General features: G+C 39.7%; 7 protein-coding genes across 7 annotated transcripts; 4 read left to right on the top strand and 3 right to left on the bottom strand.

The window, feature by feature from the left end:
* Window positions 1-3,822: 3,822 nt before the first annotated feature.
* Window positions 3,823-4,788, bottom strand: LOC308678634 (olfactory receptor 11H6-like; the record flags this gene model as incomplete). The annotated part of the gene is made up of 1 exon (XM_081345862.1): window positions 3,823-4,788. One exon carries the CDS (start codon window positions 4,786-4,788, stop codon window positions 3,823-3,825), a length of 966 nt encoding a protein of 321 aa, XP_081201988.1.
* A 10,264-nt stretch (window positions 4,789-15,052) lies between these two features.
* Window positions 15,053-16,009, top strand: LOC308678633 (olfactory receptor 11G2-like; the record flags this gene model as incomplete). The annotated part of the gene is made up of 1 exon (XM_081345861.1): window positions 15,053-16,009. One exon carries the CDS (start codon window positions 15,053-15,055, stop codon window positions 16,007-16,009), a length of 957 nt encoding a protein of 318 aa, XP_081201987.1.
* A 7,691-nt stretch (window positions 16,010-23,700) lies between these two features.
* LOC308678632 (olfactory receptor 11G2-like) lies at window positions 23,701-24,654 on the top strand (the record flags this gene model as incomplete). Its single annotated transcript, XM_081345860.1, has 1 exon — window positions 23,701-24,654. The coding sequence occupies one exon, from the start codon at window positions 23,701-23,703 to the stop codon at window positions 24,652-24,654; it is 954 nt and encodes a 317-aa protein (XP_081201986.1).
* Window positions 24,655-31,584: 6,930 nt separating this feature from the next.
* Window positions 31,585-32,532, top strand: LOC308678631 (olfactory receptor 11G2-like; the record flags this gene model as incomplete). Its single annotated transcript, XM_081345859.1, has 1 exon — window positions 31,585-32,532. The coding sequence occupies one exon, from the start codon at window positions 31,585-31,587 to the stop codon at window positions 32,530-32,532; it is 948 nt and encodes a 315-aa protein (XP_081201985.1).
* A 7,712-nt stretch (window positions 32,533-40,244) lies between these two features.
* Window positions 40,245-59,819, bottom strand: LOC308678630 (olfactory receptor 11G2-like; the record flags this gene model as incomplete). Its single annotated transcript, XM_081345858.1, has 2 exons — window positions 40,245-40,923; window positions 59,552-59,819. 2 exons carry the CDS (start codon window positions 59,817-59,819, stop codon window positions 40,259-40,261), a joined length of 933 nt encoding a protein of 310 aa, XP_081201984.1. The 3' UTR covers window positions 40,245-40,258.
* On the bottom strand, window positions 49,268-50,221 carry LOC308677784 (olfactory receptor 11G2-like; the record flags this gene model as incomplete). Its single annotated transcript, XM_081344480.1, has 1 exon — window positions 49,268-50,221. One exon carries the CDS (start codon window positions 50,219-50,221, stop codon window positions 49,268-49,270), a length of 954 nt encoding a protein of 317 aa, XP_081200606.1.
* A 7,116-nt stretch (window positions 59,820-66,935) lies between the features above and the next one.
* Window positions 66,936-67,874, top strand: LOC308677667 (olfactory receptor 11H6-like; the record flags this gene model as incomplete). Its single annotated transcript, XM_081344282.1, has 1 exon — window positions 66,936-67,874. One exon carries the CDS (start codon window positions 66,936-66,938, stop codon window positions 67,872-67,874), a length of 939 nt encoding a protein of 312 aa, XP_081200408.1.
* Window positions 67,875-72,089: the final 4,215 nt, after the last annotated feature.

The raw sequence follows: 72,089 nt of genomic DNA, 5'->3' as shown, positions 1-72,089 counted from the left end.
TTTAATTAAAAGTATCTTTATACTTGCATTTTAGTATATTTTGCTTTTGACCTCAAATACACTGTCATTTTCATAGCTACACAACAAATTAATTAGAACACACATATACAATCCTCAGGTTTTTCCATTCCTTGTAGGAAGAGAAAGTGACAGTTGAATGAGAGAAGAGGCAAGTATCATAGATTAATTATCAGCAGTTTCCCTTCTTTTAGACATAACACAACAAGATAACGCAGAAAAAGGGAGGGTGTGTGTGTAAAAAGCATTAATGAAGCTTGGCTGTCAGACTTTCTATAGTTTAGCTGCAACTGTGCTGCATGAAAACAGACCAACATGAAATAGAAATAGTTCTGAAAAAAGGGAAGTTGGCTAAAAGGCTAAAGAAATACACCTGTTTTTAAATCTCCCAGTAAGATTTTGCATTGCATTTAGACCATGCAAAATATTTCACAAGAATATTTATTTATTACATTTTTATGCCGCACACCTCGCTTACAAGGTGACTCTGGGTGGCTTACAAGCTGTAAAACAAGTAAAACATAATTAGAATGTTAAAACATTAAAACTACACAGATTAAAATATTACAAAGGTAAAGATAAAGGTTTCCCCTTTGCATTCATGTATGGACTGTGGTGGGAGAGTGCTCATCTCTGTTTCTTAGTCGAGGGAGCCTGTGTTGTCTGAAGACATTCCTGTGGTCATGTGGTCAGCATGACTACACACTAAGGTGCAAAGAACACTGTTACCTTCCTGCCAAAGTGGTACTTATTTGCAATAGCGGCGAACATCTGTAGTTCAGGTGTAGAATGAGGGTAAAGTTTCGTTCTCTGAGCGTATGGGTTGATTTCTGAATGTTTTTTTTATTGAAAAGTTTTACAATACATTTTATTTATAACAAAACAAAACAAAACCCCTCCCAACCCCCTCCCTCTTCCCAACCCTCCCCAGCACCTCCCTCCCTCCCCCTCCCCCCTCCCCGACTTCCCAGAGCTAAATACAAGGTATAAAAGTAGAAACAATCATAATCTACCATATGCAAACAACAATAAACTACTAAATCTATCGCACTTTAACTCTTATAAAATGACTACAAGCAATGTAAATATCACATCAATACTTATTCAAATGCTAAATGAAACTTTTTAGTCCCATATTTATTCTGGATGTAATCAATCCATTTTTTCCACTCCACAATATATCTCTGTTGCGAATGGTCTTTCAAATACGCTGAGATCTTTGCCATTTCCGCCAGGTTGGAAACTTTTAAAGTCCATTCTTCTATAGTCGGCAGTTCTTCCTTCTTCCAGTATTGCCCTACTAAAAGTCTTGCTGCCGTAATTAAATTCAACATCAACTTAGTGTCCACAACAGTAGTGTCAGTAATAATGCCCAGTAGAAACAATTGCGGACAAAACTTTATCCTTTTCTTAAATATCTTCTGCATATTCCACCAAATTTTAATCCAAAATGCTTTAACCTTTTTACAGGTCCACCATATATGAAAATACGTTGCATCTTCACCACCACACCTCCAACATTTAGGCTGGCAGTTCGGATACATACTTGCTAATTTTTTAGGATTTAAATGCCACCTATAAAACATTTTATAAAAGTTCTCTCTTAAGTTTTGAGCTTGCGTAAATTTTACATTTCTAACCCAAATCTTTTCCCAAGTATCCATTGTAATGACTTCCTGAAAATTCTGAGCCCACTTTATCATACAATCTTTAACAAGTTCTGTCTCTGAATAAATTTCTATCAGTGCAAGATATATCCGTTTGATATGTGCTTGACCTTGATTTCTAATTTGCTTTACCAAATTTTCATCAGTCATTGAAAAACCAATTTTCTGATCTTCTTTCCACCTGGCCTGTAATTGCCCATACTGAAACCAAGTTTGAACAATCTTTTCTTCTTGTAAAAAATTATACGGCTTCAAATGCCATACATTCCTTTCCAAACTTAAAATTTCCTTATATGTAGTCACATCATGTTTAAACCCAACACTTATATTTTCTATTGCATGTTTCGGTATTGCCCATAAAGGTATCTTATAATTTAGCTTATGTCTATACTTTTTCCAAACTCGCAACAGAGCATGTCTTAAAATATGCACCTTGAACACATTATCCACCTTCTTATGATACAGTTGGTATGCATGCCAACCGTATAGCAGATCATGACCTTCAAGGTTTAATAATCTCGCTTGTGTTAGATTAATCCAATCACTTATCGCTGACAAAGCAGCAGCTTCATAATATAGTTTAAAATTAGGCATTTTAAGACCACCTCTCTCAGGCGTGTCCTGCATAATCTTAAATTTAACTTGTGGCTTTTTCCCTGCCCAAACAAATTTATTAATACCCTTTTGCCATTCCTCCAAGTTTGAATCCTTTTTAAGAATAGGTATCATTTGAAATAAAAATAGAAATTTCGGCAAAACATTCATTTTCACTGCTGCAATTCTTCCCAATAAAGACAATTGTAGTTTTTTCCAACTATCCAATTCTTTTTGAACTTTTCCCCATAGCTTTTCATAATTATTTTTATATAGCTTTGCATTTGAGGGTGACAAATATACCCCGAAATATTTAACCCTTTTGACTATTTCTAATCCCGTTATCCCTTCTAAAGCAGCCTTTTGTGCTACTGTCAGATTCTTAGACAGCATTTTGGTTTTTTGTATGTTAACCTTGAATCCCGAAACTTTCCCATATTGCATTATTATCTCCATCAATTCTACAACGGAATTTTCTGGCTGGGTCACCGTAACAACCAGATCATCTGCAAACGCCCTCAGTCTGTAATCCTGATCTCTTATTTGAATTCCCTTAATTTTTTCCGAGTCCCGTATTTTAATCAGTAATATCTCCAATGTTAAAACAAATAGTAAAGGTGACAACGGGCACCCCTGCCTTGTGCCCTTTTCAATGTTACATACTTCAGTCAAACTATTATTTACTATTATACGGGCTGTTTGCTTTTGGATTTCTGAATGTTTTGTTACCAGGCTAGGTAACATCTTCAATGGAGTTTAGGGGATGTCAGTGTTCTTCTGTTTATAAGGGCTTCAGGTGTGGGTGTTATGTGGGGGACTTGTGATGGGTCTTGTGATGGGGAGGTTACCTCAGGTCAGGGTCATTGGGAGGTGAACTACTGGTAGCAGGGGGGATAGGAAGGGGCTTGCGTGGGTTGCTGCTGTCTCTGGTTGGCTGTGTGGTTGATTTGAATCCTGATGGGTTCTTAGGCTGGTTGTAGGTCAATGTGTCTGTTGATGGAATTGCTTGTGGAGTGCCAGGCTTCGATGAACTCACGAGTGTGGTGGGTGGTAGCATGGCCAATGATTTTGGTGTTACTCAAATTGAACTGGTGCTGTTTGGTGTTGGCGTGAGTAGACATTAAGGATTTGCCAGCCAGTGTTCAAGGATCCTGCTTTTTAATTAACGTGACATTTGTCTCATGTGGAATTGGTTGCAATTGGTACCTATTTATCTACTTGCATTTGCATGCTTCGAATTGCTAGGTGGGCAAGAGCTGAGGCAAGAACGGGAGCTCTCTCTGTGGCATAGTGCTCGGGTCTCAAACCCGGGCTGTCAGCTTTCCAACTGTCAAGTTCAGCATCTTTAACTGCTGAGCCATGATGCCCCTCAAAATATTATTAAAATCTATACTAAAACTGAATCTAGAAAGCAAAGAGATGGATGAAACGGGGATGAGGTATTCGTGAGAAAACAATATTCCTGTTTACCAAACTGCGACAACACTTGTTTATCTCACTGATTGGATGATTAGTTATGTTTGTGCTATTTTCTTCTAGTTTCCTAACATTTATTTGCATTAAATCTTAATAAAGCTACCTTATTTCTTTGTACCCTGCCAAGGGCCTCCTTCATCTGATCATTCCTCAAACAGTAGATCATGGGATTGAGAAAGGGTGTAATGGCAGTGTAGAAGACAGTGATTATTTTTGTGATACCCGACTGGTTTTCCACACTTGGGGATACATACATCCCTGCTACGGAACCGTAGAAAAGGGTGACCACCATGAGATGGAAGGAGATGGTGGAGAAGGCCTTCTTACTGCCGCTTTGGTGAGTGGCTTTCACCAAGGTGAGAACCACAGCACTGTAGGATAACACAACAAAGAACAGGTTGAGTATGATGACTAGAGAGCTCATTGCAAATTGATAGTGAAGGAGCATATTTCCAAGCGGAGAGCAAGCCAAGGAAAGGATGGGTCCAGGATCGCATATCAAATTATCAATGATCTTAGGACCACAGAAATCCAACTTGGAGATCATAACAACTGGGATTAGATTCCACAGAAAGCCAAGAATCCAACAGATAGCCACAAGGGCATAGCAGGAATGAGGAGACATGATAGAGGGGTAGCGTAGTGGGTGGCAGATAGCCAAATAGCGATCCAAGGCCATGGTTGAGAGGAAAAAGCACTCTGTGGCACCAAGGCTAAAGAAGATGTAAAACTGAAGGAAGCAGGCATGGAAGGAGATGGTCCCATTTGGTGAGATCAGGTCCAAGATCATACGGGGCACGGTTGTGCTCACATAACACATCTCTAGCCAGGAGAAGTTGCTCAGCAAGATGTACATGGGAAGACGGACCAAGATGGTGTCCAGGACCACCACAGTGATAATGATGATGTTCTCAGCCAAAGTAAGAATGTAGAGAGTAGTGAAAAAAATGAGGAGCAGTAAGCGTTTCTTCTCCCCATCTCCAAAGCCCACCAAAATGAATTCCTGGACATTGGTGCTATTTGCTGTCGCCATCTTTTAACATATAATACAGGTAACAGAATATATACCTGAGTAATCAAGGTCCATAAACTTTGGAATATCTGTATTCTAGATAAGATTTTTTTTTGCAGAGAAATGTCACATGGACTAAAGTTTGTGGGATCCTTGGTGCTCTCTGAGCTTGGTGGTTTTTCTGGTAGACATTTCATTATCCAAATAGGTAACATCTGCAAGGAGTACTGATGATGTTACCTAGTTTGGTAATGAAACGTTTGCAGGAAAATAACCAAGCACAGAGAGTACCAAGGACCCCATAGTTCTACTCTGATCCCACAAATATTCCTTCTTATCAGTATTAAAGTTTGCTGATCTGCTAGTTCATAGCTGAGTTAGGATTGGAGTTGTAGCTATATCACAAAGTACTCATTTTAGCTTTAAAGATTTAGCAGAGTTTTAAGATGAAAAATGAAAGATCTTTAAGAACTCATCAATCTTCTCCTCTCCCACCCCAAAAATTTATAGATAGATATTCTCTATCATCTAACTAGGTATCTCAATTAAATCACACAATTAAACCACACAATTATTTTATCAGAGTAGACGACCTAATGCAAAGTGCAGAGGTTATAAGAAATACTAATTCAAAAAAAAAAATAAACATGAAAAAGGAAAGGAAAAGGAAGTACAGCAAATCTTAATTCAATGAACTGTTTAATTATCTTCATTACCTGCTTTTTTCTATTTTTAGATATTTTGAGTATTTTAACTTCTGTTAAATTTGTTCCATCTATGTTTTATTTCCTGTTACCAATCTAAGGTCACAGACACAAACACACAAAACAAAGTAATAATACAATGGATTAAAAAATTAAATAAATTAAATAAATAGTTCGAGATTGAATTGCAGTGGTTCTTTCTTTTTTTTAACTAATATCATTTTTGGATGAAAAGTTAAATAATGTTATATGTGTAACTGTGACATTTCAAATGGCAACTGATACTGGTAGAGTTTTTATTTTTCTCTTTTTATTTTTAATGCTTTAAATTTTTAAATAAAGATTAAAAACTTTGAGTCATATTATATAAATATTGCTGCATTCAAATCTGTGTTGAAATAATACAATATATTGTGATTTATAATATTATAACAAAGGGAAAAAAACAATCTTGAGAACTGTTTAGGTCAGGATGGTAATTTTCTATAAATAAATAAAGTATTCCCTTTTTCTAATTGTGTTTTGGTGTGGGGAGAAATCTGTTTCTGTGTTTGTGTGTGTGTGTGTGTGAGTGAGAGAGAGAGAGAGAGTCTGTCTCTGTGGTTGTCTACATCTATTTCTCTCTCTCTCTCTCTCTCTCCCTACCTACCTACCTACCTACCTACCTACCTACCTACCTACCTATCTATCTATCTATCTATCTATCTATCTATCTATCTATCTATCTATCTATCTATCTATCTATCTATCTATCTATCTATCTATCTATCTATATCTATCCATCTATCTATCTATCTATCTATCTATCTATCTATCTATCTATCTATCTATCTATCTATCTATCTATCTATCTAGCTATCTAGCTATCTAGCTATCTAGCTATCTAGCTATCTAGCTATCTATCTCTCTCTCATCTATATCTCTATCAAGACATCAACTTATTTGCTTAGGATTTCAGCAAGTGTTGCATGCAGTACTAAAACTGCAATTTCAAGACAAATGTATGTGTGTAAATCTCACATGAATGTCTCCACCCTAGTTCCTTTCCTTGTGTCATAGGCTGACACTGCACATACATAGAAAAGAATGGGGCTTAGACTGCACTGTAGTGCTTGTCCTTGTTTTGACTTGTATGGATGCTGCTGAATCTGTAACTCTCAATGGTCCATTTTCCCCCCCTCTGCAGTCTTATGAAACCTTCAGAAAGAGACTCCAAATTCTTCTAGGGTAGAAGTAACTTGGTCAGCAGTCATGACTCAGCCCCTGGAAGCATTGCCTTCCCTTCCTCCAGTCACACCTGATTCAAACATGAAATGCCCACCATTTCTGGAGCATGAGAATACATCTATCTCACTCGATATACATCAAACAAGCATCTAACGCCAGCACCCCTTGTGTTTTCTAACTCTGTTTGAAAAATGGTTTTCTGTCTTGCACCAACCCAACTGATGCTATCTGGCTTGCATTCTGTGCTTCAGTTCCTTGTCAGCAGCTGGCAAATAGTTACCGTATGTTAGTGGAAATGTCCTAGCCCCTCTGATCCCTGGTTCCTGTCCCCTACATTATTTTTAACAAATTTGTTTTTACACTGGTCATTGGAACAGTAAATGAACAACCTTTTTTAAAAAAAATCCCTTGTGAAGTTGTCAAGAATTCTCCCCCTTTTCTAGCCCAAGATATGGGAAAAAATAGTAAAATAACAATAACACTTAGACCTATATATCATTTCACAGTGCTTTACAGCCCTCTCTAAAAGGTTTACAGAGTCAGCCTGTTGCCCCCAACAATCTGGGTCCTCATTTTACCCACCTTGGAAGGATGGAAGGCTGAGTCAACCTTGAGTCAGGATCAAACTGCTGGCAGTCCGCAGAATTAAGCCTGCAATACTGCATTCTAATCAATGTACTGCCACAGCTCTTCCAAAATAGTAATCTTTTTAGAAAAGCTGGGAATCTGCCACTCAAATTCTCTGATAAATGTGGACTGGATAAAACATCAAGCCAATTCTCTGGCCAAATTCAACAAAAGTGTTGAGATTTGGAAAAGAATTTCTTAAACCGACTTTATTTCCACAAAGTTGACAACATGGGAAAAATTCAAAGAGCGCTCACAGCAGTTATAAACTGGTGAATAACTAAGGAATCCCATATCTAGTTATACTTGTGATTTATGTCCCTTACTATATGTCTCAGCCTTCTATAAATTCCACCACAACTATTTCCTAAAGAGCCTAGTCTGTTTCAAGAGTAAGCGTGTTTGTGTGTGTGAAACATTTGAAGATTGTTTAGATTTGGATTGTTATGTGTCATTTAGAGCCTTGGTGGAGCAGTGGGCTAATGCCTCCTTAAGTAACACCAGCTGCCTGCAATTAGTGCAGGTTCGAGTCCCACCAGGCTCAAGGTTGACTCAGTCTTCCATCCTTCCGAGGTAGGTAAAATGAGGACCCAAATTGTTGGGGGCAATTAAGCTGACTTTGTAATAATGCCGCTTGGGGTGTGTGTGTGAAAGCCCTAATAAGCAGGCATATACATAGAATGAAGGCTACTGCTAAGCACATTGATTTGTGCTTTAAATTGTAAGCCGCCCTGAGTCTTCGGAGAAGGGCGGGATATAAATGGGATTAAAATAAAATAAAAAATAAAATAAAATAAAATTTAGTTTCCTGATCTTCCTTATTAGAAAAAAAAGGAAGAAAAGGGAATAGATATGACCTTTTTTTTTAGGCAAGCAGAAAGCTACACAATTGTTCACTATGTTCACCTTTTAGTTTTAAGCTAAGGAAGAATTTAAATAATACCTATTTGGTCAAGTTCTTCCCTTTAGTTAATTTCCTGTTAATTCTCACCCCCATCTTCTGTTGAGTCATCCTGTATCTCACTGGCTGCAGTGCACCATTCCATGAGGAGAAAGGGGAAGAGTCTAGATCATAGCATGAGGATCTCTCTTATATATAGATCCGGTTTCTCTTGGGAAGGTGTCCCAAAGGATCTGCCTCATTAGTCTCCAAAAGATCTTTTCTTTAGAGACTGGCTCCTCGGCCTTCAAGACCACTTTCTAGAAAGGGAGGGTGTTTTTTTTTAAAAGTCTATGAGGTTCTGAGACCCCCCCAGTCTTGAAAGCACTTCATTTAAAAAAGCAACATATTCTTTCCATCCAGTTCTTTCCATCTTGCTTTTGTCTGCACAGAAACCCAGAAAAGGAAGCTGCCAGCAGCTTAGCTAGATCAGAACAAGATCTGCAAACTTGATAAGGAATGTTGAAAGCAGATCCTACAGAGAAAGTATAATTAGATGCACAAGGATGTGGTTAGAACAGTATCTAGAAGCTTGTTGCAGTTTGGGTTGAAGGGCAAACAGGAATCCAGGTGGTAAAGGTTCCCCCGCACATGCGTGCTAGTCGTTTCCGACTCTAGGGGCCGGTGCTCATCTCCGTTTCAAAGCCGAAGAGCCAGCGCTTGTCCGAGGACGTCTCCGTGGTCATGTGGCCGGCATGACTAGACGCCAAAGGCGCACAGAACGCTGTTACCTTCCCACCGTAGTGGTCCCTATTTTTCTACTTGCATTTTTACGTGCTTTCGAACTGCTAGGTTGGCAGAAGCTGGGATGAGTAACAGGCGCTCACTCTGTTATGCGGCACTCGGGATTCGATCTGCCAAACTGCCGACCTTCTGATCGACAAGCTCAGCGTCCTGACCCACTGAGCCATCGTGCCCCAGGTGGTATATGTCATGCTAAAAGCACCTGAACAGCATGACTTGAATATGTGTTATTCATACTGAAGAACATTACTTATCATGTGCTATATTGATAAGTAATTTGTACCCAATCATTGTATTTCTGTTCAGAATTTCTGACCAGAAATAAGGCCATTCAGAGCTACAACGGCACTGAAAAAAGTGACTTGTGACCTTTTTTCGCACTTACAACTGTTGCTGCATCCCCATGATCATATGATCAAACTTCAGATGATTGGCAACTGGTTCATATTTATGATGGTTGCACGGCCCGGGGGGTCACGTGGTCAACTTTTGCAACGGTCTGACTAGCAAATTCAGTGAAGAAGCCAGATTCACTTAATAACTAACTTAATAATGGCATTGATTCACTTAACAACTCTAGCAACAAAAGTCGTAAAATGGGATAAAACTCACTTAACAAATGTTTCACTTAGCAACATGAATTTTGGGCTTAGTTGTGGTCATAACTGAAGGACTACCTGTATTTTCTGCACAACTTCAACTCTTAGTCCATATGGCTTGGACTAAGAGAGAGTGATTGATACAAAGTTACCCAGCCATGGTTTCCTGATTCTAGGCCAGCACCTTAACCATCAGTTCAGATGCCCTTGTCTAAAGGCATCTGCACACTGCAGCCTTCAGCTGCTTCCTTCTTGTGCACAAGTCTTCAGGAAAGAAGCATAAAAATTAGTAAAATAAGTTTTGAATAATGTTTTAGTAACTAGGTAAAGGTAAAGGTTCCCCCGCACATGTGTGCTAGTCGTTTCCGACTCTAGGGGCTGGTGCTCATCTCCATTTCAAAGCCGAAGAGCCAGCGCTTGTCCAAGGATGTCTCCGTGGTCATGTGGCCGGCATGACTAGATGCCAAAGGCGCACGGAATGCTGTTACCTTCCCACCGTGGTGGTCCCTATTTTTCTACTTGCATTTTTACATGCTTTTGAACTGCTAGGTTGGCAGAAACTGGGACGAATAACAGGCGCTCACTCTGTTACGCGGCACTCGGGATTCGACCCGCCAAACTGCCGACCTTCTGATCGGCAAGCTCAGCGTCCTAACCCACTGAGCCACCGCGTCCCTTTTAGTAACTAAGGTAAAGGTAAAGGTTCCTCCACATATGCGTGCTAGTCGTTTCCAACTCTAGGATGTCTCCATGGTCATGTGGCCGGCATGACTAGATGCCAAAGGCGCACGGAACGCTGTTACCTTCCCACCGTAGTGGTCCCTATTTTTCTACTTGCATTTTTACGTGCTTTCGAACTGCTAGGTTGGCAGAAGCTGGGATGAGTAACAGGCGCTCACTCTGTTATGGGGCACTCGGGATTTGACCCGCCAAACTGCCGACCTTCTGATCGACAAGCTCAGCATCCTAACCCACTGAGCCACCATGTCCCTTGTTTTAGTAACTAGGCATGTCTTTGATTGATCCTCCTAATTTTTTGAAGTAACAAAGCAACAAAGTGGATTCCCATAAAGAATGTGAAATTCTGATAAGAATAAGTTCAAACCAGCCAGAGACAAGAATGCCCAGAAAGTTGAATTTTATTACAGGTAATCCTCAATTTACAATCACGATTGAGTCCAAAAGTTCTGTTGCTAAGCGAGGCAGTTGTTAACTGAGTTTTGCCCCATTTTACGACCTTTCTTGTCACAGTTGCCAAGTGAATCCTTGCAGTTGTTAAGTTATTAATGCAGTTGTGTAGTGAATCTGGCTTCCCCATTTTTAACTTGTCAGAAGGTCGCCAAAAGTGATCACATGAACCCAGGACACTGCAACCGTCACAAATATGAGTCAGTAACCAAGCATCTAAAATTTTGTTCATGTGACAGTGGGGATTCACTTAACAACAAGAAAGGTCATAAAATGGGGTGACACTGAACAAATGTCTCATTTAGCAACAGAAATTTTGGGGCTCAGTTGTGGTCATAAATCAAGGACTACCTTTACATAAATAAAAAGGTATTAATCTATCTTTCTGGCTCAGATCCTATTTTGGCCAAAGGCACACCGGCTAAAAACTTTGCTTTTGTTTATGGCTAGCAAATGTTTGAATAGAGCTTGCTAGAAGCAGATAGACTGATGGCCCACTGCTTGTTAATGGGAATTATCTTCCTTGGGCCACATAGAGATACTGATAAACATGGCAAATCCCATTCTTAGAGCATAAAAGTTGATTTTTTTTACTGTAAGTGAAGAATAAAATCATGATTGGGAGCCTCCCCCTCCCCCCACCTTTCTGTAAATCCAGAAGGCACTAAATCTCCTTTGGGGACCTATTTATTCTAGGTTTGATTTTCCTAATTAATTTCTTTCCTTCTAAAAGGAAGGAAGGACTGGTGGCCAGGGACTTCCTCTTGCTATTTATCCAAGGTTTATTTATCCAGTTCTTACAACTGCACTTGATTGCTTCCAGGAATCCTCCTTTGCATTCTATTTTTTTTAAAAAAAATACTAATAACAATGTATACTCCTCTACTGGATAAGGACTGTTCATCTGGGATTGCCAGTGGATGCTATAATGATACACAATGATTGTTCTCTTCCAACTAAACGATCCTGTTTGCACCAATATTTTGATCCGTGTGGCATAACATGGTCTTGCTTATTGCAAAAATGACTGATTATCCTCCAGTATGGCCCAGTATGGCAGGATCGCATAGAACCAAGACATTTCTTCATTGGGTCGCTTTGTAATGCTGAGTTTGATCTCAGTTCGATTGACTGTCTTATGCAAGGCAGCCTCGGACTCCGCCACACACCCTTGTCTTCTGGGAGAAGAAACAGAGCTAATGGTAAGTGATTATTACCTGCCTGGAGAGAAAGCATCAATAACATTTACCAAAGACTTTAAATGTTTCTGAGAGATGCCTCTATATGGTGTTCAGTTTAGATCCAGTCCCAGAAGTTCCATTCCTACAGCCTCTTTCAATTAAAATGAAGACATCTCTTTGGTTGGTAAATTGCACCATGAATTGTGTTGCGATGTTTCATTTCCCATCTTTGGATTAGAGTAACAGAATAACAGAGTTGGAAGGGACCTTGGAGGTCTTCTAGTCCAACTCTCTGCTCAAGCAGGAAACTTTATACCATTTCAGACAAATGGTTGTCCAGTCTCTTCTTTAAAACCTCTAGTGTTTGACCCACAACTTCTGGAAGCAAGCATTGATTAATTGTTATGTCAGGAAATTTCTCCTTAGTTTTAGGTTCTCTCCTTGATGAGTTTCCATCCATTGCTTCTTGTCCTGCCTTCAGGTGCTTTGGAGAATAGGTTGACTCTCCCTTCTTTGAGAAACCCTTTAGCTATCGGAACACTGCTATCAAGTCACCCCTAGTCCTTATTTTCATTAAACTAGACTGTTGCATGGAGGAAGATGCTGAAATTCTACATCGAAATTCTAGGGCTGGTTCATTTCTCCTTTCCTGTTAGTCTCTACTGGAGTTACAGGCTGGATGTTTATTAGTTTAACCTTGTTACATCTTAATCCAGGCTATAGATCTTTACTCTCCTGAGAGGGAGAGAGTCCTTTACCATCAATATACTGCAGAATTTGATCAGCAATATCATTGCCACCCCCCTTAAATGTGGCAAGTTTCATAAATGGGAAATTTGGGAGAAATAAATATTGTGAATTCCTCACTTAATCTAGCTCTCTCCCTGTTCCCTATTTCCTTGAGCAAAATATAGTAATAACCATCTAGCACTGTGTTGTCTTTCTTCCAGATCTCCTATAAGAAACTAAAATCAAATTTGAAACTAAAGCTTATCAAATATATCTCTGGAGAAATGTCTATGGGCATTCTCAATCATCCAGGTCGTGGTTGTCCCAAAGGTGGTTTTCCAAAAGGCAACTGGACTTTCTTGTGTTTTTTTTAAAAAATGTTTTGTTTCTCATCCAAAAAGCTTCTTCAAAGAAAAAAAAACCAAGAAAGTCCAGTTGCATTCTGGAAAAGCACCTGTGGGATATCTCTGGAGAAATTTCAGAGTAGCAAGGCAAGGAGATGAAATGGGGTCAAAAGTGTTGCTCCCACTGTCTCACAAACTCTCATGGTTAATAGTAGGATTTTGCTGTTGATGCATTAGTGTGACTAAAAAGATGCACTCATTCACCACAGGGAAAATTGCTAAGTTGTTTGAGGAAATATCTGGAGATGCTTTATTCCAGGCAGCTGCTAATTTTTTTTTGACCCACTCTTTGTCTTGTCTCATTCCTCTTTCCAGAACAGTTTCTCATGTGAAGCCTGAGATCACATCTCACAGGAGATAAATACTAGACATCTGGGTTGCACTGAAATTAGACTCTCTGCCAATCTGATCTGTGGGAGCTTAATGTTCATAGTGCATTGAGTGGAAAGATCCTGACTCATTATCCTGGAAGACTGGACTTCTCTCCTAGGTTTAATTGCTGGTGCTGTCATCCATTGCGTGATGACAGCTCCTTCCTAGAGTTTAGCTCTTCTATCAGCCCACAAAGCCCCTCTACATCTCCATCTCTGAGTCCAGCCTAAGTTGTAATCAAAAGGAGGTTTCTTTGGAAACATCTCCAACCCACACCATGTTGTCCTCCAAGTTTTCTTCGATCACCTGCTGTGATGTTAAGGGAGACAGTTCTAAAGCTGCATCTTGTTGTTGTTAGCTGCGAAGTCGTGTCCGACCCATCGCAACCCTATGGACAACGTTCCTCCAGGCCTTCCTGTCCTCTATCATCTTCTGGAGTCCATTTAAGCTCACGCCTGAGTCCATCCAGCCACCTCATTCTCTGTCGTCCCCTTCTTCTCTTGCCCTCAATCTTTCCCAGCATTAGGCTCTTCTCCAGTGAGTCCTCCCTTCTCATTAGGTGGCCAAAGTATTTGAGTTTTAGCTTCAGGATCTGGCCTTCTAAAGAGCAGTCAGGGTTGATCTCCTCTAGGAATGACTGGTTTGAACGCCTTGCAGTCCAAGGGACTCGCAGGAGTCTTCTCCAGCACCATAGTTCAAAGGCCTCAATTCTTTGGCGCTCAGCCTTTTTTATGGTCCAGCTTTCACTGCCATACATTGCAACTGGGAAGACCATAGCCTTGACTATACGCACTTTTGTTGACAGGGTGATGTCTCTGCTTTTTAGTGTGCTGTCTAGATCTGCCATTGCTTTCCTCCCCAGGAGCAAGCGTCTTTTAATTTCTTGGCTACAGTCCCCGTCTGCAGTGATCTTGGAGCCCAGGAAAATAAAATCTATCACTACCTCCATTTCTTCCCCATCTATTTGCCAGGAATTGAGAGGGCTGGATGCCATGATCTTGGTTTACTTAATGTTAAGTTTCAAAGTTGAAACTTAACACATTAAGCTGCATCTAGTGAACTGTATTTTCTCCTATGTGTTTCATCTACTAGGCATATGGAACACTCTACTTTGGCTATTGATATGGTGAAACAGAAGTTGTTACAGAAGTCAAATATTTAGGTCTAGAGTGATAACTGTGTGGATGATGTGCTCATAGCAATTATTTTTTAATTTGTATGATACTAAATGACATTGAAAAGGTTTCAGTGACATAAGAAACTAAAAGGAGCTTGTATTTTATTATTCATGTTGATGAGTAATCCTTTTGATTTTTCAGTGATAGAGTTATAGATGAGTTCATAAGGTTCCCATCCACCTCTCTAATCTGCTCTTCATTCTTCAACATTCTTGAAGAGCATTTGCTTAAGGACACACACACACACACACAGATGTGATAAGCAATCCCAGAAATTTCCTTCTTGTTGATTTGGTAGTTCTGTACTCTGCCATTTTTAAATCCATTGTGGAAATAGATATATTTGTGAATTGCTAAGGATATTTTATCCTGATTCTTTTTCCTGATTCCAGATGGAGCTGACCAATGGAACTACGGTCCAGGAATTCATTTTGCTAGGCTTGGAGCATGGGAAGCAAAAACGGTTCTTCCTCCTTATCCTTTTTACTATTGTCTACATAAGCACTTTGGCTGAAAATGCCATTATTATCATGCTGGTGCATGCAGATGCACAATTAGCACAGCTCCCCATGTATAACTTTTTGGGAAACGTCTCCCTGCTGGAGATCTGCTATGTGACCACCACCATGCCCCGTATGCTCTTTGATCTGGCTTCTCCTCAAGGGATCATCTCCTTCCAAGCCTGTTTCACACAGTTCTACATTTTCTACTCACTTGGTAGCACTGAAGACTTTTTCCTCTCAGCCATGGCCTTGGATCGCTATCTGGCCATCTGCCACCCACTCTATTATCCATTAATTATGTCTCCAAAGAACTGTTCCAAGCTTGTGGCTAGTTGCTGGATGGCTGGCTTTTTGGTATATGCTGTCCCAATAATTTTGATCTCTAGGCTCTCTTTCTGTGGCTCCAATGTCTCTGACCACTTTCTGTGTGATCAAGCCATTCTGTCCTTAGCTTGCCCTCCATTTGGAAATGCTCCACTTATCCTTTTTTCCGTGAATATTTTCATCATATTGGGCAACTTAGTCTTTGTAGCTATTTCCTATGGCGTTATAATTATCACACTAATCAAATCCTCTAACCAAAGTAGCAGGAAGAAAGCCTTCTCCACCGTATCCTTTCACCTCATGGTGGTGACCCTTTTCTATGGTTCTGTAGCAGGAATGTATGTAACTCCAAGTGGGGATGGTCAGTCATGTGTCAGTAAAATTGTCACTGTCTTCTTCACTGCCGTTACGCCCTTTCTCAATCCCATGATCTACTGTCTGAGGAACAATCAGATGAAGGAGGCCCTGGACAGGTTGCTGAGAAGGATGGAGCGATGGCTGAGAAAAAACATCACATCGTGACAACAGGAGTGGAAAGGAGAAATCTATTCAACCTTTAATACCAGTGTTGTAAATCCTTTTAGAAAATTCTCATGCCCTCCATTTTTTAAAAGTAGATTTCAAGTACAAGGAACTTAACCAAGAGGAACGTAGGTGTCCTAATTTTCAGGTGATTGATCCAAATTCATGTTTACAATCCTATGATTTCAATTCAAAATGCAACATTAATAGGGCAATAAAGGTAAAGGTAATGGTTTCCCCAGTCTGACTCTAGGGGATGGTGCTCATCTTTGTTTCTTAGCTGAGGGAGCCAGTGTTGTCTGAAAACACTTCTCTGATAATGTGGGCCACATCACTATACACTGGTGCACATGGAATGTTGTTACCTTCCCATCAAAGTGGTACCTATTTATCTACTTGCATTTACATGCTTTTGAACTGCTAGGTTGGCAGGAGATGAGGCAAGAATGGGAGCTCACCGTGTCATGCGGGGCTTGGGTCTTGAACCCAGGCTGCCTTTAAATCTTCAAATAAATTTATGTCTTTAAATAGTGCAATATTTAAATTCTAACTTCTCCATCATCATACTCTGAAATGTCCAATACATATCCACACAGAGACAGAAGTTTTTCCGATCACCCAAAAATTATTTTACACTGTTTAAGTCGATCCTTCCTTGATCTACCAAAACAAGACATTCAAGCTTCATAGATCTTTCAAATAACTAATATTGGTATAATTAGCTTCCTTCATCTTTCTATATAGACTTTCCATACAGGTAATTACTATAGATACTGTGTTTCCCTGAAGGTTAGACTCAGCCCGATAGTAAGCCCTAGCTTGATTTTTGGGGGGTGGACCTAAAAAGCCCTACTCCAAAATAAGCCCTAGTTCTGGGGTGAGGCACACCCCTAAAAATCAAGCTAGGGTGGGGGTAGGGGGGTTGAAGCTTCCCCACGCGCCCCACACCCACTTACCTTATTGGTAGGACCACCACAGCTAGGCCTCCCTCACTCTAACACCTGTCAGGCCGTTACTTGACTTCTTCTGTGGCTGCTTGCTGCTACTTGTGGCCAGACACCATGTGGAACATTGCATTGTTGCAGCTCCTCACAGAAGGATGCTGCATGGCACCATTTCCGCTGCTCATGTGCTTCAGGCCACGTCTGCTGCTTGCATGTTTCAGGCCACTTTTGTTGCTCACGGCCGGAGGCCACATGATGCTTTGGGCTGTTTCCACTGTGGAAATGGCCCAAAGAGTCATGCAGCATCCTGCCAGGAGGAGCAGAAATAGTGTAAAGCACCATGTGGCATACTGCCCGGAGGAGCAGAAAGGGCGCAAAGCACCATGCAGCATCCTGCTGGGAGGAGCGGCAACGGTGTAATGCGCCACATGGCGTCCAGCCACAAGTGGCGGCAATTGGCCGCAGAAGCCAAGCAGCAGTGCAACATGTGTCAGGGTGTGGGAGGCCTAGCTGTGGTGGTCCTACGGTAAGACATTCTCCGAAATTAAGACCTAGTGCCTCTTTTGGAGGCAAAAAAATTATAAGACAGGGTCTTAATTTCAGTGAAACACGGTAATTCTTCCCTCTTCAAAACATTGAACTACTAGGAAGCACCTTCTGACAAGCAAAGTTAATGAGGAAGCCAGATTCATTTCACCACCATGTTACTGACTTAGCAACTAGTGATTCACTTCACAACTGTGGCAAGAAAGGTCATAAAACTTAGGGCTCAGTTCTGGTCGTATGTCAAGGACTACTTGTATTTGCCAATTACAATTTTATTTGTTTGTTTATTTATTTATTTCCTGCCTTTATTATTTTTATAAATAACCAAAGGTAGCAAACATATCCAACACACCTTCCTTCTCCTATTTTCCCCACAATACCAACCCTGTGAGGTGAATTAGGCCCAAAGTCCCAAAGTCACTAAGCTGGCTTGCATGGGTAAGGTAGGAATTGAACTTATGGTCTCCTGCTTATCTGACAATATAATGAAGAATGAGTATTCTCTATGTGTGCATGTTTCTAAGTCAGTCTGTGTTCTGATGACTCCTACTATCCATGTCATTTGAGCTCTGGTGACGCAGTGGTTACAATGGAGTACTGCAGGCTAATTCTGCTGACTGTCAGCTGCCAGCAGTTTGACAGTTCGATCCTAACCAGCTCAAGGTTGACTCAGCCTTCCATCCTTCCAAGATGGGTAAAATGAGGAGCCAGGTTGTTGGGGGAAATACGCTGACTCCATAAACAGAGAGGGCTGTAAAGCACTGTGAAGTGGTATATAAGTCTAAGTCCTATTGCTATTGCTGTGAAAAAGTCAGCATCTTCAGATCCATATTTCTTTGCACATTGTGCATATGACATGAATTGTTTTTGAAGTTTTACACAGTTCCTCCATATGATTTTGCTTTTCACATTGGTGACATTTCTACCCACATCCTGGTCAACATTTGTTTATCTTCTTCATATATTTTGGTTAAACTGTTGACATATGCTTTGCCTTTTTTCAAATCTTTATTACTTGATGCTGGGGTTTTTTTGTTAGTTTTTTTTTGATTTTGTGTGATGGAAAACTTGCAATATTATCACTAAGGTCTTCTATAATTTTCAAATGTAACTAAATGACTTTCGCTGCTTGTCATATCATACTTTTCTAAAGAGTTTTCATATTAATTCTTTCTCCATTTATTAATGTGAATATATTGCACACCTCAAAACCTTCAGTGCTTTGTTAGGAAGAGTGCTATTTTCTGATTATTATTATTATCATTTATAGCCATCCACTCCAAAAGACTCTGGGTGACTTCTAATCTACCAACTATATAAGTAAAAGCGTTAAAAATATAACAACAAAATATAATGCCCAGGAAAGAGAACAACCATAATATTAAAAACCACAATTGGAATTCCACAAAGACAGTAATCTAGATTTAGGAATGAAGGCATGTTTCAAGGGCTTCCCTCTTGAAACTACGTGTTGCTCCTTTATGAACACGCAATAATACAAAAGGCGAACTGGCTGATTTTGAAAACATTGCCTTGGTTTCCCCTTTGACGTCAAACAAAAAGAAACTTAATATATCGCAAAGAACAGCCCATTTCTTCACATAGCTTTGGTGGATTCAACTTCTGCTAGGCAACAACTTCCTCACATTAGAATATTTGCATAAAGAATTAAGCTTCAGCCAATCATCAGAAATGAAGTATTAGTTTGTTCACAGTTCTCTAGCTCTTTTGCACCAAATTTATGCTAACTTCACTTCACATCAACCAATCTGAAACCACTTTCTCAGAAATTTTGAACACCTGAAAATTAGCAAAGTCAATTTATGAAGCTGGCTAGGATTTTTATAGGAGTTTCATCTTTCTCTAGACCAGGGGTGGCAAACTCAATTTCATTGAGGGCCGCATCAGTATTGCGGTTGCCCTCAAGAGGCCGGGTGGGCGTGGCCAGGGTGGGCGTGGCCTACTGGGTGGGTGTGGCCAGCTCTACATCGTTTGCATCAAGGGTGCCTATGGGGGCCTGGGCAGGAGTGGGACAGATCTGAGGGTCTCTGGCAGAAGGAGGGTCTCTGGGCCAGGGCCAAGGTAGTGGGGGCCGTTCCCTCACTGTTTCCAGGATGGCTTTGCGGGCCGCATGAAACCACTTTGCGGGCCTGATCTGGCCTCCGGGCCTTGTGTTTGACATGTCTGCTCTAGACCTTAAATCAGTGGTGGGATTCAAATACCTGAACAACCGTTTCTATTATGTGATGCAGGCCTGGGCCTCCGTTGCCTAGAACGGACTTCCGGAAATGGTATCCATGCACTTCTGGTGGGATGTTCTAGGCCTGGGAGGCCTCCAAGGCCTAGACTGGACTTCCAGAAGCCAGCCAGTTCTCTGAACTCAGGTAAATTTAGCTACCAGTTCTTCCAAACTGGTGCGAACTGGCTGAATCCCACCACTGCCTTAAATACATCTATTTATGGGATTATTTATTTAGTTCTATTTATAATGGGAGGTACTCTTGTCCTTCTGGAACTGAAGAAAGAAAAGATGGGCAATGAACATGAGTAATATGGGTGTTTTATTCCTCCTGCCCAATACCATATGCCACCCAGCCTTTTTTTTTTGCTTGATCTCAGAGTATCTAATCTTGTTTTCCCCAAAATTGATTTGCAGTGAATGATCCCTACTAGAAAGGGTCAAAGCTTTCATTGTTCTCCTTAGAGCTTCTAGGGCTCTTGGACCTCCTTTACATTCATCCAATAGTACTGTTGCCGTGGGTTTCCTGTTGAAGATCAGGATACATTGGTTAAATAGCCCTATTGAGCATCTTTATAGACATGCCATTCTATTTGCACTTTATCTTCCACCAGGTGTTATGCTGTAATATGAGGGAAAGAAGATGACAGTTCAGCCAGTCAAAAATGAATATGCAAAATCAGTAAAATAAGATACAGTGTTTGAATAAAACTTGCAAGAAGCACTTAGTTTGATGGTCAAGAGCTGGTTAAGGGAACTATCTTTCTGTTCATGGAAATGCTGATAATTTTGGTAACCCTCTTCTCCATTTGGAGTATATCTACTGATCTTTCATAGTGAAGAGTGAATCCAGGGTCAGTTCCCTCACCAGGCAAAATAATCCTCTGCCAATTCAAATGTCACAGGATCTCCTTTTTTGGATTTGAATAGTCTAATTAGTTTATCTTGTAAACCCATGAGTTTAATTCCACTGACATCATTTAACACCAGCCTAGGGAATTCCTGTTCCTGAAAATCTCCAAAATTTCACCTTGACAACTGCTCTGGATTTCATCCAGCACCTTCTGTATTCTTTATACTGCTTTACTGGATAAGGAGTGTTCAACTGATGTTGCTAGTAGATGGTATAAATGAAGACAGTGGCTTTATTCTTGCACACAAACAACCCTTTTCACACCAATGTTTTGGTCCATGTTGGATAATGTGCCTGTGCTTAATGCAAAAAGGACTTATTCTTTGCCAGTAGAGCCCAACCAGGATCTTCTGGCAGCATGGGGGGGGGGGCTTCTAATGATTTTTGACCATACTTCTAGCAATTTCAATAACAACTGAGCTCATTTTAATTGACCAGTTTATCCAAGCCAGTCTCAGCCTGATCCCTGTCCTCTGAGCCAAAGAGTGGAGCTAATGGTAAGTGATCATTATTGGTTTGGAGAGGAAGCAGCATTAATATTTACTAGAGGCTTTCAAAGTCTTTGAGAAACAGCTGTGTATGGATCCAGCAACAAAAGTTGATCGAAAGGAGCTGTTGAATAAGAGGATGGTGCTGAAATTCTGCATGTAAATTCTTGGTCTGGGTCAATTGGTCTCTCGTATCAGTAAAATCTTTACCTAAGAGGTGCTAAGCCACTGGTTATATGGTTTTTAGTTTACCTGTGCTACTTCCAGAACATAGATTTTTAATCTACTTGGTGAGAGAGAGATGTTTATCAGCAATGTATTGCAGAACTTGACCACCTCTTTTAAAAGTGTCAGATTTATTGAATGATGCTTGCAATTTGGGGGAAAAAAGAATGTTGGAAGCTTCCTATTTAATCTAACACTTTCCCTGTTTCTGGTTTCATTGATCAATTCTGAATTACAGCCATCTACTGTACTATTAGGTGCCCATTCCTCCAGATCTCCTATAAGAAAATTCATTTAGATCGGAAGCTAGATCTGATCAAGTATATCCGGGGACATATCCTTATAACCAGAGAAATTCCATGATACCCAGGTAAGAAGATAGAGTGGTGATGGTGCTGATGCTGAAATTCTACATCTAAATTCCTGAGCTTGGTCATTTGATCTCTCCATCAGTAAAGTCCCACCTCCACAGTCTCACAAACTTTTATTGTTTAATAGATAACGTAGAATTCTGCCCTGGGGCATTAATGTGGCTGAAGAGATTCACTTTAAATTTGACTACTGTACTGGAAGATTTACTAAATGACTCAGTCAGGGGAAAATTTTTGATTTGGGGCAATTGCTTATGTTTTCTTGACCTCTCTTGTTCTTGCCTCATTCCTCTTTCCAAGACAGCCTCTCAGATCAAGCCTGAGCTTACAGCCCATAAAGCACAAGCTGTGAGATGCCCCATTTTAATTTCTCTGTTCCTGTTGAGGTTCATAGTGCCTCAAACATGCTTTTCTCTGTCTCAGCACCTCTGGAGGTTTCTATGGAGTCTAAATGCAGGTGCTCTTCCTTCTTACATTGTGGCAGCTCCTTCCGGAGATTTCGTTCTTTTTTTCTTCCCCCACATTATCTTTGAGTTCAGCTTCAGTTGAAATGAAAGGAGCATCCCTATCAGCAATTTGAACTCACGCCCTGTTATCATCCATGTTTGGCTCTGTTGCTTGTTACAGGGCAATTCTAGGTTTGTATCTATATTGCACAACCTGCAGTAGCCAAAGGAAGACCCACCACCAAGACAATGGTGAGATAAAAGAAGTCTGAGGGGAAAAGTAGAAATGTAATTTGAGAAAGCAATCCAGACAGGACCCCGATGAAGATAAGGAGAAGGAAGAAAGGAAGATATTCAGGATTGCAAGTTTATATTACTATGTAAAGGTAAAGATTCCCCCGCACATGCGTGCTAGTCGTTTCCAACTCTAGGGGCCAGTGGTCATCTCCGTTTCAAAGCCGAAGAGCCAGCGCTTGTCCAAGGACGTCTCCGTGGTCATCTGGCCGGCATGACTAGATGCCAAAGGCGCACAGAATGCTGTTATCTTCCCACCGTAGTGGTCCCTATTTTTCTACTTGCATTTTTACGTGCTTTTAAACTGCTAGGTTGGCAGAAGCTGGGATGAGTAACAGGCGCTCACTCTGTTACGCGGCACTTGGGATTCGACCCACCAAACTGCCAACCTTCTGATCGACAAGCTCAGCATCCTAACTCACTGAGCCACCGCGTCCCTTATATTACTTATATTACTATATTATGTTATGTTATGTTATGTTATGTTATGTTATGTTATGTTATGTTATGTTATGTTATGTTATGTTATGTTATGTTGTGTTGTTATGTTATTATATTACTTATATTACTATAACTTTAGAATAAAATTAGTATAAATATTCATAGTTTTGGTTTCCCTGTATAGCCCACTTTGAAGAGGTAACAGTATTTATCATCTCTTGTTTCATCTATATTTTATGCTATGTGAAATAGTTTACTTTGGCTATTGATGGGATGTGTTTCAGTGCTGAGAATTATGCAGTATTGCATAACTCTGAGTTCAAATATTTAGGTCAGGAAAGTTGTGAGAATGATGTACCTATAGCAGTTATTGTCGTGTTTCTATGATAGTCTAGTAATAATCTTAAAAGGAATTCAGTTGAAGAAGCCACTGCCAACAATGAGTTTATTTTTTATTTTTCATGATACATGAAAAATACATTCATGATAATTCATTGATACATGATATCCTGTGAAAGGATCCTTCTCTAATCTGTTGTTCATACTCCATCCTTCTTGAAATGTTCTTATTAAAGAGGAGCCTCAGAGAGGAGATGAGCAGGATCAGAACAATTCCTTCTTGCTATCAAACTGATTCATAATCAGTTGGCACTTAAATCAAGTAAATTAAATCGTCAATTCTGGCTGTTCCACATTTAAGAATGTTTAGATCATGGATAGAAACATTTGTGAATAGTACTTCTTTAACAGTGTAGAACTTTGCTTTCTTTCTATTTGATTCCAGATGGAACTGGCCAATGAGACCACAGTCCAGGAATTCGTTTTACTGGGTTTGGAGACTGGGCAGCAATGGCGATTCTACCTACTTATCCTTTTTAGTTTTACTTACATAATAACTGTGATTGAAAACACCATTATTATCACTCTGGTGCATGTAGATGACCACTTATCTCAGCTGCCCATGTACATCCTCTTGGGAAATTTCTCCTGGTTGGAAATCTGCTATGTGACCACCACCATGCCCCGGATGATCTTTGATCTGGCTTCTCCTCAAGGGATCATCTCCTTCCAAGCCTGTTTCCTTCAATTCTACATTTTCTTCTCATTTGGCAGTACTGAATGCTTCTTCCTCTCAGCCATGGCCTTGGATCGCTATTTAGCCATTTGCCATCCATTCCGCTACCCAACAATCATGTCTACAAGAAACTGTTCCAAGCTTGTAGCTGGTTGCTGGATTGCTGGGTTCTTGGACTATGCTGTCCCAGTGACTTTGATCTCCAGGCTGTCCTTCTGTGGCTCCAATATCATTGACAACTTTGTGTGTGATCAAGGCCTCCTATCCCTGGCTTGCCCGCCTTTTAAAAATGTTTCTTTTATTAGCCAGATTTCCATGAATATTTTGATTATATTGGGTAACCTTGTCTTTGTCACTATTTCATATGGCATTATAATTGTCACAGTGATCAAATCCTCTAACCAACACAGCAGGAAGAAAGCGTTCTCCACAATATCCTTCCATCTGGTGGTGGTGATCCTTTTCTATGGTTCTGTGGCAGGGATGTATGTCGCTCCAAGTGGGGATGGTCAGTCACATGTCACTAAAATAGCCACTGTCTTCTACACTGTCATTACGCCCTTTCTCAACCCCATGATCTACTGTCTGAGGAACAATCAGGTGAAGGAGGCTCTGGGCCGATTGCTGAGAAGGATGGAGCAAAGGCTGAGAGAGAAAAAATAATGTATGCAAAAGGGTTGAGAATGAGAAAACAAATCAGCAAATTGTATAATATTTTCCTTATTTGTCTTTTTAAATAGCTTAAAAGCTGAATAATTAAACAGATTTTATTCAATTCCGTTGGATTGGAATGGAATGAACTGGATTGGATTGGAGTGTAGTGGATGAAAAAATATAAAGAAAAATTTTCTCTCACATGTTTTACACCTGCTAACCTCATGATCCAAAATAAATCACGAATACTTTTGGCACATACGTAACGGAATAAAGAAGACCACTTCTGCTTCTTGAAATATTAAGTATATAATTTCATTTTTAACTGTTCCTCCCATTTCAGCATTGTTCCAGCTGGTCTGTTCATTGGAATGACCTAGTGAAATAAAAATGCAATATCTAAAATTATAAATGAAAGAGATTGTCTACTCTTCTGCATGGCAGGATGTCATGTATGACTGTCCTGGTAGGCAACAAACATATATGGGATGTTTGTCTCTAAGCCATGACAGTTTCACAACATCTTCTCTGACACGTGTCCACATCTGTTTGCCACTGAATTTTTAAAAGCCCATGAAATTACCTTTTAACATAAGTGATCTCCTGAATGCTGTGGAACTAGATGAATGAGACTTTGAGCAGGCCTCCCTAATTCCATTATGTTTGGTTAAATTTAAGGAGAGGGGAAAGGAGACCTCTTAGTAATATCTAAATAAGTAGGAGGCCAAAGTTGAAAGGGGAATAGATGCTCCACTGTGATAATAAAAAAGCAGAGGCAGAACAAATACTCAAAAAACCTAAAGATGCATTTCAATCATGTGAAGTATCCATTTGTCTGAAACGGTGTCGAGTTTCCTGCTTAAACTGGAGGTTGGACTAGAAGACCTCCAAGGTCCCTTCCAACTCTGTTTTATTCATAAAAGAGATCTAGAGTTTAAATAATATTTCTATTATTAAAAAAGATGATTGGAATGATCAAATGGATGGCCCTGGACCTCCGGTCCTTTCGCCGCGACCTCAAAACTTTCCTTTTCCATCAGGCTGACCTGGATTGACGATGGATTTTTAAAATGTTTTAATTTTTAACTGTGTAGTTAATTTATTTTGGGGCTGTTTATTTAATTCCTTTTAATTTTTGTATTGTTGTTTTTATTGTTGTTAGCCGCCCTGAGTCCTTCAGGAGATAGGGCGGCATATAAGTCCCAAAAATAAATAAATAAATAAATAAATAAATAAATAAATAAATAAATAAATAAATAAATAAATAAATAAATAAATACTGAGATTTAACCTTTCCAATGTATAAAAGTGGTGTTCTCCTATGCTTAAATTTGCTGTTGCCTCCCAAAATACCAACAGCCTCCATGCAACTTGTCTATGATGGCCTATTGCCAGGAAGGTCTATAGCTACTGACCAGTTTGTTTTTCTAAGGAGACAATAGCACAAGAAGTGAACTGTTCTTGTTAAGTTGCTGCTGTGCTCTCTTATTGGGAGCACATTCCTGGGAGCGATGAGTGAAGAACACTGGGAGGATCATTCCAAAGTTGATTTGGAGTGAATGTTCCCTACTAGAAAGTGTCAAAGCTTTAATTGTCTCCTTAGAACCTCTGGGGTTCTTGGACCTCCTTTTTCTTTCTCCAGGATCACTGCTGGGAAAGGTTTCTGGAGGAACATCAGGAGATAAATATCCTCTTCGTTTTGAGGTACAATTAGCATGGAGTGAAGTCAAGAAACACCCGCATTTACATACCTTCCTATTTGAACTGACCATGAAAGATGTTCATTCTACACAGTTGCACTTTATCTTGCAAGAGGTGTTATTGTAAGGACCCACCTCAGCTAACCACCCAAAAGAGCAGAACTCTTGAAACAGGCATTGTCTCAAAAGGAAACTTTTATTAGGGGTTAGAGACAGTAGGGAAGTCAAGGCAAGATCTGGGGAAAATCCCGCTTTAACGGTATACTTAAACTAGTAATATTCCTCCTCGCACCAAAGTCACAGTGTCCATCTGAAATTCAGCCAATCCACAGGTGGCACGATGTGTGGGTAACTGGCACAGTTGGCCCGCATCTCAAGGTCTTCTCCAGTTTGTTTCTCTGTAACCATCTCTCTGATAAGTGGATAGAGGTGGGAGACGAAACGTAGAAAGCAAAAGTTATCCCAAGTGGAAGCAAATTCCCCCCTCCCCCCAGCAGAATGACAAGCCCCAAAACAAGAGCATGTATGCAGGGAAAACAATAAGGATTTGGGGACCTGGCAGTTATACTGTAATGAAAACATGGGGATAAGGCAAGAGTGGGCTGTAGCTCAGCAATTCTGGGAGTTGGAAGTCCACAAGTCATAGAGTTGCCACAGTTACCCACCAATAAAGAATATTTGTAGCTCAGGGTTGAATGGAAGAATCCTTGGTGCTCTCTGAGTTTGATGGTTTTCTTGCAGACGTTTCATTACCCAAACTAAGGTAACTAGGTAAATAAAATACTATTGATGTGCTTACCTAGTTTGGGTAATGAAACATCTGCAAGAAAACAAGCCAGCTCAGAGAGCACCAATGACCCTTAACAGTATCCCAGCTTTGCAGTGAGGAGATAACCATTCACTGAAGTGTCCTTGGTGCTGTCTGAGCTGGGTTGTTTTCTTGTAGACCAGGCATGTCAAACTTGTGATGTCACGTGATGTTGCGTGACGTAGCGTGACTTTCCCCCCATTGCCAGCAATGGGGTGAGCGCAGTTTCAGTATGATGCATCTGGCCTGCGGGCCGGCAGTTTGACATGCCTCTTGTAGACATTTCATTACCCAAATTAGGTACCATCCTAAGTGCTAGCCTTGCTCAATTCATTGAGGAAATTTTGAGTTTCTGCCAAAGGATTTCCCTAGATCAGTGATGGTGAACCTTTTAGAGACCGAGTGCCCAAATTGCAACCCAAAACCCACTTATGTATCATTGGGTGCCGGGTGGGCATGGCCCATTGGGTGGGTGTGGCCCATTGGGTGGGCGTGGCTGTGGTGGTAACGGCAGACTGGGTGGGACTAAAAAGTTCAATCAATTCCAACTTTGTGAGATCTGTTGTGATTCAGGGTCAGCCTGTGGGTTCGGCAGTTGGGTCGGACGACTCAGAGGAGGAGGAGGGGGGTGTTGAAGAGCTTGCTGATGATGGCCTTGAGGCTCCGCAGAGCCCTCAGCCAGGCCCCTCCCACCTGGTCACGACGGAGACCCAGCTGTGTGAGCCTGACAGCGTGGATGAAGATGACCCACAGCTGGCCCTGTTCAAGGACACCCGACGCAGGAGGCAGTCAATCAGGAGTAAACAGAGGAAGGCAATGGGGCACCTCGGAAGGAGGCAGAGAGAAGCCACGCCCTGAACTGTATAAAAGGGGAATGCGTGGGAGGGCTGGTTTGCTGAAGGTAACCGCTTGAAAAGCTCCTGTTTCTTGGTTCGTGTCTTGTTCTGTTTGTTTTTGTATTCATAAATTTGGCAGGCTTAATTCCAGCCTCTTGCCTTCTTGTAAAAGGGGTTGTCCCTGCCTTTTCTGCAGGGACAGAAAAGCAGGCTGGTACAGAACAAGATCTTTATCTTCCCTTCGAGACGTTGAATTGATTGATTGATTGAACCTTTTTGTTTTTGCCCACGGCGGCAGAGACCTAAATCGAAAAGGTTTTATAAAATCCATCTGAAGGGCTAGGACTGGGGCGATGGCGTGTGTGCCCACAGAGAGGGCTCTGCGTGCCACTTGTGGCACGCGTGCCACAGGTTCGCCACCATGGCCCTAGATATTTGAGTCAAAAGCCTTCTATGAAATCCTGTGGAAGCAATTGACAAAGTTACTTTAGGATCAAATTGTAAAAGATGGAGTTCAGATCACACAAGGACTGGTTTGATCTAAGCCCATTCTGGTCATCTGTCAAGGTATTTCCCCCCCTCCTGCCAATTCCAAGAACTTCTAGCATAAGCATTAAAACCAGTAAAATAAGCTAATAGGTCTCATGTCCAATACTTAGCTTGCTGATAAGACTTAGGTTTTTTACCTTTGTGGAAATGCTGACAATTATAGGCAAACAAACACACTGTTTATACCTGATTTTGCACTGTAAATGAAGAGTGAAACTAGGCAAATGATCCTCTATGATTTCAAATTGCATTAATCCTCTTCTCGCACCTTTCTAGGTTTGATTTACCTAATTAGTTTGCCTCCTTCTGAAACCACCATGGATTGCCAATTATTTCACTCAAGCCCAGGAAATTCCTGTTGCCACAAGTCTCCAAAATTTATCCTGGGCATTCAGTCTGACAACTGCTCTTGATTGCTCCCAGACAACATTATTTCGTATTCTTTTGTTTTTAATTGCTTGCAACTATTTGTAATACCCTACTGGATAAGGAGTGTCCAGTTGGTGCTGCCAGAAGATGTTATAAATGAGAGGCAGGAGATTTTTGCTGGCATACAGTCAAACCTGTCCACACCAATATTTAAATCCATGCTTGGTAACATGCTCTTGCTTAATACAAAAAGGACTTCTTATCTGCCAGTATAGCCGAATTGGGATTGGATGGCACCATAGTATTTGTTCATTTGGATGGCTTGTAACTATTTTGCACCATGCTTGTACAAATTCAAAATCTTAGCTCATATTGATCTGACACCTACTGATAATTTTATGGAAGGCAGCCTCAGCCTGATCCCTCATTTGGAGCTGAGAGGAACAACAAGGACTCTACCACACACCCCTGTCCTTTGGATGAAGGAGCAGAGCTAAGGTACATGGCCATAATCTGCCTGGAGAGAAAGCCGCTTTAATATTTACTAAGGGTTTTCAAAGTCTTTGAGAGATTGCTATGTGCAGTGTTCAGTTTAGAAACGATCATCTTCCCTTGGAGGATAAAGCATATGAAGAACGGTTACAGGAACTGGGCATGGCTAGTCTAGTGAAGAGAAGGACCAGGAATGACATGATAATGGTGTTCCAATATTTGAGTGGCTGTCACAGAGAGGAGGGGGTCAATCTATTTTCCAAAGCACCTGAAGGACAGACAAGGAATAACAGATGGAAGCTGATCAAGGAGCGATTCAACCTAGATAAGGAGAAATTTTCTGACAGTGGGAACAATCAACCAGTGGAACAGTTTGCCTTCAGATGTTGTGGGAGTTTCATCACTGGAAGCTTTCAAGGAGAGACTGGACTGCCATCTGTCAGAAATGGTGTAGGGTCTCCTGCTTGGGTGGGGTGGTGGTGGACTAGATGACCTATAATGTCCCTTCCAACTCTGTTTATTCTATTCTATTCTATTCTATTCTATTCTATTCTATTCTATTCTATTCTATTCTATTCTATTCTATTCTATTCTATTCTATTCTATTCTATTCCATTCTATTCCCACAAAGTCTTTTCATTTATAATGGAGACATCTCCTTGCCCAGTAAATTGCACTAGGAAAGACTATGTAGTATTTCATTTCCCATGTTTAGACTAAAACACATCTAAGGAAATTGTTGCATGGAGGAGGATACTGAAATTCTACACCTAGGTCATTTATCTTGTCCTGTCAGTAAAATCTCCACCTCAGAGCTGCTCAACTAGAGGTTGGATGACTGTTAATTTAACTGTGCAATTCCCCAATTCAGGACAAGGACTTTTAATATACTAGGAAACAGCGATGTGTTTATTAGCAATGTACTGCAGAGCTTGAATTTGATTAGCAGTGTCACTGCACCCCTCTTTTATGTGGCATGTTTAGTGCCTGCTGCCTGCAGTTTGGGAGAAATGAATGTTGTGAGCTCCCCACTTAATCTAATTCTCTCCCTGTTTCCTTTTTCCCTGAGCAAAATTGCATTGTAGCCATCTTGCATTAAGTGGATTGTCCTCCAGTACTCCTATAAGAAAGTAAAATTAGATCTGGACCTAAATCTGATGAAATATCTTTCTGACTACATCCTTATAACTAGAAAAACACCACGATAGCCAGGCAAGGAGATGGAAAATTATTTGACTTTGGGCAGTTGTTTATCTTTTATTGGCCCTCTTTTGTTCTTGCCTCACTCCTCTTTCCTGGACAGCCTGTCAGGTCAAGCCTGAGCTTACACTGCACAAGATACAAGTCTGGTTATGCCTTAAATGTAGCTGCTCTATTCCTGTTGGTGGCGTTAGTGCATTGAATGGGAACCTTCTTTCTCAGAATCCTGCAAATCTTGGTGTCAAGGTTCCAACTGATGAACCCAACCGAGCAAGCACCATCTAGACTTCCCCTAAGTATCTCCATCTTTGTGTTCTATCTCAGTTATAATCAAAGGCACTATCTTTCCCCACATCTATAATCCACACACTTTTATCCTCTTACTTCTTTGCTATCACGTTAGTGAGGATCCATCTATCAGTAGACGTTGACAGATGTCTCCTATCATGTGTTGTTCATTCTAAACAGTGTTTATCAGCCTTGGCCACTTTGAAATGTGTGGACTTCAACTCCTAGAATTTCCCCCAGGCAGAATTTAGGAAGTTGGAGTCCGCACATCCTAAAGTTCTCAAAGTTGAGAAGCACAGTTTTAAATGATAAAAAAATGGATTACAGTACTTGGCTATAAGTGCGATGAAGCCATCTGAGGTTTGGTGCAGTTTAAACATTTTGTTCAAGGCAGCTATGTGGATGATATAATAGCATTCAGTTTCCACTGAATGCTATTCAACATATCCATTGAAATATAAAGCGAAATTCCATTTAATTTATATTTTCATAATGTTATTGGAAAAGGGTCCAGTGATAGAATGCACTAGGACTGTTCTTGAAAAATTTTAATGACATCCTTAGAAGAGATCCACATTGCCAAACTATTTGTTCTGAATTTGGTAATCCCACGATCAGGCATTTTAGAAATTTGTCCGAATTATATTGATATATTTGACAATCTTTAACACTGTACAATTCTGACTTCTGATTCCAGATGGAGCTGACCAACAGGACCACAGTCCAGGAATTCATTTTGCTAGGCTTGGGGAGTGGACAACAAAAGCGTTTCTTCCTTCTTATTCTTTTTACTATTATCTACATCAGCACTTTAATTGAGAATACCACTATTATCACACTGGTGCATGCAGATGCACAATTAGCACAGCTCCCCATGTATAACTTTTTGGGAAGCTTCTCCTTGCTGGAAATCTGCTATGTGACCACCACCATGCCCCGTATGCTCTTTGATCTGGCTTCTCCTCAAGGGATCATCTCCTTCCAAGCCTGTTTCATACAGTTCTACATTTTCTACTCCCTTGGCAGCACTGAAACCTTTTTCCTCTCAACCATGGCCTTGGATCGCTATCTGGCCATCTGCCACCCACTCTATTATCCAACAATTATGTCTCCAAAGAATTGCTCCAAGCTTGTGGCTAGTTGCTGGATTGCTGGCTTTTTGGTATATGCTGTCCCAATAACTTTGATCTCTAGGCTGTCTTTCTGCGGGCCCAAAATCTCGGACCACTTTCTGTGTGATCAAGGGCTCCTGTCCTTAGCTTGTCCTCCACTTGGAAATGCTCCACTTATCCTTTTTTCCGTGAATATTTTCATCATATTGGGCAACTTAGTCTTTGTAGCTATTTCCTATGGCGTTATAATTGTCACACTGATCAAATCCTCTAACCAAAGTAGCAGGAAGAAAGCCTTCTCCACCATATCCTTCCATGTCGTAGTGGTGACCCTTTTCTATGGTTCTGTGGCAGGAATGTATGTAACTCCAGGTGGGAAAAGCCAGTCACTAGCTGCTAAAATAGTCACTGTCTTCTACACTGCCATTACACCCTTTCTCAACCCCATGATCTACTCTCTGAGGAACCATCAGGTGAAGGAGGCCCTAGGCAGGGTTCTCAGAAGGACACAGCAAAGTCTGAGAAAAAGATGACAATATGAAAAGGAGATGGGAACATGAAAACAAAACAAGAAGTTGTAAAATATTTATAGTGGATTTTTAGTTGGCTCTTTGAATAGCTCCACAACAAAACAATTTGATTGGATTTGGTTCAATTGAATTAGATTGGACTGAACTGGATCAAACTGGATTGGGTTGGGCTATGTGGAAACTATGAAGGAATGTATTTACATAGGAAAATTTTCTCTTGCACTTGTTTTATATTAGTGAATCTCATGGCCCAAAATTAAACAGAAAAGGCACAAGGTTGTGGGAAATATTTAATGAAACAAAAAATAGCACCTCTGTTTCCTGAAATATTAAGTATGTACCTTCCTTTTTAACTGTGCTTCCAATTTCAGCAATTGTTTTGTCTGTTCTGTTCTTTCAAATGATGTAGTGAAATAAAAATATAATATCTTTCATCATAAATAAAAATGAATGGCAAACTTTCTCCAGTGTTTACATTTGCTGTTGCTCTAAGCACCCAAGAATCTCCATGCAATCTGTCTATGATGGCCTATTGTCAGGAAAGTTACCAGCCAGTTACTTTCTTGGTGTAAGGAGATAACGCCACAAAAAGTTAATTAGTTTCATAAATCCACTATGGCCTGAAACAAAACAGAATGTCAATATTTTAAAATATATGCAGCTCAGGATTGTACTGTTGACTTCTTTAAGTTCAAAGAAGTTTCTTTTAACATATAAATAACAAGAAAAAAGTCGAGGAAACAGTAGATTCACTTAAGAGGGAAGATGGCAGCAGAGAGAAATAGAACTGCTTAACTCTTTTGCATTAGTCTTCATGCAAAAAGAAACTATAGCCCATTCTGTTCTGTTCCAGCCTATGACCAGCCCTGTTTGAATGTCAGGGACAACCCCTTTTTATAATCAACAGGCTGGAAAAAACCCAACCAAATTTATTTACAAAGAGTTCAAACAAAAGTTAAACGAAAAGTTCAAACAAGACTTAAACCAAAAGGTTAAACAAGAGTTAAACAAGAATAACAGACCAGGACTCTAGCAGAAGATCTTCAAACGGTTGCCTTCAGCAACCAGCACCTCCCACACATTCCCCTTTTATCAGCAGTCCCAAGGCGTGGCTTCTCATTGCCTTCTCCCGAGTTGCCTCATTGCTTTTCTCTGTTCTGTTCTGCTAGATTGCCTCCTGCTCCTAGTGTCCCTGAACAGAGCCAGCTGTGGATCATCTTCTTCCAATCTTTCAGGCTCACACAGCTGAGTCTGAGGAGGAACAAGATGGGAGGGGCAAGCTGAGAGTTCTGCAGTGCATCAGAACCTTCCTCTGACACCAAAGGCTCTCCAAACCCCTCCTCCTTCTCCTCTTCAGAATCATCTGACTTAGCTGCCGGAACCACAGGCTGATGCTGAATCACAACACAGTCTACCAAAAACATAACAGTAAAAGACAGACTAAAAATAAAAATTAAAATAAGCAAGAAATGGTTAGAGAACACCTATCTGATCTTGATGAATATAAGTCACTAGGACCTGATGGATTATATCCCAAAGTTCTGAAAGAGCTGACAGATGTTATCTGAGAACCATTGTACCATATCTTTAAAGAATTGTGGAACACTGGGGAATTACCTGAGGACTGGAAAAGAGCTATGTGGTTCCCATCTTCAAAAAAGGAGGAAAAAAAAGATCCAGGAAACTACAGACCAATCAGCCTAACTTCAAGACTTCGGAAGATGCTGGAAAAGCTGATAAGAATCCTAGTGGATGATCACTTAACTATGAGCCCGCAGTGTGCAGCAGCAGTCAAAAAAGCTAATACAATCCTGGGTTGTATAAACAGAGGCATAGAATCAAGATCACATGAGGAATTAGTACCGCTTTATAAAACCCTAGTAAGACCACACCTGGAATACTGCAGCCAATTTTGGTCACTATATCACGAAAAAAATGTTGAGAGTTTGGAAAAAATTCAGAAAAGAGCAACTAAGATGATCAAAGGCCTGGAGACTAAAACATACAAAGAATGGCTGCAGGACTTGGGTTTGGCTAGTAGTCTAAAGAAAAGAAAAAATAGGGGAGACATGATAGCAGTATTCCAGTATTTGAGGGGCTGCCACAAAGAAGAGGGGGTCATGTTATTCACCAAAGCACCAGAGGGCAGGACAAAAAACAATGGTTAGAAACTGATCAAAGAGAGAAGCAACCTGGAATTAAGGAGAATCTTCCTGACAGTGAGGACAATTAACCAGTGGAATAGTTTGCCCCCAGAAATCATGGGTGCTCCGTCACTGGAGATTTTTAAAAAGAGGCTAGACACTCACTTGTCTGAGATGGTATAGGTTCTCCCGCTTGAGCAGGGGGCTGGACTAGAAGTCCTCCAAGGTCCCTTCCAGCTCTATTCTATTCTATCTAGAAACAAATAAAGTTATAACTAAAAGCCAGCATGGTTTTATTAAAAACATATCATGCCAAACCAATCTTATTTCATTCTTTGATAAAGTGACTAAATTAGGAGACCAGTGAAATGCTGTGGACATAGTAGACTTAGATTTTAGCAAGGCATTCAACAAAGTAGACCACAACCTACTTCTTGGTAAACTAGAAAAATGTGGGATAGACATCATCACCACCAGATGGATTTGTAACTGGCTGGCAAACCATACACAATGAGTCATCCTTAATGGTACTACATCCACATGGAGGGAAGTAAACAGTGGGGTACCACAAGGCTCTGCCCTAGGCCCAGTACTCTTCAATATCTCCATAAATGACTTAGATGAGGGAATAGAAGGGGAATTCATTAAATTTGCAGATGACACTAAGCTGGCAGGAATAGCCAACACCCCAGAATACAAGTTCAGGACCCAAAAGATCTTGACAAACCTGAACAATGGGCCCTATCCAACAAAATGAAATTTAATGTGGAGAAAAGCGAAGCTTTACATTTAGGCAGAAAAAAAATATCAAAGGTACAAGCAGAGATTAGAAGAAATCTGGCTCAAAAAGAGTAACGGAGAGGGATCTTGGAATCCTAGTGGACGGTCACTTAAATATGAGCCAACAGTGTGCACTGTGCAGCAGAAGCAAAAAAAAAAAGCAAATACAATCCTTGGTTGTATAACAGAGGAATAGAACAGAACCAAAATCATGGGAAGTATTAGTGCCACTTTATAAATCCTTAGTAAGACCACACCTGGAATACTCCAACCAATTTTGGTCACCACATTATAAAAAAAAGATGTTGAGACTTTGGAAAAAGTGCAAAGAAGAGCCACTAAGGTAATGAAAGGCCTGGAGACTAAAACATATGAAGAACGGTTGCAGGATTTGGGTTTGGCTAGTCTAGAGAAAGAAAAGAACTAGGGGGGGGGGACATGATAGCAGTATTTCAGTATTTGAAAGGTTGTTGCAAAGAGGAGGGAGTCAGCTTATTCACCAAAGCACCAGAGGGCAGGACAAAAAATAATGGCTGGAAACTAATCAAGGAGAGAAGCAAACTGGAAGTAAGGAGAAACTTCCTAACTGTGAGGACAATTAACTAGTGCAGGGGTCAGCAACCTGAAACAGTGAAAGAGCCACTCAGAACCGGTTCCCTCACAAAAGGAAAAACTGGGAGCCGCAAAAAAATGTGTGCGCATGCGCGTACATGCGCGCATGTGCAGAACAGGGTTTGACTGAAGAGTGGAGCCAAGGTGAGATATGCACCTACCCTGCATATTTGAATTGATTGGTTGAACTTCTTTAGTCCCACTTTTTTTTTTTTTTTTGGACTGCACATGGCAGAAGACTGGGAGCTGCAGAAGATGGCTGAAAGAGCCGCATGCGGCTCCGGAGCCGTGGGTTGCAGACCTGTGAACTAGTGGAACAGCTTGCCATCCATATTGTGGGTGCTTCATCAATGGAGGCTTTTTCAGAAGAGACTAACAGTCACTTGTCTGAAACGGTATAGGATCTCCTGCTTGAGCAGGGGGTTTGGACTAGATGACATCCAAGATCCCTTCCAGCTCTATTCTGATTGATTGATTCTTTGAGTGTGCTTGTTTTTCTGAAGATGTTTCATTACCAGGCTAAGTAACATCATCTGTGCAGAGAACATAAGGAAACCAAGAAAAAATAATTCGACATGTTGCAAGAAAAATACAATTATTCTCAAAATAAGGAGGTTCAACTTTGGAATGCGCCAACTGACACTGCATCTTTCTCAATGAAAAATATATCCACATGTTATTCAGTACTCTTAAATTATTCGGTTCAGGATCATGATAATATGTTTGTTAATATAACTCATATGGCAGTAATATAGGATAGTATAAAACAGTACACTATTGTGGAACAGAGTATAACAAAGCTAACATAACATAACAACATAACATAATACAACACAACACATAATGTAACAAACATGGCATGATAACATAACTATAAAGGTAAAGGTTCCCCCGCACATGTGTGCTAGGGGCCGGTGCTCATCTCCGTTTCAAAGCCGAAGAGCCAACGCTTGTCCGAGGACGTCTCTGTGGTCATGTGGCTGGCATGACTAGACGCCAAAGGCGCATGGAACGCTGTTACCTTCCCACCGTAATGGTCCCTATTTTTCTACTTTCATTTTTATGTGCTTTCGAACTGCTAGGTTGGCAGAAGCTGGGACGAGTAACAGGCGCTCACTCTGTTACGCGGCACTCGGGATTCGACCCGCCAAACTGCCGACCTTCTGATCGACAAGCTCAGCGTCCTAACCCACTGAGCCACCGCTGTAACATAACATAATATGTAGTGTAGTGTAATGTAGTAGTATCCACATATCACTTATTAGCTATAATTTACTGATCTTCTACTGATAGTATTTAGGTTATTCTATGTCTTTGATTATGCCAAACAATCTGTTTTGATTCTGATCAATTGGATATTACAGAAGTTTGTGATCTCACATTTCCTACAGTAGCCTGGATCTTTGATTCCTATGCTTCCATTGGGTAGGAGCAGGCATAGTGATACAGCTCTGTTCTGACAGTGAAGATGGTATCTTTCTTTAGCAATGGTATCTTGGTTTTACTCAATAGCACATAGCCCCTCCAAAATCTATAAATGACATGTCCTCATTATGTTCCTCCCAAAGAAAAGCTAAGCTGTGAACTTCCCATCTTATGAAGGAGCACAAGACAATGATCTTCTGCAGCATCTCTAGCTTTTCTTAGGAATAGTCCATTTCTGGGACTTGGGATCTTGATGTTACATTCAAAGTAATTCCTTATTACATGTTTATCATTAACATTCAGTATGAACAAATTGATGCCTATTTATAAGTACATGTATAGGAGTGTATTTGATCTAGCTGAATTTCCACAAAATAAAGGTAAACTTCTCCAAGGTCACTCCAATAGCATACCTCACACATTACAGCCCAAAGTGTTAACCCACCTACACAAAGGTGAGGCAAAGATTGAGAAATCCAAAAGACATACCAGAGTACATAATACACATTAGCATTAGATTCTCCCATGCTACCTTGTTTTCCCAAAAGTAAGACCTGCCCTGAAAATAAGCCCTAGCTTGATTTTATTGGAGGGTGGGCCTAATATAAGCCCTACCGCAAAAATAAGCCCTAGTTTCCCCCACCAGATTGCCTCCTTACACCAACAAAGTAAGTGGCTGGTAGCTATAGACCATCCTACTATGTCATTATAAGCAAATTGCATGAGGTCTCTTGGTGATTTGGAGGCAACCATAAATATTAGCATTGGAGAACTTTACTTCCATGTATTGGTTAGCTCGTGTGTTAGCACTGGATCCTTCCAGAGATCTTGTTTCAATTACATCTGTCAGAATTATTTTATTTTGAGATCTCTTGTATGGATCATTCATATTCAGGGATTCCTTCAGGATTTATCTGTGCTTGTTCTGTCTTGGCTGTTTATGATTCCATTGGAACGTCTGCATTTCTTTCTACTTTTGCTTCCTACTTACATAATAGGAGATACTACATCTCCTTTTTCCTCTCTCCCAAATTTCAAGGAGAAAGGCCTGCTCTGAGCTCCATTCATCTAGTTCCATAGCACTTGGGGGGTCAAGTATCTTAAAAGTAATTTTATGGGATTTTTTTTTTAACAATTCAGTGGCAAATCACTTTGGGAAAATGCCAGAAAAGTCATGATGTGAAATGGTCATGGTATAGATACAAGCATTCATGGGTGTATAAATGTACAATTGTTGCCTATCAGGAAAGTCATATGATTCATCCTGCCATGCCAAAGAACAGAAGATCTACTTCATTTTTTATGGTGAAATATATTGTATTTTTTTTTATTGAAAAGTTTTAACATACATTTTATCTTTAACAATCCCCCCTCCCCCTCCCATACCCATCCCTCCCTACCCCTCCCCCCTTCCCCCCCCCCCCCCCGACTTCCCAGAGCTAAGTACAGGGTATAAAAACAAGAAAAAAAACAGTCATAAACATCCAAATGCTAACAACCACAAACTCTAAAATCTATCACTCTCTAGCTCATATAGGATAACTACAAACACTATTACTATTAAATATAAAAAAAAGAAAAAAGAAAAAAAAGGAAGACTTATTCAAATGCTACATGAAACGTTTTAGTCCCGTATTTGTTCTGGATATACTCAATCCATTTTCTCCACTCCATAATGTAACGTTCTTGCGAGTGATCTTTCAAATAAGCCGATATCTTTGCCATCTCTGCCAGGTCTGAAACCTTTAAAGTCCATTCTTCTATAGTCGGCAGTTCCTCCTTCTTCCAATACTGACCTATTAAGAGTCTTGCTGCCGTAATTAAATTCAACATCAACTTAGTGTCCACAACAGTAGCTTCTGTAATTATACCCAACAGAAAGAATTGCGGACAAAACTTTATCTTTTGCTTGAAGATCTTCTGCATATTCCACCAAATTTTAATCCAAAAGGCCTTAACCTTTTTGCAAGTCCACCATATGTGAAAATATGTTGCATCTTCGTCACCACACCTCCAGCATTTGGGCTGATAGTTCGGATACATACTTGCAAGCTTTTTAGGATCTAAATGCCATCTATAAAACATTTTATAAAAGTTCTCTCTTAAATTTTGAGCTTGTGTAAATTTTACATTCCTCACCCAGATCTTTTCCCACGTGTCCATTGTAATAACTTCTTGGATATTTTGGGCCCATTTTACCATGCAGTCTTTAACAAGTTCTGTTTCTGAATCAATTTCTATCAATGCAAGATATATCCGTTTAATATGTGCAGGACCCTGATTTCTAATTTGCTTTATCAGATTTTCATCAGTCATTGTAAAACCAATTTTCAGATCTTCTTTCCACCTGGCCCGTAGCTGAATATATTGAAACCAATACAATATATATATTGTATTTTTATTTCACTACATCATTTCAAAGAATAGACCAGACAAAACAATTCCTGAAATTGGAAATGCAGTTAGAAAGAAAGAAACATACTCTATCTTTCAGGAAACAGAGGTGCTATTTTTCTTTCATTAAATATTTTCCAAAACCTTGTGCCTTTTTTCCTTAATTTTGGACCAACAATATAAAACAAGTGCAAAAGGAAATTTTGCTATGTGAATACATTCCTTGACATTTTTCACATAGTCCAACCCAATCAAATTGGATCCAATTCAGTCCAATCTAATGCAATTAAATCCAATCCTTTTATTTTTCTTACAACTGTTTGTTTTGTTTTCTTGTTCCTATCCCCCTTTTCATATTGTCATCTTTTTCTCAGCTATCGCTCCATCCTTCTCAGCAATCGGCCCAGAGCCTCCTTCACCTGATCGTTCCTCAGACAGTAGATCATGGGGTTGAGAAAGGGCGTAATGGCAGTGTAGAAGACAGTGACTATTTTAGTGACATGTGACTGATTTTTCCCACCTGGAGCGACATACATCCCTGCCACAGAACCATAGAAAAGGATCACCACCACCAGATGGAAGGATATTGTGGAGAACGCTTTCTTCCTGCTGTGTTGGTTAGAGGATTTGATCACTGTGACAATTATAATGCCATATGAAATAGTGACAAAGACAAGGTTACCCAATATAATCAAAATATTCATGGAAATCTGGCTGATAAAAGAAACATTTTTTAAAGGCGGGCAAGCCAGGGATAGGAGGCCTTGATCACACACAAAGTTGTCAATGATATTGGAGCCACAGAAGGACAGTCTGGAAATCAAAGTCACTGGGACAGCATAGCCCAAGAACCCAGCAATCCAGCAACCAGCTATAAGCTTGGAACAGTTTTTCGGAGACATGATTGTTGGGTAGCGGAATGGGTGGCAAATGGCTAAATAGCGATCCAAGGCCATGGCTGAGAGGAACAAGGATTCAGTGCTGCCAAATGAGAAGAAAATGTAGAATTGAAGGAAACAGGCTTGGAAGGAGATGATCCCTTGAGGAGAAGCCAGATCAAAGATCATCCGGGGCATGGTGGTGGTCACATAGCAGATTTCCAACCAGGAGAAATTTCCCAAGAGGATGTACATGGGCAGCTGAGATAAGTGGTCATCTACATGCACCAGAGTGATAATAATGGTGTTTTCAATCACAGTTATTATGTAAGTAAAACTAAAAAGGATAAGTAGGTAGAATCGCCATTGCTGCCCAGTCTCCAAACCCAGTAAAACGAATTCCTGGACTGTGGTTCCATTAGATAACTCCATCTGAAATCAGAAAAAAAGAATCAGAATTATACTGTCCCAAAGATGCTTTTTCACAAGGCAACTGGACTTTCTTGTTCTTCTTTGAAGACATTCCATTTCTCATCTTCAGAGCTGAAGAAGCTTCTTGGATGAGAAGAAAAAAGCATCTTTCGGACAACTATGACCTGGATGACTGAGAATTTCCATACATGTTTTCAAAATTAGTACCATTCACATTCATTTTTAATATTTGTCTCCCAAATCCAACCATGCTTGTTTATTTTTTTCTTTTTTATTAGATTTTTATCTTGGCTGTATTATTTTATAAGTAACACAAGGCAATGAACATAATACTCCTTCTACCTCCTATTTTCCCTGCAACAACAATCCTGTGATCTGGCTTGGGCTGAGAGAGAGTGACTGGCCCAGTCACCCAACTGGCATTCATGCCTAAGGAGAGACTAAAACTCACAGTCTCCTGATTTTTAAACCAAAACTTTGATCACTGCATCAAACTGGAACAGCCAAAATCTACAATTTAATTTAAGGTATTCAGTTTAGCTGCCAACCAATTCCAACAAACCTGGTACTGAGAAGAAACCCTATCAATAATAAATGTAGAATATAATTTAAAATTAAAGTCTTAAGTTTAAATTTTATTCTTATTTAAAGAATAAATAAATTGTGGAATAAAGTTTCTACAAGAATTTTGGAGCAAGTTAGGAAAAGAGGATAGGAACGTTAGGACATCATTTGTGGACCTTTCACTGAAGAAGCGAAAGGGAATCCTGTTGCTGAAAAATAAAAGAAACCCTCATTAATGGCAGTACAATGCCAGTATCTTCTTATCACTTGTTCATTTTCAATATGGTTACAAAAGTATTGTAGAAATTCAAGAATAAATACCATGAATATGTTAACTCACCCCTTAAAGGTAAATTGAAAGATTTCCCCTGTCCAGTCATGTCTGACTCTGAGGGGGTGGTGCTGTAAGGACCTGCCTCAATTAGGTCTCCCAAGAAAGCAGAACTCTTGAAACAGGCACTGTTTCAAAAGGAACTTTTATTGAGAGTTAATGACAGCAGGAGAGCAAAGCAAGGTCTGAGAAAATCACGTGAAAGGTTACATTATAATACCAATTCAGAACTCCTTCCTCCAGTGTCCAATTGTCCGGTTGAAATCCAGCCAATCCATAGGTAACAGGTTGTTTTGAGAACCTGGTGATTTAGGTCTCTCTCAGTTTCATTTCTCAACGGTCTCAGGCTCCAGCATCTGGAGATAAGGCAGATGTTTTCCAGCCACATTCCTTTCTCATGGAGGGAGGGCAATGAAAAGAACACACAGCAAAGAAAAGCAAATACTGTACATTCCCCCTCCCATCAAACAGGCCCCCTCCCACCAGAATGGAAGACCCTGAAAAAGAGTATACAGGCAAAGCAACATAGGATGGAGGGGTCTGACAAGTGCTTGTCTCGGGTTCTTAGCTGAGGGAGCCAGCATTGTCTGAAGACACTTCTATGGCCAGCATGACTATAGGCCAAGATGCATGGAACACTGTTACCTTTCCCAATGAAGTGGTACCTATTTATTTACTCTCATTTGCATGCTTTTGAACTGCTGGTTGGCAGGAGCTGGGGCAAGGAATAGGAGCTTACCTGTCAGCTGCCTATTTTTGTCTTCTTTGAAGCTCGCTAGCAACTGCCATAATTGGGAGGGGGGAGGGGGCACTTGGGAGGGGAAGAGTCCTGGTGGTGTGAAATAATCTTGTGGGAAATATGGGGAGTACGGACACTGACAGGAATCAGGGGTGCTAAATGGGCCATCTTCCTCCCTTCAAGGACACTGGCCCTGGGAAAGGAATTTGCTATGGAACCAGAGGCACCATGTTCCCAAAACATCAGAACAAGACTTGGTTGGACTGCTCCCAGAGTGGGGGGGGAAAAAGGATTTTGGACATTAGGGATTGATTTCAATATATGTTTTTCATGTGGTTTTTCTTCAGAGCTTGCCTTGCTCATTCTGCACTCAACGTCTCTAGTAAAAGTACCTTTTCTCTAATACCTACAGCATCAAAGATCATTCTTTTGAGGGAGCAAGTTTTATTTATTTATTTTATTTATTTTAATTCCATTTATATCCCGCCCTTCTCCGAAGACTCAGGGCGGCTTACAAGCTTAGCAATAGCCTTCATTCTATGTATATGCCTGCTTATTAGGGCTTTCGGGGGCCCCCAAGCGGCATTATTACAAAGTCAGCTTATTGCCCCCAACAATCTGGGTCCTCATTTTACCTACCTCGGAAGGATGGAAGGCTGAGTCAACCTTGAGCCTGGTGGGATGAGAACCTGCACTAATTGCAGGCAGCTGGTGTTACTTAAGGAGGCATTAGCCCACTGCTCCACCAAGGCTCTTTTTGGGGTCAGTTTTGACATTACCCCATCACATGGCACTTGGGTCTTGAATCCAGACTGTCAGTTTTCCAGCTGACAAGCTCAGTTTCTTTAAGTACTTTAACTACAGAAAACAATCTCTTTATAATGTCAATATATTACCGCCAAACAATCTGGGTTCTCATTTTACTGACCTTGGAAAGATGGAAGGCTGAGTAAACCTTAAGCTGGTTAGCCTGAAATACTGCATTCTAACTACTGAACCACCAGGGCTTCTATTCTTTTGATTACAACCGAGATTGAACTCAGATATGGAGATACATATGGAGTGGGGGGAGGGAAATACGAAGTTTTGCAGGATTTAGAAGAGTTATACCCCAGGAAATATTGTTGTGGTGCATTGAAGAACACCAGTGGCATTTGGATCCTTGAATCATTTTCACATCCTCTTCTATGCAACAGTTCTCTTGGATCTGATTTAATCAAAGATGGGAAATGAAATATCACAAAGCCTTTCCTGATATCATTTACCACTAAGGAAATGTCTCCATTATAAATGAAAATAATTCAATCAGAACAGAGCTGGAAGGGAACTTAGAGGTTTCTAGTCCAACCCCCTGCTCAGGCAACAGACCCTATACCCTATACCATTTCAGATAGGTGTCTCCAATCTTTTCTTAAAAACCTCCAGTGATGGAGCACCCACAATTTCTGGAAGGAAGTTGTTCCACTGATTAATTGTCCTCACTGTTAGGAATTTTCTCCTTAATTCCAGGTTGCTTCTCTCCTTGAGTAGTTTCCATCCATTGTTTCTTGTCTTGCCTTCTGCTGCTTTGGAAAATAAGTTGACCCCCTCTTCTTTGTGGCAGCCTCTCAAATAATGGAATACTGCTTTCATGTCCCCCCAGTTCTTCTTTTCTCTAGACTAGCCATACCCAATTCCTGCAACTGTTCTTCATATGTTTTTTTTTCTCCAGGACCTTAATCAGAGATTAAGAATTTGTGGAAATAGAGAAGACTTGAAAAAAATTATATTTGAGGCTGAAACTAAACTGAGGACTCTATTTGCAGTAGCTATCTCTTGAAGATTTTGAAAGCCTCTAGTAAATATTATGCTGTTTTCTCTTCAGGTAGGTAATGATCACTTACCATTAGCTCCACTCCTTCACCAAGAGGACAACTGTCAACTGTAAATGAGGAATCAGGCTGAGGCTGCCTTGCATAAGATGATGATCAGCCCAAATGAACTCACTCCTTAGCTAAAGCAATGTCCAATGTCATTACAAGTCAACCCAATGGAAAAAAAATATTTTCATGCTATGAGATTGGGCTGTACTGGCAAATAATGAGTAATTTTTGTAGCAGGTAGAATCACATTATGTGACCCGAAGCAAAATAGTAGCCTGGACAGGATTTCTTGTGTGGAAAAAAAATATCACATGTTTAAAGTATCCACTGGCAATCCTGGCTGAACACTCTATCCACTGGAACATTATAAATTCTTATTAACCATTTAAAAAAAGAATGCAGAGGAAGGTTCCTGGAGGCTGTCAATAGCATTGGTAGGAGTGAATACCTTGAATAAATAACAACAAGAATTCCCTGGACTGGAGTGAGGTGATTAGCCACCACCCCTGGGTTTAGAAGGAGACAAAGTAAATAGGGAAATCAAACCTAGGAATGCCACCAATTGACTTTAGTGTCATGTGAATTCATAGAAAATAATTTTGCCTGTTGGGAAACCAACCCTGGTTTCATTCTTCACTTACAATGAAATATAAGCTGTAAGGTATACAATATATTCACATCAATGGATGAAGAAAGAAGTAACTTGAAAGCTCTAATGCAGAATATTATGACAAGCAGAAAACAAGCAGTGGTTAGAATGCAGTACTGCAGGCTAATTCTGCTGATTGCCGGCTGCCAGCAGTTCAGGAGTTTGAGTCTCACCAAATCAAGGTTAACTCAGTCTTCTATCCTTCCGAGGTTGGTAAAATGAGGACCCAGATTGTTGGGGGCAATACGCTGACTCTATAAACTGCTTAGGGAGGGCTGTAAAGCACTATGCAGCAGTATATAAGTCTAAGTGCTATTGCTATCACCCTGTTATATTTGAAAATTATAGGACACACTTCACATATTAAGGGAAGGACAGCCATCGGTTTGGCCCTGACAAAGGAAACATCAACAAATAATAAAGATTTGTGAAAGGACAGCAGATATGCCAACAGTTTTGTCAAATAATGTAAAGCAAGTGTCAACATTCAGTTCGAGGATTCAAATAAAAGTCCAGGTTCATTCCATTTCCAAAAATCTTACTGTTTATTGAATACACAGCATGGTAATGTTGAAGCAAAACTAACTCTAAGGTTCCGAGGCACCAGTTCATAGAATTAAACAAGAATATCTCCAGCCTAACCCCCACTCTCTCATATAGTCCATGTAAACAATTTCACTTTGTTATGGAAGCTGTTTGCTTCTTCTCCACACCTGCTGGAGTGTCCTTGGAAAGGTTTCAGGCTCTCACAGTCCTCAGCGGAATCATAGAGGTTTCCTTTCTCCATCTTAACCAAATCTAAATAAACACCTCCCCCAAGTTGAAATGAAGAGGCATGTAGCTGCCAAAGTTTCATTCTTGATAGCAGATGTATTGTATAGATAATATCCAGGATATGGGTAGATGTGTTCCAAATGTGGAAAGGAAAACCATGTGGCTGAATCTTAGCATTTTCCCTGTAGGTACAGAGTCTGCTTTTTGGATCAACACAAACACCACCTTGTGCGATCAAATGCAGCATCTGGGTTTAACTGGGCATTTTTTGTGCTCACATTTATTGTATCTTACCGTCTTTGCTTTGACCTTCCACGTGGACACTTGCCATCTGTATTAAAGTGGAAGGCAATGTGGACAACAGTGTGGGGTGCTGCTCATAGAACATGGTCCTACAATTCAAGGCGTTTCTCCTGAATTTTTTTCTGATATTGGCACGGTGCCCACTTGCTTCCAAACTATGTCATGGCTGACCTGGTCAAGTAGAGAAATGCTTAAGGACCAATGAAGAAGAGAAGTTTGTGCATGTGAATAAATCCCTCGTTATTTTTTCATGCCTTCCACTCCAATTTATTGTTTAGAGGGACAAAGGAAATAAAAATGTAACCAGGTCTTATGTAGTATAGTGATTTGGTTTGTGTCTTCCTTCCTCATGTTTACACTGCATTCTCCTTCCTCGCACCTGGGATATTCCAAGGGGTGCAAAAACTTGGGTTTTCAAAATTATAGTGTATATGCATAATTTGTTGCCATTATTTCAAACTTTTGTAAGGGGTATGAGAATATATCAGAAGCGTTCTAGGGCTGCGGGGTATAAAAAAGTTTGGGAGCCACTGCTATAGCCATTGCTACTGAGCCTTGGTGGAGCAGTGGGCTAATGCCTCCTTAAGTAACACCAGCTGCCTGCAATTAGTGTAGGTTCGCATCCCACCAGGCTCAAGGTTGACTCAGCCTTCCATCCTTCCGAGGTAGGTAAAATGAGGACCCAGATTGTTGGGGGCAATTAAGCTGACTTTGTAATAATGCCGCTTGGGGGGGGTGTATGAAAGCCCTAATAAGCAGGCAAATACATAGAATGAAGGCTACTGCTAAGCTTGTAAGCCGCCCTGAGTCTTCGGAGAAGGGCGGGATATAAATGGAATTAAAATAAAAAAAATGCTAAATCAGATATTCTCTATCCTATATTTGTCCATTTCATATGTTCCCTAAGTGAGCTTTCGTCTATTAAATTTCATTTTGTTACTTTCAGCCTACTTCTCTAGCATTACCAAGATTTTGAATTTTACATCTGTCTTGTAGGATATGAATTGTTTCACCCAATTTGGGCTCATCTGGCAATTCAATAAGTTTTGTCTCCATTTCTTTGTTTAAGTCTCTTACCACAATTTAAGAATATGGAACCCAGAATTGACTTTTGTGGTATCCATGTGGGCATTATGAAATTCATGTAGTAACCAAAGACCTGCTTGAACATTAGAATTTGTGTGTTTGTGTGCATGTGCATGTGTGTTTGACACAGCCTAAAGTTTCACTTGCCCCATTTTTTTAAACCCACACAAAATGCACACTCATATTCAGTCTCCATTTAATATTCTAAGGTTACTAGAGTTGGAATTCATTGCTAGAATGTATTTTGTATTGCAACAACTACAGAATTAATCAGCCAGTAAATTGCAGTGTTTAGTTAGCACCTACTCTATGGTTATAAATCCATAGTTCCTTTATGTTCTCAAGAGAGTTTCCTGTGACAGTTGTGACAGTTTTGAAACCATTAAATAGCAAAGCTTATGGTGACTGTACATTGCACATTTTGTTTGATCTGTATGGCTATGTAACTATCTTCTGCTACAATTTCTATATAATTTATTTTATTTATTTATTTAGAAAATTTATATTGCCGCCTAATGGGACATGGCGACTCAAGACAGCTTACATGGATATAAAACATTGTATAAAAAGAATAAAAAAATAACAAGAGAAATCATAAAATAATAACCCCCACCACCCCAACAACAACACACATTCAAATTAGCCGTTTAATGGGCTCCATCCCCCTCTGTGTTCCCCAGGCCCAGTGGCAGAACCAGGTCTTCTGTTTCTGAAAGAGTGTTAGAGTGGGGCCCAGTCTAATCTATGGAGGAATGACGTTCCAGAGAGAGGGAGCCACCATGGAGAAGGCCCTGCAACAGTCCTTACCACCCACCACTCTAGTGGGTCAGTAGATGTGACCAGCAAGAGATGGTCCCTCAGATAATAAAAACAGATTTTCTAACAGCTAGCCATAACTAAACCAGATATTCCCTATTTTATTACTGTTCATTTATATGTTCCCTAAGTGAGCTTTCCTCTGTTAAATTTCATTCTGTTACTTTCAGCCTACTTCTCTAGCCTTATCAAGATTTTGAATTTTATATCTGTCTTCTAGGATATGAATTGTTTCACCCAGTTTGGGCACATCTGACAGTGTGATAGATTTTTTTTTCTTCATTTCTTTGTTTAAGTCTTACAACCTTTGAAAAATGGGGGACCCAGAATTTACCTTAATGGTTGTCCATGTGGGCATTATGAAGCTCATGTAGACCTGCTTGGACATTGGATTTTGTCTTTTCAAGGTGACATAAATGCTGTTACTATTCTCCAAAGCACCTGAGGGCAGGACAAGAAGCAATGGATGGAAACTGATCAAGGAGAGAAGCAACCTAGAACTAAGGATAAATTTCCTGACAGTTAGAACAATTAATCAGTGGAACAACCTGAAGTTGTGAATGCTCCAACACTGGAAATTTTGAAGAAGAGATTGGACAACCATTTGTCTGCAATGGTATAAGATTTCCTGCCTGAGAAATGGGGTGGACTAGAAGACCTCCAAGGTCCCTTCTAACTCTGTTATTCTATTCTGTTCTGTTCTGTTCTACTCTATTCTATTCTATTCTATTCTATTCTATTCTATTCTATTCTATTCTATTCTATTCTATTCTATTCTATTCTATTCTATTCTATTCTATTCTATTCTATTCTATTCTATTCTATTCTATTCTATTCTATTCTATTCTATTCTATTCCATTCCATTCTAGAAGCACACCTTTGACTTAAAGTTGTACATGTTGGTGCTTGTGTTTGATTTTGGTTACATCTTTCATCTACAATTTTAGACTATTCCTTGCTCCATATGAGTCTCACCTTTCTCCTTAGTAATGTATTCAGTGCTTCTTTAACTTGATTGTTCCTCAGACAGTAGATCAAGGGGTTGAGAAAAGGTGTAAAAGTGGTATAGAAGAGAGCCACTGCCTTAGTGATACCTGACTGGCTTTCTCCACCTGGTAACAAATACATTGCTGTCACTGAACCGTAGAAAAGTGAGACCACAATTAGATGGAAAGAGATGGTAGAAAAGCCCTTCCTACGACTGCCTTTGTTGGACATCTTCATTAGAGTGACAATCACAGTGCCGTAGGACAAAATAACGAACGTCATATTACCTAGGAGCAGACCACTGAGACAAATCTGACTCAAAGTGGGAACCATTCCAAGTGGAGGGCAAGCCAAGGATAGGATTGGACCAGCATCACACAAAAAGTGGTCAATGACATTGGCGCCACAAAAGGACAACTTAGCGATCAACGTTGCTGGAACAAGATACCACAAGAAGCCAAGGATCCAACAAAGAGCCACCAGAATGTAGCAGACATTTTGAGACATAATTTGTGGGTAGTGCAATGGGTGGCAGATGGCCACGTGCCGATCTAAGGCCATAATTGAAAGGAAAAAACACTCAGTGCCCCCAAGGATGAAAAAGATGTAGAACTGGATTAAACACTCTTTGAGAGAAATGATCCCGCCAGGAACTGCTAAGTCAAAGATCATGCGAGGAACTGTGGAGGACACGTAGCACATTTCCAACCAGGAGAAGTTGCTCAGCAGGATGTACATAGGAAGCCGACCAAGGTGAGTGTCCAAAAACACCAAGATAATAATAGTGACATTCTCAACCAAAGTGAGCACGTAGAGAAAAGTGAAAAGGACGAGGAGCAGCAAACGCTTGTGCTGTCCAATTCCAAAACCTAATAAAACAAATTCCTCAACTGAAGTCTTGTTGGTTGAATCCATCTGCAATGAGATAAGAATTTACAGCCTGACCCACATTCTCTTTCCACATTTCTCAGTCACTTCGAAAAGTACACATGTAGTAAATATTTCAGTTTATGTGTGAAATCAGGCAGGTAAAGTGGTGCACCAAAGGTTTCAAATTTTAAATTGTGCTTTAACATTGCAATCATCAGTTGGGGTAAATAATATGGACTGGATTACCTAGTCCATTACAGGAATATTGACCAACCATACTATTTTAACTAATCAATTTGAATAATACACCTACAATAATAATGAAATAATTTTGTTTTAAAAAAGGAAGAAAAAGACATTGGAATTACCAGATAATTATTTTACATCAGCTGCTTCTAGTAGAGCTTCATCAGGATGAATTTGACTATCATTTTTCTGGAGATGATGAGGTTTGTGATTTTAGTGGTCTGTCGAAAGAAGCACAGGAGACATCAGCATAACTCTACTGTTTCTCATAGGACAAGCCTACATTGGAAGTTTATTACATCTCCCTCATTTTATTTGTTTGTTTATGTTGTCCGATGTGTAGGATACAGTTATCCAAAAACTCACCATTCAAACATAGCAAAGGATTCTATTAAACATGAAAAACAATTAAAATGGCATTGATGCTTAGGAAAAATGCTAACCTTTAGACTCCCATTAACAGCCCACCCTCTTCCTCCCATCTCCTTCCCTAAATATATAATTGATATTTAGTAGCTTTGAAATCTGTATGAAAGAAAAACTGGAGTCAATACATGAATTACCTTTTGCATAAAATATGCACATATTTTGATGTCACCGGATACAGTTCATGCTGATATTTGATGGAGGGAGTGGGGAAGGGTAGGCTACCTATTGATTTAGGGTTTGGGTTGATGGAGTTCTGCAAAAGACTTTACCAAAGTCTTATAATCAGCCAGAGAGAAACTGGGAGACATGTATGAATTGGCAGCCAGACTGCTAAATGAAATTATAGGAATAAAGCTGCCCATAACCAATGTGGTGAGAACACAAGAAGCATCCTGGAGCACAGAACTTTGCTGAAAGATGGAGGATTGCGAGTGATGTGTAAAATCCCCAATAGGTTAAAATATACCATCCAGGTAATAAATGGGAAGTTGACCAATTTCATTGTTTCCCAGCCCTAGGAAAAAGGGAATGACAAATGACTTTCAAAAATGTTGGCAAGGAAACCACAGGGCCTAGCCCTAGTTTCTCCAAAGCACCTGAGGGCAAGACAAGAAGCAATGGATGGAAACTAATCAAAGAGAGAAGCAACCTAGAACCAAGAAGATATTTCCTGACAGTTAGAACAATTGATCAGTGGAACAACCTGCCTCCAGAAGCTGTGAATGCTCCAACACTGGAAGTTTTTAAGAAGAGATTGGACAACTATTTGTTTGAAATGGGTTTCCTGCCTGAGCAAGGGGTGTGTGGATTAAAAGACCTCCAAGGTCCCTTACAACTTTGTTATTCTATTCTATTCTATTCTATTCTATTCTATTCTATTCTATTCTATTCTATTCTATTCTATTCTATTCTATTCTATTCTATTCTATTCTATTCTATTCTATTCTATTCTATTCTAGTCTAGTCTAGTCTAGTCTAGTCTAGTCTAGTCTAGTCTAGTCTAGTCTAGTTTATTCTAGTCTAGTCTAGTCTAGTCTAGTCTAGTTTATTCTAGTCTAGTCTAGTCTAGTCTAGTCTAGTCTAGTCTAGTCTAGTCTAGTCTTTAGTGTAGTTTATTCTAGTCTAGTCTAGTCTATAGTTTAGTGTAGTTTATTCTAGTCTATTCTACTCTATTCTAGGGTAGGGTAGGGTAGGCAATTGCCAGGAGTCAAGAGTGACTTAACTTCACATTTGACAATTTATTATTTGTTAGATTAAAACTGAGAGAAGGCTATTTTATGAATATAAATATTTTAAAGTTGAGTCCTAGCATTTTAAGATATTGGTATTATTTGCTTAAATTTAGAGACACCTTGTTGAATGGACTAAAAGAATGGACTCTGGACTAAAAGAAAACCAGAGATCATCTTTGTGATAAAGTGGTTTGTTGTATTTTTTTTTGTCCCTTCTAATTTGTTTTGCTATTCTCTTTCCCTTTTATATTAATTTGCATTTTAATATTTGACTTTGAAATTTAATAAAGGTATTATTATTATTATTTTAAAAAGAAACTCAGTGTTTTGCATCCCTGCAGAGAAACTGCTCCATAGCTTAACAGTAGGAAACCCATCAGAAGTAGCCAGCAGCCCTGCAAGAAAAACCTGGGCAATTTTTGTATGGGTTGCAAGCTGCAAAGCTGCTCGTGCCCCGCTTCCTATAGGGGAAAGGCGCTCTTGCCATTTATTCTTTCTTCTTTCCCCAGTTTCGCCTGAGTGGCGGGAAAAAAGTTTCCGATAGGAAAAAGCAACTTCTTCGTTGCTTGTTCCCTGACCCTTGAAATGATGATTGCATGGGATAATAATAATAATAATAATAATAATAATAATAATAATAATAATAATAATAATAATAATAAGTTGGAAGGGACCTTGGAGGTCATCTAGTCCAACCACCTGCTCAGGCAGGAAACCTTATACCATTTCAGGCAAATGGCTGCCCAGTCTCTTCTTAAAAACCTCCAGTGTTGGAGCATTCACAGCTTCTGGAGGCAGGTTGTTCCAGTGGTTAATTGTTCTGTCAGGAAATTCCTCCTTAGTTCTAGGTTGCTTCTCTCCTTGACTAGTTTCCATCCATTGCTTTTTGTCCTGCCTTCAGGTGCTTTGGAAAATAGCTTGACTCCCTCTTCTTTGTGGCAGCCCCTGAGATATTGGAACACTGCTATCAGTGTTTTAATTTTATTGGGTTTTAGTTTAAATTGGGGACTTGATTTAATTAATTTTAATCTGATTTTAATTTTTGTATGTTTGTTTTTAACTCTCCCTGTAAACCACCCTGAGTCCTACGGGAATAGGGCGGTATATAAATTTAATAAAATAAATAAATAAATGTCACCCCTAGTCCTTTTAAACTAAGGTAAAAGGTAAAGGTAAAGGTTCCCCCGCACATGCGTGCTAGTCGTTTCCGACTCTAGGGGCCGGTGCTCATCTCCGTTTCAAAGCCAAAGAGCCAGCGTTTGTCCGAGGATGTCTCCGTGGTCATGTGGCCGGCATGACTAGACGCCAAAGGCGCACGGAACGCTGTTACCTTCCCACCGTAGTGGTCCCTATTTTTCTACTTGCATTTTTTATGTGCTTTCGAACTGCTAGGTTGGCAGAAGCTGGGACGAGTAACAGGCGCTCACTCTGTTATGCGGCACTCGGGATTCGACCCGCCAAACTGCCGACCATCTGATCGACAAGCTCAGCGTCCTAACCCACTGAGCCACCGCGTCCCTTTTAAACTAGACATACCCAATTCCAGCAGCCGTTCCTTATATGTTTTAGCCTCCAGACCTCTAATCATCTTTGTTGCTCTTCTCTGTACTCTTTCCAGAGTCTCAACATCTTTTTTACATTGTGGTGACCAAAACTGGATGCAGTATTCCAAGTGTGGCCTTACCAAGGCATTGTAAAGTGGTATTAATACTTCATGTGATCTTGATTCTATCCCTCTGTTAATGCAGCCTAGCACTGTGTTGGCTTTTTTGGCAGCTGCAGCACACTACTGGCTCATATTTAAGGGATTGTCCACTAGGACTCTGAGATCCCTCTCACAGTTACTATTATTGAGCAAGGTACCCCCTATACTATACCTGTACATTTGTTTTTTCTTGCCTAAATGCAGAACCTTACTTTTTTCACCATTGAATTTCATTTTGTTAGATAGCGCCCAGTATTCAAGTCTGTCCAGATCCTCCTATATCTTAAGCCTATCTTCCTGAGTGTTGGCTATTCCTGCCAGCTTGGCGTTAATCTATCAATGTTTATTACAAGTCACAGTGGTATTATGTGACTTGTCTCTGTGAAAATATCCTTCCAGTGGATTCAGGAATTGTCTGATCTTTTATGATGAGTTTATGAATAATATTCCATAGGAATGACTAAAGTTTGATATTCATGTTCTCTACCTGCTTGTTCCTTTCAAATCACTAGAGATATAGAAATAATTTGCCCTAATTCCAACTCTGCTTTTTACTTGCAGTGTCCCAAGAATGAAATACACATGCGGAGAGGCAAGAATTAGCTTGGATTATTGATCGAACATTTACTGTATTTCAACCTGCATAATAAACTTAGTACAGTTCCTCAGATTCAACTCGTTAGTTTAGAATGGACTCCAAAATTAATAATAATAATAATAATAATAATAATAATAATAATAATAATAATAATAATAATAATAACACAATGGAAATTCTCCAAGCTAAAAAAAAGAAAGGGGAAAAAATAAATGAAATGTTCTACCTAAGTACAGCCTCATGTTTGTATTTACAAAAATCAGAAAAGCAGTTAAGATAGAATATGCCTACATAAAGGTTTCTATTTAACAAACCTATTGTGTCTAAGCCCCTGTTTCAATCATAAATTGCCCATGAATTAATTAACTTCCAAATGGCACAATGGTATCTTACCTTGGTCCTTCTCAAAGGTGTTGCTCAGCTATCAAGAAGGATCTGCTGATGATATAAGTTATGTGCTTAATGCTGAGAAATGGTCTGGAAGGATTCTAATCACAGGACCATGATAGGAGAATATCACCACAGGACTTTCCCAAGCATAAAGACAAGCTATGTTGTGAAATCAAAAAGCAGCTAAATTTGAAAATATCCTGGCTTGAGTTCCCCAACAGTTCTAAGCTTCATGTCTTCAACCACATTGATTTTTGTTCTATTAACCACAACTGCAAACTTTCCAAGGTGAGTCTCTCTTGGAGAGTTTGTTTATGAAAACTTTCCAACCATTCTCTCATAATGCAGTAATTCCATTGAGAGTGTTCAGTCCCTTTAGTTATTTCCTGCAGTTTGTTAAAAGTTTGTTGCTCCTGATCTTAACCTCAAGAACTAAATAGTGGGCAAGAAAGTTCTTTGAATATCTCAAACTTAAAATAACAGAATACCAAGCAGGGTGTTGATGATACTTTTTTAAAAAATACCACTAGCAACAATTCATATTTTTTAAAATGCCAATAGCAACAAATAATATTTTTTAAAAATACCAAGAGCAACAAATCATAAAAAGGTAAAGGTAAAGGTTCCCCCGCACATGCGTGCTAGTCGTTTCCGACTCTAGGGGCCGGTGCTCATCTCCGTTTCAAAGCCGAAGAGCCAGCGCTTGTCTGAGGACGTCTCCGTGGTCATGTGGCCAGCATGACTAGACGCCAAAGGCGCACGGAACGCTGTTACCTTCCCACCGCAGTGGTCCCTATTTTTCTACTTGCATTTTTACGTGCTTTCGAACTGCTAGTTTGGCAGAAGCTGGGACGAGTAACGGGTGCTCACTCTGTTACGCAGCACTCGGGATTCGACCCACCAAACTGCCGACCTTCTGATCGACAAGCTCAGCGTCCTAACCCACTGAGCCACCATATCCCAACAAATCATACATTCCCTCAAATGTTCATGGATAATAATAAAGCAATAGAAATTCATTAACTACAAAAATAAGCTGCAAAGAAGTCCAACTTGTCAGTTACTCTGAAATAACTGGGGTCTCCCCAGTAAAAAAAAACTGCTTTTAAGCCCCTGCCTCTATAACCTCCCACAGAGAGGGGACAAGTAGCATTATAACACCTCCAAATTAATCAGACTAGAAATGGGGATCCTACTTTAATGAGGCTTTTTAGGTGAAAATCAATACAATATTGTAACTTCACAGGAAAAAAACCCTAATGTTATTCATACAAAGGAATGAGAAATCATTTCTTTTGACAATTTGAGTCACTGTGTAAGGATCTCCTTATTCTTTTTGTTTCCACCTATCCAAAATCAGAAGTAAATCAATATTCTTCAGATGCCAGCCCCAAAGAATGATGATCCTCTTTTAATTGAAATTTAGCATGTGAAGATCTCTAGAACATGCTATCTGAAAATGTGAAAGCATTTAAATGCTTTCCCAGGTGTACAATTCACAGGAAGGTTCCTATTGTCATCCTATTTTTCCAGAGTAAAAAATGACTTTTGATAGGAATATTGGCGTTATGTCATAAAATCATTTTAAAGATTTGCATTGATGTTCTTTACTCCTGTTAGTAAATTTTTCTAAGCATCTCCCGCTATTTTGGGCATATATTAGCCATTATATTTTGTGTAATTAGATTCTTAGACTACCACCATTAATTCATCTGAGAAATGCTTTTATACACACCACGCACACACGTATGTGAAAAGTCAAGAAGAAAGTATTTTATATTCTTTTTTATTCAAAATCCCCGTATGTTCCTAAATTGAAAATTCATAAATCCCAAATTCAAATTAATTTTTTTCCATCAAATACATGATAAAAAAAGAGAAGAGATTGCCAAAGACTTTATTTTGTCCACAATTCCAGTACGTTCAGATAGAATCCTTGAATATGGGTTGTGTTTGTTCTTAAAAGACCTTACTATGCAATCCTATTAAAATTATTTCAAAATAAAATCTCCTACATTTCATTGGAGGATATTTTATTGTTGCTGTTTTCTGAAGTGTATGAGAAAGTTATTGGTTCATCTGACAAACGTTTGAGATTTTTTAAAAAATTTTTTAAAATAATTTTATTCAAATACAAATAATACAAACATAATACATATGTCTAAATAAAAAACAATATAAAAATACAAATATTACTGTCCACCCACCTCCCTGGAGACCATTTTTATTACCTATATTTCTTCTTGTACAACAACTAACAATATACAATATCCTCTTATCTCAAATGTTTGAGATTTCGTAAGCCTTTAGTTCCCAGATTCAGATACCTGACAAGCATTAAACTTTGTTTCAGGATATTTAAAAACATGTTTTGTTGATAGGAAAAAGGTCACTGCCTTGGCCTTTCCTTTGTGCGGTGTCAGAAGCTCATTCCTCTCCCCCCCACAAGTTTAATATTTACATGAAACCATAGCATTAGGTCATCTGCTAGCTTAGGGGACAATATTATTGATATACTGACGATACCCATTTAAAACTCTTGACCCCAAGCTGTCCAAGTTGAGGTCTTATCCCAGTGTCTAAAAGCTGTGCTGATCCAGATGGGGAGAAGCAGACTTTGAGTTAATCCTACTGACTTGCTGTGGATTTTATGTCTCTCCCCCCCCAGATAATGGGTTTTCCACCTTTAATTTTGGATTGCACATCCACATTCAAAAGTAGTTCCCAATCTGGTGGTTTTCTTGGTATTTGCACAGCTTCTTGTGCACCATTTGTACCCTGTCCTGTATTAGAAATCCATTCAGATGGTCACTCTTGTCTGGGTCACCTTGTAGCTTGACTATTGCAATGCACTCTAGATAGATCTGCCCTTGAAGACTACTTGGAAGCCTCAGCTGATTCAGAATGCAATGGGAAAGGGTGAGTGCAATTTAGTGGGTCCGACGCAAGGAAGAGACGCCAGCCGGAGTACGTGTTCAGCTCTTTATTGGGGGGGGTAGCGTACTGGGGAATGAGGGTTACCTGGCCTCCTTAAATACCTGGCCAGGTGAGCAGACAGCCAATGGGGTTGGCCCTAGGTTTCCCGCCGAAAACTAGGTTTCCCGCCAAAACTGTTCAGGCCAACGCCCCCTGGTGGCTGTTGCTATGCAGGTGCCTGCATACATAACAGTGAGCATGTGCTTTCCTTCTTTGTGAGCTGCATCGGTTGATGGTATGCTTCCAGGTGAAATTCAAGGTGCCGCTTATCACCTGTAAAGCCACCCATGACATACAGCCAGTTTATTTGATGGACCACCCATTTCACGTGGTATCTACCCAGAGAGTAATCTCCAGCCTTGTCAAGATTCTTCTGAAATTTATTTCTGTCTTCTAGGAAGTTAGTTATTCCATTCCAGTTTGTCTCATTTATAAATCTGAACAGCCTTTCCCAACCTCTTTAATTCATTAAAAATATGGAAGAATAGACAACCCATAAGAGATTTTGAGGAAGCTAGAGAAGGAATTGTAGACTTAAACAATCACTGCTGACAAATCAGGAGACTGCTTCTTATCACATAAAAATGGTCCTCTTTTTTGTCTTCTTTATGGTGATCATTGTAGCATGGTCAGTTGACCATTGCAAGAAAAGAAGAGAAGAGGAAGGAACTGTGGTCTTACCTTACATAAAAATGGAAAGAAATCTGGGAAGAATTCAAATCACTATAAGGGACTCTTCCTTAATTAACTCACTATAAACGAGGCTGGGAAATTTCTCTTGCAGTTATCAACACTCTGAATTTACCCCACTCCACTAAAATCTATGTTCTTTTTTTCCTCTTAATTTTGCCCAAGTGTGTGTGGCTTCACAGGATCTAGGATGAAGCGTTGTCATATTTTATACAGCTATGATGAGGACAAGGTGGGGCTCAGGGACATTTTTGGAAATAAAGAGGAGACTGGACATGGAAAATTTCAAGATGACATGAACATTATTTAAAGAAGCGTGCTTTTTGGTTTACAATCTGCCTAGGGCTTCCTTCAATTTATTTGTTTGCATTTTCTGTAGCTTTTCCTTCGATTTTCCTTGTACTGTATCTTTTTGTGTGTGTAAACAAACAATTACTTCTTCCATATCAGTCTCACCTTTCTTGTTAGCAATCTGCCCAGGGCTTCCTTCACTTGATTGTTCCTCAGACAATAGATCAAAGGATTGAGAAAGGGTGTAATGGCAGTATAGAAGAGGGTCACAGCCTTTGTGACTCCTAATTGACTTTCCCCACCTGGTAATAAATACATCGCTGCCACTGAGCCATAGAAAAGTGAGACCACAATTAAATGGAAAGAGATGGTAGAAAAGCCCTTCCTAAGACTGTCGGAAGTCTTCACTAGAGTGAAAATCACAGTGCTGTAGGAGACCACAACAAAGGAGATATTGCCTATGAGGAGACCATTGAGACAAATCTGGCTGAAAATGGGAGCTTTTCCAAGTGGAGGGCAGGCCAAGGATAGGATTGGACCAGGATCACACAAGAAGTGGTCAATGACATTGGCAGCACAAAAGGACAACTTAGAGATCAACTTTGCTGGAACAAGATACCACAGAAAGCCAACGATCCAACAAAGAGCCACCATAAGGTAGCAGAAGCTGGGAGACATAATGTGTGGGTAGTGCAGAGGGCGGCAGATGGCCACATACCGATCCAAAGCCATTGTTGAAAGGAAAAAACATTCAGTGCAGCCAAGGGAGAAGAAGATGTAGAACTGGATGAAACACTCATTGAAGGAGATGATGCCACCAGGGACTGCTAAATCAAAGAGCATGCGAGGCACCGTTGTGGAGACATAGCACATTTCTAACCAGGAGAAGTTGCTCAGCAGGATGTACATAGGTAGCTGGCCCAGGTGGGTGTCCAGAAGCACCAAGATAATAATGGTGATATTCTCAACCAAGGTGAGCACATAGAGAATAGTGAAAAAGATGAGGAGCAGCAATTTCTTGTGTGGTCCAATTCCGAATCCCAGCAACACGAATTCCTCAACTGAAGTCCAGTTGGATGATACCATCTGGAATAAGTTAAGATAATTTCCAGCCTTAACCATATTCTCTAAATTCATTTTATATCTTCTTGCACTATTTTGGACTTCCCTTCCAAAACAAGAAGCTAAACAACACTCCCCATGTTCATCACTGGGTTACATCTTTCCATACTAAAAGTCAGAGAGGGGCGAAGAAGAAGGAAGGAAGGAAGGAAGGAAGGAAGGAAGGAAGGAAGGAAGGAAGGAAGTTAATAACAGGGAGGGAGGGAGGAAGGGAAGGAAGTTAATGACAGAGGGGAAGGAGGGAGGGAGGAAAGAAGGAAGGAAGGAAGGAAGGAAGGAAGGAAGGAAGGAAGGAAGGAAGGAAGGAAGGATTTTTATTTATATCATTCTCATTCAATGTGTTCCTTTCAGATGTATATGAACACAACGTCTGGAGACCATGAAGTATGTAACATAATGGCTCATTGCCTTCTAGAGGAACAGTGAAATGAGTAAAGGAGACATTGGCCTGACTCTACTTTTTGACATAGATCTGGCTAGCATTAAGGACTTATTGCTCACTGCTTACCATGCATTGGCACTCTCTGTAAGCTATAGAAGGCAGGATAAAACATTGATGGGAATTTCCTCTAATTCCTTCTTTCCAAAAGCTGCACTGCAATTACAGCTCCCTCAGGCATTTATACATATTACAAGAAAATATCTACGAAATTCTCAAATATGATAGAATTTCATGAGACAAGACAAGTTTTGGAAATATTTCTGAACTTCTCCACTGTGTTTCACCGGAATGTAGGAACCTCCCTTGTATCAGAATCAAATTTTTAATCCATTAAATATAGTATTGTTTCCTCTGGTACTCAGGCAATACTGCTTCCTCATTTTTCCCCTTCCATTTGAATGTCCAAATCTTGTCACCTGCCTGGATATGTCTTTGCAATTAATTTGGCAAGGTTTTCTTTTTCCAGAAGTGCTTTGCTATTGCCTCCTTCCTAGGGCTGAGAGAGAGTGACTGGCACAAGGTCACCAAGCTGGCTTTGTGCCTAAGGCAGGACTAGAACTCACAGTCACCTGGTTTCTGGTCTGATTTTTTAATCACTACACCAAACTCTCTCTCTCTCTTCCTCATTAGGTACACCTTTACCCTTGAAAGGATGCTTAATTGCATTGAAATAGGTGTTCATTATTCAATTATATTTTTCCCAATTTTTTTCTTAAGGGGGATATTCGGGGAGGAGAAAGCAGAAGATACATCAGATATTCTGTTACTAAATAGCTTGGACGAATCCTTCGTTTAAAATCTGACAGCAAGAAGGACTCATTAGTCTAGAAAATAAACACTATTTTGTGCTGAGATGTATATGCAAAGTAGAAGAGATAATAAACAGAGTTGGACATTTATTAACTGTTACCAGTGAAAGCAGATAATACAATTTGAAATGAAGTTTAAAAACCACAGCCATGGCTTATTCTTGTTAGTCATCACTTATATATTGTTCTCATACCATCTTCCTGACCAATGAACTCTTTTCTTTCTTGAGAAGGTGGTAGCTGATCAAATTAATTCCTTCTTGGTCCTTCCTCACAAAATAACTCCTTTTTTTTATAAGAATAGTTCATGCTTTACCTCAGGGTTACTCCCTCCAACAGGAAGGATGTTGAAATGTGTTAGGATTAGGGAATGAGAAAAAGCTGTCATCCCTTCATTCTTACAGTGATGCTTAAAATTCATAGTCAGGGACTGAGCAGGGAGAAGGATGTGCTGTAATTTACAAACCTTGAAGGCTGGTGTTAAGCATTGGGTGCCTTGGGGATTGTCTCTCTCAAGAACAGAGATCATTATCCATAAACCCCCAAAGAGTGTTTCTTTGGGATTGTTGCTTAAATGGAAAGATGCTATGTTTTCTAATAGTAGAATGAAGTCAATTCTTGCAGATAATCAATCCTTTTGTCAAATGTCTATGGAGATTTCAGTCATCTATTTATTTTATTTATTTATAATGAGACTTGTATGCCACCCTATCTCCCGAAGGACTCAGGGCGGCTAACAACAATAAAATACAATAAATACAAATATTAAAAAAGAATTAAATTATGTCGAAGTCCCACTAAAACCAATAAAAAACATTTAAAATCATAATTAAAACCCCATTATCATCAATTCAGGTCGGCCTGTTGGAAAAGATATGTCTTAAGGTCATGACGAAAGGACTGAAGGTCTGGGGCCATCCGGAGCTCCCAGGGGAGCTGATTCCACAAAGTAGGTGCCCCAACAGAGAAGGCCCTCCGCCTGGGGGTCGCCAGCCGACATTGTCTGGCCGACGGCACCCTGAGGAGGCCCTCTCTGTGCGAGCGCACAGGGCGATGGGAAATCGTTCCTGGCAGCAGACGGTCCTGCAAATATCCCGGGCCTAAGCCATGTCATGGTTGTCTCAAAAGCGCTTCGCTTCTCATCCAAAAAGTCTCTTCAGTGATCTGAAAAAGCTTCTTGGATGAGAAGCGAAACATCTTTCTTAAGAAAAAAATGTTGCCTTTTGAAATAGCACCTTTGAGATGTTTTGTCTAATGGTCGACTTTTCTGAGCAAACTAGTGGAGAGAATATGTTGTAGAGGAGGCAGTCACATTTGAAATGTTACAGAGAAATGTGCATCTGTTAAAATAAAATAATAATAAATGCCCAAGTAATCTATGGATATTTTTCAAGATATGTAGGGTCTTGCTTCATTGCAAGGAAACCAGTTATCAGAATCTTCATTTATTCTAATCCTGGATTGAGGATTAAGAACAGACATTGTTGTTGCCTGGGTCAGAGACTTGATCTTATGTTAGTCACTGGATGCTTTGGAGCCCCAAAAAGAGTGCCATAGCTAGGTGGCAAGCTTGGTTTCTCATGACCTGCCTGGGCAAAATAGTTTGCAATGCAATAAATCCCAAGCTTCCATTGTTCCTAAGTATTTCTCATACAGTATATTCTGCCCTTGGCCTTCAATCCATCTTCATCACCACATTTGCTTCCTTTATCAAAGATGAACATTTGTTGAGATTGAATTACATGCCTTTCTCCTCAAGAGCAGTATTGAATAAATATCTAAGTTCTGCATTTGATTTTTCAATAATTTTAGGTCACGCATATATAGCAAATGACTTTGATTTGAGAGTTGATTTGAAAGTGGTATCGTTGCTGAAATCCATAGTAATGGTGACATTAGAATATTCTTTTTCTAATTTTGACTTCGATGATCCCTTCATTATTAGCAATATCAGATTTGTTTTCCATGCATTTATCAACAATTAAGTAGTTTTGAATGTTTTTACTAAGCCTCTCCCGATCCATCTATGAGGATGAGAATCAAATGCCTTGTTACAGTAAATCTAAGCCATAACAGGTTGCCTTTTCTTTTCTTGGAGATTTTAAGGATAATGTTGTTTTTTGTGCTGCATGGATTTGTGTTAAGTTCTTTTTGTTCAATGAGGGAAAGTGAATTTTCTTTCAAATGAGAATATAGTAAGTTTTCTAGGATCCCTGCGAATAATTAAAATGATGTGAGAAGGCAAATAAAAGATCTATAGGTGTCAGGACGGTGCCCATTTCTTTGTGCCGTATTCTGTGAGATATTTTGGCAAAGCTTGGTCTGTTCTAGGAAAGGTACAGCAGACTTTTCCTTTTGTAGAATGCTGTTCTGAACCAGCCCCTTCTGGCCTTGTAATAAGGCAAACCCCTATTCAGAAAGAAGAGACTGGAGAGCGTCCAAGGCTGAAAAGCGTTTGCCAAGATTTAATAGTCAATTAACAAAACAAGAAACCAAAACTCCGGAACTTGAATCCTCAAGCAGAAGGGTTGCTTTCAGCAACCAGCCCCTCCCCAAACACTCCTTTTATTGAGAGCTCAGGGCGTGGTCTCCCTGTGCCTCCTCCCGAGGAGACCCGCAGCCTTTTTCTGCTTAGTCCTGCTCGACTGCCTCCTGCGTCGGGCGTCCTTGAACAGGGCCAGCTGTGGGTCATCATCCTCCGCACTATCGGGCTCACGCAGCTGAGAGGAGGTCCCCGGCTGGGAGCTCTGCCAAGCCTGCAAGCCATCATCAGCCGGTTCGTCACCCCCACACACCTCCTCCCCCTCATCTGAGTCATCCGATACATCTGAGCCGGGTGCCGAACCCACAGGCTGACCCTGAGTCACAACAAATGCTGCCTCTGATCACTGTGACTTTTTATTAATAATTTTATTAAAGAATATGTTGTGTAGATGCAACTAATGCAAAGTATAACTGCAAAGATAAAAGAGAACTTTTTGAAGGAGAAAGATGTAACTTCCACCTTCATGCCAGCAAGTATAAACAACTTATCGCCGTCTCTTAAAATAAAACAATCTCTTCATTTCATATCTCGCCTCATTCTTCAATAAACATATCTTTAAATTCTCATCCTCCATCTTAGTCAGCAAAAGAGTGAGCATGAGGATCTGTGGTGGTGCAGTGGTTAGAATGCAGTATTCTGACTGCCAGGGGTTCGATCCCTACAGGTCAAGGTTGACTCAGCCTTCCATCCTTCCGAGATCAGTAAAAGGATGGGGGCAATACGCTGACTCTGTAAACCGCTTAGAGAGGGCTGTAAAGCACTGTGAAGCGATATATAAATCCAAGTGCTATTGCTAGAGCTATTAAGGGTTATCAAAAATAATGTTTTATAAACTCAATCTAATAAAGCTGCTTTAATTATTTAATTATTAATTATTATTATTATTAAATTATTAATTGTTTAATTCCTTTTACATTTATATCTCATTTTCCATTATTAAACAAATCCCCCAAATTTCATCATTCAAACCTAATCTTTAAAAATCCAATAACAGTTATCAGAGATAACTCTTTTAACTTTAAACAAATTTAATATTCAGCAAATGAACGGTTTCCTATATAATTCTTATATTTAAACAAAATTTTAAAACATCATCATTTAGTCCTGGTCAGAAAATAATCCATTAAAAATGTCCAGAAATCACATTATCTATTTTGATCTTGATTAAATAAACTAACTTTGTATTCCCTCTCCTTGCTCTTAACAATGTCAATCTTTAGTCCTTTCAAATATTGTCCAAACACTTGGTTTATTTTCATTTTCTCTTTGTCTCTTCTCACAAAATCACTGACAATATTAACAAAGAGAAAACTCCCTTTTTATGACCCTGTAATCCCTTAATTTGGGGTAGAGTCAAGTCAACTGGAAGGAGCTGAGCATTTACTGGCCAGATGCCCTTCCTGATGCCTATGGGGAGTTCACAGCAGATTTTTTTCTTTGCACCTTAGGAAAGAAACATCTTCTACTACCTAGGATTGAATTCTCAATGTTCCAAGTGAAAGGAAAGAGTCTTCACCACTAGATCATTATGCCACTCAATATAAAAAAATATCTTTTGTAGGTCCAATGTAGAAAGGTTAACAGCCAGTTAAATTTGAATATTCAATATTTCACTTCAGGTAATAGAGAAAGGATTGGTGATTATGTTCAGTAATTAATACATACCTTCCCAACAAAGGATTGTGAACTGTGGACCTCTGTCAAACAAGATATGATTGGGAAAGTTTTGTTTCAGATAATGTGTTGAATAAATTATCCCAAGAATATAGGGGAAGCCACAAGAAAAGAAATCAGATGGTAACTAGGCCTTTGACATAGGAAAATCAATAATAAATTTCAAGAAAGCTCTATTCTAACACACACCCTTTGAGATGTAACAATCTAGTCAGTTCATTTATTAGTGGCATGGAGAAAAGTGTGGCAAGAGGAAATCACCTTGACTTTGAAACCTTTTCTAATGCAAGGCCTTTAAAATCACAGAGAAGGAGATGGACATTTTAAATACTCAAAAATGTCAGCAGATAATCGGGTTATGTTCTCAAGAACATCTTACTGAGCCTGATGGAAAAGAGTTGCTGAATGCATGGTGAGAAGACTGCCTTCAAAGGTAGACCATGAAAATACAGCTTCCAAGATTAATTCAGCAATTCAGCCTGTATAACAAAGGAGTATGCTGGATTTGGATATTGGAGATGAGCTGAGAAGGGCTGTTTCACTAAAAGGAACATTTGGGGGCATTAGAATCCCATTTCAAGGTGGGTCTTCTTTTTGGTGAGATGAGCCAGTGTTGTGGTTGCAACTGCCCTTGTTTTCTAATTTGCTGAAAAAAAGAGTATTGTGTGTTCGTGTGTGTGTTGCTTCCTGATAATCACTGGTTTTCACCTTGCTAGCTACAATTTTTATATATTGAGACTTCACATTGAATACTCTTGAGAAATCTGTCCTCCCTTGATTTATCCATTCTCATAGGAAATTTTGTTTTCATGGAATTAAATCTATCCTCAATAGAGCAGTTCCCAAGGAGCTTTTCTTTGTTGGATGAAATTTGTGATTTAAGTTCAGTATGAAGCATATAATCAAACTTCAATCCTTTGTCCCTTCACCAGCAAGTGAAACTCTGCCTGGTTGTAGCTGCTCATCCTGCACTGCTATGGTAAATAAAGATTTCTTAACAAACCAAAGTAGGGTAATGTACTCTCAGAAGATAAATAAGATTTACAAAGATTGGTCTGGGTGGCCCTGGATGGTTTATGGAAAATGCATATTTATTAAAGGAATGAGTCTAGTTGATTACATTGTTAAAAGTGGTGGCTTGGTGGGGAGAAGAAATGAGGATCACTTTAGTCAGTTGTACCAGCTGACCACTAGAATTTGCTTGGATTTTTAAAGAATTCTGCACCAGAATTAATTCTGAAACATATATTTTCTCAGACAAGAATGTATATACAAAATCACAGAATATTAACTTTTTAAATAACCTCAGTGTGAAGACGGGGGGGGGAGATGAGTGAATGAGAGATTTGTAGCAAAAGTAAATACAGCAGGTAACACTTAAACCAACCTATCTCTTTTAGTAGGTATCCAACTTATTACAATCTAAATGACTAATGTATTGCATCATGATCCAACAACTCTACAATAGGACAGACTTCTTTTGGCTGCTATTTCCAAATATTGTTGCCTGCTCTTTCTAATTCATACCATTTCAAAAAAAAAGTTAGATCAAATCTGAGGCTCAAATAGGAAACTTTGGATCAACTGTTACCCTGGGAACTATGCTCTAGATGGAACAGTTTAATGTGTCAACACTGCAGGAATTCATTCTGCTTGGCTTCAGAGTTGGACAACAAGGACGTCTGCTGCTTCTCATCTCATTCACAGTGGTCTATGTCTTCACTTTGGTTGAAAATCTGGTCATCATCTTGGTAGTATCTGAAGATGCTCAGTTGTCTCATCTTCCCATGTACATTTTGCTGAGCAACTTTTCCTGGCTGGAGATCTGTTATGTAAGTGCTACAGTGCCAAGGATGCTCTTTGACCTGTCCTTCCCAGGTGGGGTCATTTCTTTTCATGCCTGCTTCATCCAATTTTATGTCTTCTTCTCCCTTGGCACCACTGAATGCCTCTTCCTCTCAGCCATGGCCTTGGATCGGTACTTGGCCATTTGCTGTCCACTACGGTACACACAAATTATGTCTAAAAAATTCTGTTTCCTCTTGGTGACTCTTTGTTGGATTATTGGCTTTCTCTGCTACATTGCCCCAGCATCCTTGATCTCCAGGTTGTCCTTTTGTGGTCCCAACTCTATTGATCACTATATCTGTGACTCTGGAGGACTTCTAGCCCTAGCTTGTCATCCCCCAGAATCTCTCTCTCTTTTCTGTTATGTCACCAGTTCTACCTTAATTCTAGGCACTTTCCTTTTCATTATGATCTCCTATGTGGGGATTATTTTCACCCTGGCAAAAAAATCTAGTGAAAACACTGGAAAAAAGGGCTTCCAAACAGTGTCTTCTCATCTAGCAGTGGTGACCATTTTTTACGGTTCTGTGGCCACAATGTACATTGGGCACACTGAAAAAAATCGTACTGAGAATATTAAAGTGATGACATTGTTCTACTCGGCTGTTGCCCCTTTGCTTAACCCCTTGATCTATTGTCTCAGGAATAATCAGGTGAAGGGTGCATTGTCTAGGGTCTTGAGAAAGAAGGGAGTTATATAGGGAAATAAAAGCAATTTTAATGAATTGTGTCAGGATCAATCATTAGTTATACTTGCTAGGATACATCAATAGCTGTGAAAGTCAGGAGGCCAACTTCAACTGTGGACAAAGAGGAATAACGAGATATTATACAAATTAATAGCAGGGAACCATTGCAGGGGCATAAAAAGTTAGTAGTAGGGAACCATTAAACTTTAACAGTAATATTAGCCTTAATACCAATACTATTAATTCTTGTAGTTTTAACAGTAGTAGAAATATTAATACCAATAATGCTGATTCTTGCAATTGTTATTTCAAAATAATATTTCAAGAAGGAAGTGATATAAGAACATTTCATTTGCATAGTTTGTCAAACTGTCTATTCTGGAAAACTTTAATAGTTCTTTTGAGTAAGAAATTGTTGAACTTATAACCTTCAAAAGGATACAGTTGATATCAGAAGATGTCAAGAAACACACTATGTTTTTAATACATTGCACTTGTTAATTGATAAAGTACTTGTAATTTATTTTGCACCTAACCTGTATCTACATAACTTGTCAGAATCCATTTATATCACATTTCATAAATGTATGGGTAGAATATTGTGCTTATTCTGGGGATTCTGCCATCCTCTCGATGGTTACTCAGATTGTAGAGGCTGTCTTCAAAGAGAAGGGTAGCTTTTGATCTGGGGGGGGGGACAGGGGGAGAGAGAGATCTGGATTGCATCTCCATTTGCAGCTGAAAAGGAAGAAGCAATAACAATAAGCACAAGGAGAGTTCTCTTTCCCACGAAAGGGCCTGACACCTAAGTAAATGATGTGAGCCTGACCAAATGGATGAGGGGAGGGGGCTGAAATGGGAATGCTTTATATATATAGGGTTGAAATGTAACTCTGTTAGATCCTGTCTTGTATTGCCACAATTGATCTCATCCTAGTAAACTTTTCCTTTTTGGACAAACTTGCATCCAAGAGTTCTTATTTCCTAAGATGTGGATTGAGGTGGGTCCTGACATAACTATTCTGTTTTCTCCTTTTTACCCCCACCTTCTCCTCTACCTCTCCCCAATTTAAATCCTGTCTAGCCAATTTATACATCTAATAAAGTGAACTGCAGTTCATGAAAATGTATGTCCTTTAATACATTTTGTTATTTGATAAAGATTCTTCTATACTCTTTTTCTCTGTGTGTGTCTCTCTCTTGGTTTGCTTTAAAAAACATGTGATTGTCATAAAAGTTTAGGTCAGGATTCAACCAACAAGGCTATTATTGGGTAGCATCCTAAAGAAAAGGCTGTTGGAAGCATGTTTGGAGGGGTTTGTGACAAGCCCCCCCACACCCCCATATTTATCAAGAACAACAAAACACCTCTACCATTGTTGTGAATTTTATGAAGGAAATTCAGAGTTTAGATATGAATTCTGAGTCCAAAATTCTTTCAATCTAAATGTACCACATTCTTCAAGCATGATATTTCCTATCATTCAACTAGTCTAAATATTGAGCATTGTTGTTAATTTTAAGCAAGAACAAAATTGGACATATAACTAGCTCTAGTGCCATCTACTGACTGAACTAGATTGTGACACTGAACTGCAACCAAGTATTTAAGGTTATAGTCAAATATAACTACGTATATTGTGCGAGTTTGATTCTCCATTGGGGATATTTCTAGGATAGATCAACCAATACTTTCTGGGAAAAGAATATTTTTCCATATAAACAGGTATATTCAAACCCCACAAATTCCACAAGGGGGAATTGTGAAAATGCCATAATTGGTACAACTGATCTGTTTGGTCAGGGAGAAAATATATTTACTTTTGGAATAATTAGAAAGCTTTTAAGATTTTATTACTAAAAGAAGAAAAAAGAGAAATGATGATTTATGGATGCAATGATTCAAAAAGATATGAATTAAATAAGGGATTGAAGGGATTTCTAGAATAGTTAAGAGGAGGGTAGTTTGTTTATATCTATTAAAAAGAAGGCTGAAAGTTATTTAGTTCCTGTGTTCAAATTTTTTAATAGTTTATCAAAATATAAAATACAGAAATGCAAAGAAAAATAAAGATAATGGGAAAATAACTCTTTTTTCCTTCTTTGCCTTCTCTCTCTTTTCTCCTTTTTTAAATTTATTCTTTTTCTATATGAAAAAACTGAAACAAAAATTACACACAGAGAGAGAAACAGACAGACAAAATCCAAATCATATAGGTTCCTCTTTCATATGACGCAGTGGCTCAGTGGGTTAGGATGCTGAGCTTGTCGATCAGAAGGTCGGCAGTTCGGTGGGTCGAATCCCGAGTGCCGCGTAACAGAGTGAGCGCCTGTTACTCATCCCAGCTTCTGCCAACCTAGCAGTTCGAAAGCACGTAAAAATGCAAGTAGAAAAATAGGGACCACTATGGTGGGAAGGTAACAGCATTTCGTGCGCCTTTGGCGTCTAGTCATGCCGGCCACATGACCACGGAGACGTCCTCGGACAAGTGCTGGCTCTTCAGCTTTGAAACGGAGATGAGCACGGGCCCCTAGAGTGGGAAACGACTAGCACGCATGTGCGGGGGAACCTTTACCTTTACCTTCATATGATATATTAGGGATTAAATGCTTATCTCATCACCTCTAAAGAATACCTGCCCCTTGTAGAAATTATTTCCACCCATTGTATTTTTCAGTTTTCTGAAGAAGCTTCTTGGATGAGGAGCAAAACATCTTTGTTAAGGAAAAAAACAAAGTCCAGTTGCCTTTTGACAAAGCACCTTTGAGACATCTAGTGGTCAACTTTTCTGAGCTCACAAGTGGAGAGAATGTGTTGTACAGGCGGCAGTCACATTTGAAATGTGACAGAAAAATATTCAGCTGCTAAAATAAAATAATAACAAACACCCAAGTAACTTGCAGACATTTTTCAAGATGCATTTTGCTTCACTGGATGGAAATCAGATATCAGAATGTCCATCCATCCTAACCCTGCATTAGGGATTAAGAACAGGCATTGCTGTTGCCAGGCTAAGAGACTTGGCCTTATATTGGTGTAGCTTTGTTGCCTTTGATCGCTGGATGTCAATCACTCCCCTTGGCCTTTAATCCATCTTCACCAATACATTTGCTTCCTTTAATCACCAAGAATGCATATTTGTTGAGATTGAATTGCATGCCTTTGTCTTCATTCAGGGCAAGAGCAGTGCTGAATAAATATCTAAGCTCTGCATTTGATTTTGCAATAATTTTAGGTCATACTTGCATAGATAATGAGTGCATTATGGTTTTTAATTTGAGAGGTGATTTGAGAGTGGCATCATTGCTGAAATCCTTATTAAACGTGACATTATTCTTTTTCCAATTTTGACCTTGATGATCCCTTCATTATTAGCTATGTCAGGTTTGTTTTCCATGCATTCATCAACGGTTAAGTAGTTGTGAAGGTTTTTACTAAGCCTCTCTCACAGTCATGTCCTGATCCATCTATGAAGATGAAAAACAAATTCCTGTTTACAGTATATCTAAGCCATTCTTGGAGTTTTTTTAAGGATTCTTTTTTTTGTGCTGCATAGATTTGTGTTAAGTTCCTTTTAGTTTAATGAGGGAAATGAATCTACTGAATCTAATCTTAATGGCATGGAGAAAAGTGCGGCAAGAGGAAATCACCTTGACTTTGAATCCTGTTCTAATGCAAAGCTTTAAAGTCATAGAGAAGGAGATGGACATTTTAAACACTTTAAAATGTCAGCTGGATATCGGGTTATGTTCTCAAGAACATCTTACTGAGCCTGATGGAAAAGAGTTGCTGAATGCATGGTGAGAAGACTGACTTCAAAAGTAGACCATGAAAATACAGCTTCCAAGATGAATTCAGCAATTCAGCGTGTATAACAAAGGAGCATGCTGGATCTGGATATTGGAGATAAGCTGAGAAGGGAAGGCTTGTTTCAATAATAGAAAGATTTGGGGGCATTAGAATCCCATTTCAAAGTAGGTCTTCTTTTTGGTGGGATGAACCAGTGTTGTGGTTGCAACTTCCCATTTTTTCTAATTTTCTACAAAAAGTGTTTTATGTTTGTCTGTGGATCCCTGAGAATCACTGGTCTTCACCTTGCCAGTTTCAATCTTTACACATTGAGTCTTCTAGTTGAATACCCATGAGAAACCTGTCCTCTGTTGATTTATTTACTCTCATAGGAAATTTTGTTTTCATGGAATTAAATCTACTCTCAAGAGAGCAGT

Source organism: Vipera berus (assembly GCF_964194415.1).
Source record: "Vipera berus genome assembly, chromosome: Z".
NCBI classification, from domain to species: domain Eukaryota; kingdom Metazoa; phylum Chordata; class Lepidosauria; order Squamata; family Viperidae; genus Vipera; species Vipera berus.
The sequence above is the reverse complement of the archived record's forward strand: the minus strand, read 5'-3'. Positions and strand labels throughout refer to the sequence as shown.